At 44.6% G+C, this 72,089-nt stretch overlaps 2 protein-coding genes across 3 annotated transcripts; one reads left to right on the top strand and one right to left on the bottom strand.

Moving 5' to 3' along the window:
• The first annotated feature begins 7,761 nt into the window (after positions 1 to 7,761).
• Positions 7,762 to 17,521, top strand: LOC139279430 (histone-lysine N-methyltransferase PRDM9-like). Its single transcript, XM_070898553.1, has 5 exons — positions 7,762 to 7,913; positions 9,671 to 9,942; positions 10,856 to 10,911; positions 11,166 to 11,359; positions 16,354 to 17,521. Exons 1-5 carry the CDS (start codon positions 7,856 to 7,858, stop codon positions 17,373 to 17,375), a joined length of 1,602 nt encoding a protein of 533 aa, XP_070754654.1. The 5' UTR covers positions 7,762 to 7,855; the 3' UTR covers positions 17,376 to 17,521.
• A 17,373-nt stretch (positions 17,522 to 34,894) lies between these two features.
• On the bottom strand, positions 34,895 to 63,244 carry znf408 (zinc finger protein 408). Of its 2 annotated transcripts, none has more exons than XM_070899348.1 (7): positions 63,147 to 63,244; positions 61,184 to 61,270; positions 57,553 to 57,827; positions 54,562 to 54,635; positions 53,281 to 53,477; positions 44,285 to 45,250; positions 34,895 to 36,649 (listed from the first exon to the last, which is right to left on the bottom strand). In XM_070899348.1, exons 2-7 carry the CDS (start codon positions 61,263 to 61,265, stop codon positions 35,379 to 35,381), a joined length of 2,865 nt encoding a protein of 954 aa, XP_070755449.1. In that variant the 5' UTR covers positions 61,266 to 61,270; positions 63,147 to 63,244; the 3' UTR covers positions 34,895 to 35,378. The 2 variants fall into 2 exon arrangements, with proteins under 2 accessions (XP_070755449.1, XP_070755450.1); XM_070899349.1 differs by lacking the exon at positions 63,147 to 63,244 and adding an exon at positions 60,433 to 60,587.
• Between the last annotated feature and the right edge of the window lie 8,845 nt (positions 63,245 to 72,089).

Below are 72,089 nucleotides of genomic sequence, written 5' to 3'. Positions count from 1 at the left end.
ATGTGTGTATACATGTATGTACATGTGTGTATACATGTATGTACATGTGTGTATACATGTATGTACATGTGTGTATACATGTATGTACATGTGTGTATACATGTTTGTACGTGTGTGTGTGTACGTGTGTGTGTATGTACGCGTGTATGTGTATGTACGTGTGTATGTACGTGTGTATATGTGTGTGTACGTGTGTATATGCTTGTGTATGTACGTGTGTCTATGTGTGTGTATGTGTGTGTGTATATGTGTGTACGTGTGTATATGTGTGTATAAGCGTGAGTGTACATGTGTGTACGTACATATACGCAAATATATATGTGCGCACGTACATACACGTGTGTATATATGTGTGTATATATGTATGTGCGTACATATGTGTGTACGTACATGCATGTGTGTGTATGTGTGTATGTACATACATGTGTATATGTGTACATACATACGTGTGTATATGTGTGTGCGTACATATATGTGTATATGTGTGTGCGTACATATATGTGTATGTGTGCGTACATACATGTGTATGTGTGTGCGTACGTGTATGTGTGTACATGCATACATGTGTGTATATGTGTGTGTGTACGTACATGTGTGTATATGTGTACGTACATGTGTGTATATGTGTACGTACATGTGTGTATATGTGTGTACGTACATGTGTGTATATGTGTGTACGTACGTGTGTATATGTGTGTACGTACGTGTGTATGTGTGTACGTACATGTGTGTATATGTGCGTACGTACATGTGTGTATGTGCGTACATACATGTGTGTATGTGTGTACGTGCATGTGTATATGTGTGTATGTACATACATGTGTGTATATATCTACATACATGTGTATATGTGTACATATGTGTGTACGTATATATGTGTACATGTGTGTACGTATATATGTGTACATGTGTGTACGTACATACGTGTGTATGTGTGTACGTACATGTGTGTGTATATATGTGTGTGCACGTACATGTGTGTGCACGTACATATGTGTGTGCACGTACATACGTGTGTGTATGCACATACGTGTGTGTGTACGCACATATGTGTGTGTATGCGCATGTATGTGTACATACATGTGTGTATACGTGTGCGTATGTACATGTGTGTATACGTGTGCGTATGTACATGTGTGTATACGTGTACGTACGTACGTGTGTATGTGTGCGTACGTACGTGTGTGTATGTGCGTACACGTGTGTATATATGTGCGTACGTGTGTGTGCGTGCATACGTACGTGTGCGCGCGTACGTACGTGTGTATATGTGTGTGTATGTACGTAAGTGTGTGCGTGTATACATGTGCGTGCATTTGTGTACGCACGTACGTGTGTATATGTGTGTACGTACATGTATGTACACGTGTGTATGTGTGTATATGTATATGTACGTACATGTGTGTATATGTGTGTGCGTACATGTGTGTATATGCGGGTGTACGCACATGCATGTATATATGCGTGTGTACATATATGCATGTATATATGCGTGTACATATGTGTGTACGTACATGCATGTATATGAGTGTATGTACATGTGTATATGTGTACATGTGCGTGTATGTACATGTGCGTGTATGTGTGTGTACATGTGTGTGTATGTATATGTGTGCGTGTACATACACGTGTGTATATGTGTGCATGTACATACATGTGTGTATATGTGTGCATGTACATACATGTGTGTATATGTGTATGCACATGTGTGTATGTGCATACATGTGTGTATATGTGTGTATGTGCATACATGTGTGTATATGTGTGTATGTGCATACATGTGTGTATGCATACGTGTGTATATGTGTATGTACATGTGTCCGTATATGTGTGTACGTACATGTGTGCATATATCTATGTACATACATGTGTGCATATATCTATGTACATACATGTGTGCATATATCTGTACGTACATGTGTGCATATATCTGTACGTACATGTGTGCCTATATCTGTACGTACATGTGTGCCTATATCTGTACGTACATGTGTGCATATATCTGTACATGTGTGCATATATCTGTATGTACATGTGTGCATATATCTATGTACATGTGTGCATATATCTATGTACATGTGTGCATATATCGGTACATACATGTGTGCATATATCTGTACATACATGTGTGTATATATCTGTGCATGTACATTTGTGATTGTGTGTACGTACATGCGTGTGTGTATATATGTGTGTACGTACATGTATGTACATGTGTGCCTATATCTGTACGTACATGTGTGCATATATCTGTACATGTGTGCATATATCTGTGCATGAACATTTGTGTTTATATGTGTGTACGTACATGTGTGTGTGTGTATATATGTGTGTACGTGCATACGGGTGTGTATATGTGTGTACGCACATACGTGTGTATGTGTGTGTACGTACATACATGTGTGTATATATGTGTGCACGTATGTGTGTGTGCGCGCGCATGTGCGTACGTGTGTGTACGCGTGTGTATGTACATACATGTGTGTATATATGTGTGCATGTGTATATATGTGTATGTACATGTGTGGATATATCTGCATGTGTGTATATAACTGGATCTACATACATGTGTGTATGTACGTGTGTGTGTGTGTGTATGCGTGTATGTATATATGTGTGTATATATGTGTGTGTATATACATGAGTGTATATGTGTGTGTGTATACATGAGTGTATATGTGTGTGTGTATACATGAGTGGATATGTGTATATACATGAATGTATATGTGTGTGTATATACATGTGTGTACGTGTGTGTGTATACATGTGTGTGTGTACGTACGTGTGTGTGTGTATGTACGTGCGTGTGTGTGTACGTACGTGTGTGTGTGTATGTACGTGCATGTGTGTGTACGTGTGTGTATGTACGTACATACATGTGTGTGTGCGTGCATACGTGTGTGTATGTACGTACATACGTGTGTGTATGTACGTACATACGTGTGTGAATGTGTGTGTGTGAATGTGTGTGTGTGAATGTGTATGTACGTGTGTGTATGTACGCGTGCGTATGTACATGTGTGAATGTGTATGTACATACATGTATATGTGCATACGTGTGTATATGTACATACATGTGTGTGTATATATATATATAAATGCTTGTGTGTATGTATGTATATGTATGTGTGTGTTGCCAAGAGATGCCCAGAATTGGCCGCACCACAGTGCACAGGTTCACTAAACATTGATGCTCATAAAGTCAAAACAACCCCAGAGATTGGATACAATTTTTAAAATTATAATCTATTCATACACTTTGTGATTTAGGGGTTGTGTTTCCTGGTGACTGTTTCCAGCTTGTTTTCTGTTGCTGTATTTTGAGATTTTTTCTTTCTCTTTCTGTTCTAGGGGGTGGTGTCAGTGGTGCCTTCCCTGACCCAGAGCTGCCACTCCCTGGTTCTCAAGCCTGGATTTATTAATCAGGGTGTGATAAAGTACAGAAGAATGAATACAGCTTTTATTAAAATTGAGAGAACTTATCACTTTAGATGAGAGAAAACTTATCACTCTAATGGGGAATCCTTTACTCAAACACAAGAGAATACTCAGCAGTACAACACTTCCCACCTCCCAATTTCCCCTATCTAACTAGGTTAGGCTCTGGGGCTTCAGGGACTATGCTCACCAATCCTTGACAGTCGGTAATGGGTCACGGTTTCGGGGTGCGTTGGATTTTGTCGATTCTGCTAGCCGTGCCCCGAACGTAGGAGAGGACTTCTTGCTGCGTGTTCCTCAGTTGGATGGTGTCCGCTGATGCGGTAGGGCGCGTATTGGATTTATGGGGTAAGTACCCACTTCTTCCTTCAGCAGTAGGTTTTAAAGTTCTATTAGGTAATGTTTTACCCGTTGGTAGCTCAGGGACAGCTTGTAGAGTGGAAACAGCTTGCGAATCTTCGGGTTTTCGTCGAGTTGACTTCGGTTTGGAAATTGTTGGTCGCAGTGGCTCAATATTACCAATTTTGTTGCTGGTAATATCTTGGTGGTTGCTTTGTGAGCCTCTTGCTGCCGCGGTGTGCTTGGTGTCCTGGTCGTTTGCGATGCTGCCTTGGTTGATGTTCTGAAGAATTAGGTTAACGAAGCTGGTGTGCTGGTCTTGAAGTCTGCCAGGTCTGAAGCATACGAAGCTGGTGTAGAAGCCAAGTGCAGTCCTGGCTGTAAAAACAGGCCTTAATTATACTTTGAGAGACTTCCTTATCTGTCCTCAAATCAACCTTGGTTCTTTGTTTAGGTTTTGCAGCCCAGCTAACTGAAACTTGATTAAGTTTTAATCTGCCATTGATAGACTTTTCTGAGTTGATGAGCTCTTGTCCATTGTGAAAGCGCTGTTTTTTGCTTCCGGAAGTCTGGCCTGAGCCAGATATTTCTATGCCTGTTGAAAAGATGTCGGAATATGTATGTGACATTTGGGTCCTCTGGGTGGGGTGATATTGTTTCTTCCATGGTCGATTGTTTAAATGCTAATGTTTTCTAGGGGCAGGCTTCGAGGGTAAACAGTTCCCAGACAATTTGATTCGCTCCAATGTCCAAACTGGCCCTTTAGAGATTGACCCCACCCCTTTACTTGCAGATCCAACATTCACCTTTCAAAAATCCCAAACTTGGTTAAAACTCGTAGATTTCTTCCATAAGCATTTTAGGATCCCAAACTTTCTGGTAGGTAGTTCCAAATTAAATTTCCTTTCCAATGAGTCCAAACACTGGGGGGTTCTCCAATGAATTTTGCAACTCTACACTGTTCAGGTTTTGATCTTCTGGATCCTGTGCCATTGTGTGACAGGTTTTCGTTATTTTATTATTATTGAAAAACCTAGGTGAAGGGCTCAGGCCTGCCGTGCAGGGCACCAAGATCGAAGTGAGTCACAGCGAAGATGAGGTAAATTAAGGAGCAATGATCGGTTGTCACCAAGTGTGGATTTTCTAAAAAGCCTGCAATTTGTAGGAGGAAGGAAAGACAAAGAGAGGTAAAGAGTTACACTGTTTGAGTTAGAGTGGGAGATGATCTGTTAAGACAGTAGGTTTGTAAGCAGGATGAAGCTTGTATAGAACAACCGGTTTGAAGTTTTGGAAGACCAAAAGAAAAAAATTCAAAAGAGCATTGGCCATAGTTACATTGACATTTTACCACAGTTCTGTGAAATAAACCATCAGACAAGTAATTTTTAAAAATTCATTAATGGGATGTGCACATCGCTGGCAAGGCCATCATTTATTACCCAGCCCAAATTTCCCTTGAGAAGGGTGATGGTGAGCCGCCTTCTTGGGTGGTGGGTGGGTGGGGGTGGCGGGGGCGGGGGGGGGGCGGTGGTGGTGGTTCCCTTGCGCCTGCTGCCCTTGTCCTTCTAGGCATTGCATGTTTGGGAGGTGCTGCTGAAGAAGCCTTAGCGAGTGGTTTCAGAGCATCTTGTAGATGGTATATGTAGTGTCTCTGCACCTTGTTACAAACTCACACGAGGCATGTATATGTCAGACACGGTCACTCTGTGACCTTCACTTTATTCCCAGGACCAAGGAGTGCTGACCCTGGGTGGGACCTCCCCTTTTATACCTGGAAACCCAGGTGAGGAGTGTCTCCTGCAAGCTCACCCCCTGTGGTCAGGGTGTGCATTTCAAGGGTACAAGTACAGTGTACATGAGTTACAGTTTAATAACTATTGTCATTGCAAGATGGTGAAATACATGACATCACCTTCCCCCTTAAGTCTTTTAGTTTCAGAGGTTAAGTCTGTCAGGTGGTCGACGCTCTCTAGTGGAGCGCCGCAGTTGTGACTGGTGGCTGAGCCTCAGCACGCGTCTCTGTCACTTGAGGTGATTCCGGGCTGGCCGCAGGGACTGTGCATGCTGAGGGCTGTCTTTGTTGCTCGTACGCTGGCAGTGGTGTGGGTGCTATCTCATCATGCTCTTCTTCCGGTTCCTCCATGTCTGTGCTGAACCTTGGTGGAAGTGTTTGCGGCATATCTGCCCATTGTTTAATCTGGTCACCATGACCCTGTTTCCTTCTTTGCCAATTACAGTGCCCTCAAGCCATTTGGGTCCCAAAGCATGGTTAAGAACAAATACCGGGTCATCTATTTCTATACATCTCCCCCTTGAGCCTCAATCATGGAGCTCGGTTTGGGACTGGCATTTGCCCTCAACAATGTCTGCCAGGTCTGGGTGAATGAGGGATAGCCGCGTCTTAAGCGTGCGTTTCATGAGGAGTTCCGCTGGCGGGACTCCCGTGAGCGAGTGCAGGCCAGCAGGAGGCGCGATAGGCGATACTGAAGGGAGGGTCCTTGGATGCGTAGCATGCCCTGCTTTATGACTTGGACCGCCCGTTCCACCTGGCCATTGGAAGCTGGCTTGAACAGTGCTGTCCGGACGTGCTTGATCCTATTGCCCGACATAAACTCCTGGAATTCATGGCTGGTAAAACACAGGTCATTGTCGCTGACCAGGATGTCCGGCAAGCCGTGGGTCGCGAAAACCATACGCAGTGATGGATGTCGTGCATGAGTTCAATATGATGCACTCGATCCACTTCGAGTATGCATAGACAACGATCAGGAACATTTTCTCCATGAACGGGCCCGCATAGTCTACGTGCCGCATAGGCTGAGTGGAGCCTCCCTGGGGGCATTGCCCAGCTGGGCACACGTCGTGCACCTGCGAACCCAGTGTTCCAGGTCTGAGTCAATCCCCGGCCACCATACATGTGACCGGGCAATGGCCTTCATTAACACAATGCCCTGGACATTGCCCGGTCACATGTATGGTGGCTCTGGATTGACCACTGACCACACTCGACCAGCTCCGCTGAGCGGGCCACATTGTTCGCATGCTTAACACAAGACTCCCAAAGCAAGCGTTCTACTCGGAACTCCTTCTCGGCAAGCGAGCCCAAGGTGGGCTGAGGAAACGTTTCAAGGACACCCTCAAAGCTTCTTTGATAACATGCAACATCCCCACTGACACCTGGGAGTCCCTGGCCAAAGTGGAGGAAGTGCATCTTGGAGGGTGCTAAGCACCTCGAGTCTCATCGCCGACAGCATGCGCAGGCAGCAGAAGGAGCGTGCGGCAAACCAGTCCCACCCACCCTTTCCTTCAATGACTGTCTGTCCCACCTGTGACAGAGACTGTAATTCCCATATTGGACTGTTCAATCACCTAAGAACTCATTTTTAGAATGGAAGCAAGTCTTCCTCGATTTTGAGGGACTGCCTATAATGATCTAGCAGAAGGCTTCAGATGAATTCTCCAATTTGAATCAGCAAAGCTGGGAAATATTTTTGAGAAACTGATGGGGACCAAACAAATGTAAATAACTGTGTTAGTTTAAAAAAAATAAATGCTGCCTATTAAATGCATATTCAAACAAGCCGTACAAGCTGTTTATATTTGAACTAAATGGCTTGACCCCTCTGACCTGTGGAAAGTCTGCGGAAACAATATTTTAGTGAGCGAGTGATCAATCTATGGACTAGGCTCGTTAGAAAGACAAATGGAAACCAGATGGAAAGCTGAGGAACATTATATGGAGGAGCATTAGTTGAATGACCAGTTAAGTTATATTGGGTGGTATTGAGGGAGGAATGTTGGTCAGGATATCGGGAGTCAGGACCGTGATCTCTTTTCATCTAGCATTGTGTTCAGAAAGAAGCTGGCCAGGTTTCACCTTGTGTGGGAGTTTGGATACAGTCCACTGTCCTACTGTGAAAGCATGATACACTATTTAATGGTGGAGACCAGGCTGGTTCTTGTTCTCTGGTCCTTCACTGCTTCTCTGTGGAATGTACATTGTTATTAACTGATTCAAATCTTTGATATTCTGCAGGTTCTCCTCGTGCTCCAGGTTCGAGGAACAAGTTCCCACGCCATGTCCAGGGAAGTAGGAGTGAATAGCAGAAACTTAAACCCGGAGCAGGAACGGCTGTGTAAGTATTGGCAGTGACTTCTCTTGCAGGGCCTGCTGTGCTCAGAGCTCAGAATTGTACACCTGACTTTGCTCACTATTGCTTTTTAATGCCAGCAATCCTGGAGCGAGCCTTTGGCTTAGTGGTGGCATTTCAGCCTCGGAGTCAGAAGGTGCAGGGTTCGAACCCTGTTCCAGACAATCCCAGCGAGTGGAGTCTGGAGCTCTGGCTCTGAATTCTAGGTTGACATCCAGTGGGGATGCTCATGTCCAGTGGGCGTGGGTTGCTGGAGCCCATAAAATCCTGCCGTACAAGACTAACTGCTTTATCAGCTGGTAGAAAGATGGTTAGGTTGCGGCCTGTCACACTGAATCTTTTCACTACTTCACGCTATTCTCCAAGGGAAGAAGTGCAGAGATTCCAAAATAATAACAACCAGCAATCCTTAATGGAAATGGTAGTGCTTCCTCTAGTGACCAAAAGCTGGTATTACTCCACAAGCCCCACTGACTTTAGGTTGCTATATCTGCAGGTACCAGCCCTCAAGAGATGAGGAACTTTGCATGGTTGAATTACAAGTACAGTGTATAACTTCAAAAGCCGTTACACCTTCTAATTTGAGTTTTTTAAAATGCTGCCTTTTTAAAATTCCATTTTTATTGATCTTGCTTTCTTACTAACATTGACAGCACCATTGGTTTGGCATTAAAACTTCAAACAACTAACCAATCCCATAACATTACTATAACCTAAAATGGGTACTGCTGATGAAACATAATAAGGGGATTCATTCCAAAGATTCCTTCAGTTCAAAGGCCTTATCCTGAGCCGCAATGGCTCAGTGAGTCACTGCATTGCCTGCTGTGGTACATGGAGATTCCAGACTCGATCTCCGGGCTTTGGTGAGCTAGATTACCTCCGCCTCGTTGATGGTAAGCACAGTTAATCTCCGCAACCTGGCGTGGAGAGAGGAGGAAGGTAAATTTAGCCAGGGTTCCCTCTCCTAAACATTACCTAGTGATTCCCTTTTGGAAAATGCACGTGTGCAGATTGTGTAAGGACAGGATACAACTCCATGTTCGAACGATTTACTGACACCTGCAGTGCAGGTTCACATCTTAACATGATATGAAAGGTGGCACATGGGCGAGGTGGTGGGCGGTGCCCATGGGCGAGGTGGTGGGCGGTTCCCATGGGCGAGGTGGTGGGCGGTGCCCATGGGCGAGGTGGTGGGCGGTGCCCATGGGCGAGATGGTTGGCAGGGCCATGGGCGAGATGGTGGGCGGTGCCCATGGGCGAGATGGTGGGCGGTGCCCATGGGCGAGGTGGTGGGCGGTGCCCATGGGCGAGATGGTTGGCAGGGCCATGGGCGAGGTGGTGGGCGGTGCCCATGGGCGAGATGGTGTGCGGTGCCCATGGGCGAGATGGTGGGTGGTGCCCATGGGTGAGATGGTTTTAATGTCCGTGGGTGAGATGGTTGGCAGTGCCCGTGGGAGAGATATTTGGCAGTGCCCATGGGTGAGATGGTTGGCAGTGCCCAAGGGTATGTTTGGCAGTGCCCAGGGTTGAGCTGGCTGCCCGGTTCTCATATATGAGATGGTTCACAGCCAATTCTCATGGAATTGTATCCCAGCATATTCATGATGAAATTGGAAAAAATAAATTTAAAAACTGTATTTATGAACACGTTTTAATTAAAAACTTGTTTGTGAAAATTTTGCTGTTTGGTATGAAGATGTTTTGCCTTGGAAAAATGTATTTGATATTTTTTCTTTTAGTTTGTGAGGACTGCCAGGAGTTCTTTGTGGATTCTTGCCCTATACATGGACCCCCATTGTTTATCCGAGATTGTCCTGTGGCCCATGGAATACCATATCGAGCCCTGCACTCACTTCCATATGGACTGGCTTTGGGCCCTTCTGAGGATCCAAACCAAGGACTAGGAGTTTGGTGCACCGTGAAGACAATCCCGAAAGGAGCTATCTTTGGTCCTTTGGAAGGCGATGTTTTTGTTAATGATAATAAAGGATCTGCTGTGCATTCTTGGATAGTAAGTAAAGCTCTGTTCTTAATCCAGGAATTTATAGTGTTTAAGTGGATCGACCTTATTGAGGCAGACTAGTGCATTGAATTCTCAGTCCCATCCCCAATATCCTTTTATACTTGTGACTCCCTCCTCTTCCCAATTTCTGTCCCTTGGTGCAATTTCTATTCTGGATCAGGTTATATAGAGGAGAAATCTTTGTGTAACCTAGTAGGTCAACTAAGGAGTAAGATCAGAGAGATCCCGAGCTGGACTAACCCATTGGTGGATAAGGGAGAAAAATAAGGCAAATTACAAAACCTTTTTATTTATGAAGATATATGTAATATAAAACATATATATTTTTAACCAATAGAACAAATCCATCCACATTTAATCCCAGTTTTCCTGACCCATTCCCCTCTTGTTGCCAAGAGCACAGGTGCGCTGCTGTTGGGCCTTTGCCAATGCCCATCTCTCAGAGCTGTGCAAGAGTGGCCCAAAGACTGGGGAAGCAGTTAGAGCCTTGCTTGGCATCTCTCATTTTATCCACAATGTTACACATGAAATGTGGGGAAAGCGGCAGATCCTACTCTGTATTGGAGCATCCCTCTTTTTCACGCACACATTCGGTGCGAGGAGAGAGCACCTGACTTGACCTCTGAACTCAATTTGAATACTGCTGTTGAGTTGGCTCCAGGAAGTGCACAGTCCATGAAGTATTTCATCCCTCAATGTGGAGAGGTGCCTGGCTTCTGCTTCATATCTTCCCCTTCACAGCATCGTTGAGATCAGAACCTCGCCACGAGGAGAAGCATGCCCCAAGGGTATGCTCCAACTCAGCTGTTCCGAGGTCCAGTGTACTGCACTATCGCACCTTGATGTTACTGTAGGAGTTATTACTTAGGATAACTTTCCTGCTTTCCTTTCTTTAATGTAGATGTGCCACTTCGCTGCAAACTGCAAGTCCAAGGAATCTGAATCAAACTGGATGAGGTACGATATACTGAACATTCTGTGGAGAAAATTGTGCTGGATGAATCCAGTGCTGCGTACTTAAGCCCTTCACAGCTTTAAAAATACACAGACTTTCTAACATAGAAGGGGCTCCCTCTAATGGAGTGCAAGATGTGTGCTCAGCTTTGTCAATCTGCAGTGCATGCTCCCTCCCCTTTTGAAGGATTTGTACTTGATCACTGCTTATATCTTCAGTGACAGTAATCTTCTCGCTCTTTTCCTGGGGCTTGCAGATACACCAACACCACCAGGAATAGGGCTGAGCAAAACACAGTTCCTTTCCTATACAAGGATCTGGTGTATTTCCGTGTGTGCAAATCTATAGAGCCAGGCTCGGCGCTGCTGGTGTGGTTTGATGAACCGGACGCTGGTCACAGTGAGGCCTGGGAGAGCCCGTTGAAGACCACGAATTCCGAGATGGAATGTGGTAAGTAAGTGGGTTTAAAGGAATAGATGGGGGTGGAGGAAAGAGTTTAGAAATGTGTTTTCTGAGATCGGAAAAAAACAACTGTTTGGGAGGTGACTTTCCTTTGTCTTCATACTGACGGACACATGTGGGTCGGGCGAGCTGTCACAAATGCTGATCATTTAAACCTGTCCGTGATGTGATATAAATTTGGTGTCTTGCATTAGTTATATGTGCAGCATTACCTGACAACAAGGATTCACTCCCTTCTCAGTTAGCACAATGCAAAGTGTCAACCTTGGCTCAGTGACAGCATGCTCACATCTGAGTCAGATGGTTGTGGGTTCAAGTCCCACTCTCGAGATTTGAGCACAAAATCTAGGCTGACACTCCAGTGCAGTACTGAAGGAGTGCTGCACTGTTGGGGGTGCCGACATCTCTCTAAAATGGACGTAAAAGATCCCATGACATTGTTCTGAAGAAGGGCAAGGGGCGTTCACCCCGATGTCCTGGCCAATATTTATCCCTCAACTAACATCACTGAAACAGACAATCAGGTTGGTATCACATTGTTGTTTGGGGACCTTTCTGTGCACAAATAAGCTCCCGTATGTCCCCACATTATAGCAGTGACTACACTTCAAACGTACCTCATTGGCTTTGCAGCACTTGGGATGGCCTGAGGTCCTTAAAGGTGCTATATAAATGGAAGTCTTTTTTTTTTAAACTGAATTGGTGAATGCATTCATTTAGTCTCCTCTTCCGAATGGCTGATGCTGCAGTGCTGATGCACACGCCTGCACACTTTCTCACAGGTAGCATTGGAGACTGGATGCATTGGCCAATCTATTCCTTTCCACCTTGTCCTGGAACATTGAGCCCAGTTTTACTGCTTTCAGGGATTGATTTTGGGACTATTCTGTGTGGTTTTGGACTATAGCACATGTTGCATTGACTCAGTAAGCCAATCATCGAATGATACAGCACAGAAGTAGGCCATTTGGCTCATCATGCCTTTGGTAGAACTATCCAATTAATCCTACTCTTTCCCCATAGCCCTGTTTTTAAAAAAAAAATGTCCTTCAAATATTTATCCAATTCTCTTTTGAATGTTACGATTGAATGTGCTTCCACCACCCTTTCAGGCAGTGCATTTCAGAACTTCATAACTTGCTGTGTAAAAAAAAAACGTTTCCTCATGTCACCTCTGGTTCTTTTGTCAATCACCTTAAATCTGCGTCCTCTGGTTACCGACCATTCTGTCACTGGAAACAGTTTCCCCTTATTTACTCTATCAAAACCCTTCATGATTTTGAAGACCTCTATCAAATCCCTTAACCTTTCCCGCTTTAAGGAGAACAACCCCAGCTTCTCCAGTCTCGCCACATAACTGAAGCCCCTCATCCCTGGTACCATTCTAGTAAATCTCTTCTGCACCCTCTCCAAGGCTTTGACATCTTTCCTAAAGTGTGGTGCCCTAAATTGGAACACAGTACTCCAGCTGATAGATGAACTTAGCATAACTTCCTTGCTTTTGTACTCTATACGCCTATTAATAAAGTCAAGGAACCCAAATGCTTTTTTAAACAACCTTCTCAACTTGTTCTGCCACCTTCAAAGATTTATGTACATACATCCCAGGTTCCTGCATCCCCTTTAAAATTGTACCATTTAGTTCATATTACCTCTCCTCATTCTTCTTACCAAAATGTATCACTTCACACCTCACTTTTAAAATTTCATCTGCTATGTGTCTGCCATTTCACCGGCCTGTTTGTGCCCTCCTGAAGTCTATTGCTATCCTCCTTATTTTTTTACTATATTTCCGAGTTTCGTATCATCTGCACACTTTGAAATTATGCCCTGTATACCCATGTTCAGGTCATTAATATATATCCTAATACCAACCCCTGGGAAACATCACTGTATACTTCCTGCCAGTCTGAAAAACAACCATCCACCACTACTCTCTGCTTTCTGTCCCTTAGCCAATTGTCAGAAGCCTCCTTTTTATGTCTCATTTTAATCTCTGTATCTGTAGTCATCTAGAGAGCTCTAGCTTTGGATGTTCTTCCAATACCCCTCATTGGAATATGTCTTCTCTCTACCCAAACCATCTCTTCTTTAAAAACCTCCCATTGTTCAGTTACTGTTAACATTGCAATTTGTTATTCCAATCAGCTGAGCCAGATCCCTTCTCAATTCACTGAAGTTAGTCCTTCTCCAGTTAAATATTTTATGCTTGATTGTACCTTGTCCTTTTCCATAACTATTTTAAACCTGATAATATTATTATCACTGTTCCCCAACTGGTCTCCCACTGAAACATGCTCCAATTGCCCCACTTCTTTTTGCAGAATTGGATCCAGCACTCTTTCTTTCCTCGTTGGGCTGGAAATACACTGATCAAGAAAGTTCTCTTGTACACATTTCAGGAATTCCTCCCCCTCTTTGCCCTTTACACTGTTACTATACCAGTCAATATTAGAATAATTGAAGTCCCCATTATCATTACATGGTAGTTCTTACATCTTTTTGTAATTTGCCTTCAAATTTGCTCCTCTGTCTCCTTCCCACTATTTGGTGGCCTGTTATAAACACCTAGTAGCATAATAGCTCCTCTATTGTTCCTTAATTCTAACGAAATAGACTCTGACTTTGGCCCCTCAACTACATCATCCCTCTCCAGTGATAAAATAGTTTCTTGGATCAATACTGCCACGACCCCTCCCTCTCATCTTCCGTATCTTTCCTGAATACTGTACCTTGTAGCCAGGACTATTAAATTCCCAATCCTCCCCTTCTTTGAGCCACGTCTCTGTTCTTGCCACTATATCATATTCCCATATTTACCATGCTCCGTACATTTATGTACACTCACTCCAAACTTGCCTTAGACTGCTTTGCATTTGCCTCCTCTGATTCTTCCTATTTCTAAACTACTCTTTACTCTAGTGCTATTTGGCTCTTCCAGTCCTCTATGCAGCTTGTATCCCCTCTAGTGCCCATCCCCATGCCAAATTAGTTTAAACCCACTCCTACAGCATTAGTTAACCTACCCGTGAAGACATTGGTCCCAGCTCTGTTGAGGTGTAAACCGTCCACCTTGAACTAGTCCCCCTTATCCCAGAACTGGTCCCAATGCCCAGGAATCTGACGCCCTCGCTCCTGCACCATTTCTCCAGCCACACGTTATCCTGTTCTATCCTATTATTTCCATACTCACTAGCGCGTGGCACTTTTGAGGTCCTGCTCCTGAAACTCTGAATGCAGGACCTCAGCCCTTTTCCTTCCCATGTCTTTGGTTCCCACATAGATGAGAACTTCTAGCTGCCCCCTCAAGATATTCTACACCCTCAGTGAAGTCCTTACCTTGGCACCAGGGAGACAACACACCATGCGGGACTCACGTCGGTGGTTTCAGAAACGCCTGTCTATCCCCCTGACTATCGAATCCCCTATGACCACTGCATTTCTACACTTTGCTGTGCACCCCTGTACAGTAATTTGCTCCAAGGTGCTGTGGATGTGCTCTAGACTGCATACACCCAAGGTGTCGTCATCCTCGCTGGTATTCAGCACTGAATACCAATGGAGTAATGCTTCTGAAAATATTTTAATTTCGGTCCCCACCACAAATTTCATTCCATAGCCATCGACTCCATCCCTCTCCTGGTAACTGTCTGAGGCTGAACCAGACAGGACGCAATCTTGGTGTCATATTTGACCCCGAGATGAGCTTCCGACCACATATCCACGCCATCACTAAGACCACCTATTTCCACCTAAGTAATATCGGCTGACTTCACCCCTGTCTCAGCTCATCTGCTGCTGAAATCCTCATCCATGCCTTTGTTACCTTGAGACTTAACTATTCCAATGCACTTCTGGCTGGCCGCCCACATTTTAGCCTCCGTAAACATGAGGTAATCCAAAACTCTGCTGCCTGTGTCTTAACTCGCAACAAGTCCTGTTCATCCATCACCTCTGTGCTCACGGACCTACATTGGCTCCTGGTCAAGCAATGCCTCAGTTTTAAAATTCTCATCATTGCTTTCAAATCCCTCCATGACCTCGCCGCTCGCTATCTCTCATCTCCAGTCCTACAACATTCTGACATAGCTGCGCTTCTCCAATTCTGGCCTCTTGATTTTAATCACTGCACCATTGATGGCTGTGCCTTTAGCTGCCTAGGCCTTAGGCTCTTGAATTCCCTCCTCTGCCTCTCTACCTCTCTTTCCTCCTTTAAGACGTTCCTTAAAACCTACCTCTTTGACCAAGCTTTTGATCATCTGCCCTAATATCTCCTTGTGTGGATTGGTGTCAAATTCTGTTTGATAACGCTCCTGTGAAGCGCATTGGGATGTTTAACTACATTAAAGGTACTATATAAATACAAGTTGTTGTTGTTAAACTTGGACTACTGTCTTTTGTACGTTTGTTGGTCCTTAACTTTTGTAAAGGAATAAAAAAAAAACCACAATCAATTAATCACTGAGTGTGTCTTCAGGTATCCATATATGGAAGCTTTGGAAACTTTTCCTGATGTATGTTGTTTCCAGAGCTAAATAAAAGTATAGACAATTGAGGGGTGATCTGATTGAGGTGTTAAAAATGATAAAACTATTCAGTAGATTCATAGCAACTACTTCCTCAGGCTGGGAAATCAATGAAGGAACATAATCTTAAAATTAGAGCTACGTCTTTTAGGAGGGAAATCAGAAAGTAACTTTTCACAGAGAGGGTAGTGGAAATCTGGAACTTTGTCCCAAAAGGCTGTGGATACTGGGACAATTGGAGCTTTCAAGACTAAGATCGATAAACTTTTGTTAGGTAAGGATATCGAGGGACATGGGGCAAAGACGGGTAGATGGGGTTGAGGTACCGATCAGCCATAATCTAATTGAATGACGGAGCAGGGTCGAGAGGCTGAATGGCCTACTCCTGTTCCTATGTTGCTATGAAAAGCATATTTTAAAATAAAGGTCTTGTGTTTTTGTCTCCCGTGTATCCAGACCTGAATGTTGTGGTGTTGGATGTCAGCGACAAAGACCAGGAGGAGCTTGCCCCTGCGCGGGAAGCCGGGAATGTGACGAGCCCGCTTCCAGCGGCAGATGCACAGCTGTGGCCCAGCAAGAAGTACAAGTGCGGACAATGCCCTTACAGCACGGGCCGCCGCGGCCATTTCTTAGACCACTGCCGGACCCACACCTCGGTGCGCCCCTTCAAGTGTGACACATGCGGCAAGGCCTTCAAGCGAATCCAGCACCTCAAGCTGCACATGGACTACCACCGCAACGAGCGGCCCCACAAGTGCCAGGAGTGCGGGAAGGCCTTCGTGCAGCCAGGGGACCTCCGCATCCACGGGCGGGTCCACAGTGGCGAGAAGCCGCACACGTGCCTGGTCTGCGCCAAGGGCTTCACCCAGATGGCCAACCTCCGGGCGCACCAGAAGATTCATCTCAACGGCAAGACCCACGTGTGCCTGACCTGCAGCAAGTCGTACAAGCGGCCCTCCGGCCTCCAGCTCCACCTGCTGACCCACCAGGGGGCCGAGGGCCTGGAGTGCCCCGAGTGCGGCAAACGCTTCAAGGGCAGCGGCGAGCTGCACCGCCACCTGCGCGTCCACACCGGTGAGCGGCCGCACCGGTGCCCGGACTGCGGCAGGTCGTTCACCCGGGCGGCCTACCTGGACACCCACCGTTACACCCACACCGGGGTCAAGCAGTACCTGTGCAGCGAGTGCGGCAAGGGCTTTAACGACTTCGCCTGCTTCCAGGCGCACCTGCGGGCCCACCGGGGCGAGCAGCCCTACGCCTGCAGCTACTGCCACAAGGGCTACACCCTGCTGAAGGAGATGAAGAAGCACCAGCGCATTCACACCGGCGAGCGGCCCTTTGCCTGCGGCAAGTGCGGCAAGTCTTTCCGGGTCTCGCAGCACCTCAGGAAGCACCTTGACGTCCACCGGAAGAAAGACGCCAAAACGCCACCTTGCAACCGAGACCTGGAGACAGAGCCCGGTGTACAAGAGACCTAGTACACGGCTCCATGGGGGGGGTTTAACTGTGCCGTTTCTCTTTAAGCTGCCCAGTGAGCAGGTTTATGCAGCTGAGAAAGGATGTGGCTTCGACTTGCTTCCAGGAGATTGGAATCCATAATGCACATGGGGTCTCGTGAGATGGGTGGGGAATCAACATAAAAACATAAGAAATAGGAGCAGGAATAGGCCATACGGCCCCTCAAGCCTGCTCCCCCATTTTATACAATCTTGGTTGATCTGATCATGGACTCAGGTCCACTTCCCTGCCTGCTCCCCATAAACTCCTTATTCCCGTATCGGTTAAGAAACTGTCTATCTCTGTCTTAAATTTATTCAATGTCCCAGCTTCCACAGCTCTCTGAGGCAGCGAATTCCATAGATTTACATTATTAGAATTACACTTAATAAGACTTTCCAACTCGGGGCCAGGGCATCTGAGAGACACGGGGGAGGGTCAAACATACCCAGTTACAACCCCACACTGCCCGTGCCATCCTGAGGGGACTGCAGCATTCTCCTGATGCTTGTGCAGTCAGCCATTTAGAAATAATAAATTGTAATGCATGAATGAGAAAATTTTATGTCAGGAATTTTAAACAAAATGAAATGTAATTTTAATGTTGAAGCTGTTCCCGTTTTAAAATCATCTGAAATTTCTATCCCCCGACCCTCTCACTCGAGTATCTTGTTTGTATTCATCTCTACTAAAATAAATGTTGGTCCCTTAAAAGATGAGAAGGGGGATTTAATAATGGGAAATGTGGAAATGGCTGAGACCTTAAACAATTATTTTGCTTCGGTCTTCATAGTGGAAGACACAAAAACCGTGCCAAAAATTGCTGGTCACAGGAATGTGGGAAGGGAGGACCTTGAGATAATCACTATCACTCGGGGGGTAGTGCTGGACAGGCTAATGGGACTCAAGGTAGACAAGTCCCCTGGTCCTGATGAAATGCATCCCAGGGTATTAAAAGAGATGGCGGAAGTTATAGCAGATGCATTCGTTATAATCTACCAAAATTCTCTGGACTCTGGGGACCAGCGGATTGGAAAGCAATTAATGTAACGCCTCTGTTTAAAAAAGGGGGCAGACAAAAGGCAGGTAACTATAGGCCGGTTAGTTTAACATCTGTAGTGGGGAAAATGCTTGAAGCTATCATTAAGGAAGAAATAGCGGGATATCTAGATAGGAATAGTGCAATCAAGCAGACGCAACATGAAGGGGAAATCATGTTTAACTAATTTACTGGAATTCTTTGAGGATATAACGAGCATGGTGGATAGAGGTGTACCGATGGATGTGGTGTATTTAGATTTCCAAAAGGCATTCAATAATGTGCCACACAAAAGGTTACTGCAGAAGATAAAGGTACGCGGAGTCAGAGGAAATGTATTAGCATGGATCGAGAATTGGCTGGCTAAAAGAGAGTCGAGATAAATGGGTCCTTTTCGGGTTGGAAATCGGTGGTTAGTGGTGTGCCACAGGGATCGGTGCTGGGACCACAACTATTTACAATATACATAGATGACCTGGAAGAGGGGACAGAGTGTAGTGTAACAAAATTTGCAGATGACACAAAGATTAGTGGGAAAGCGGGTTGTGTAGAGGACACAGAGAGGCTGCAAAAAGATTAGATAGGTTAAGCGAATGGGCTAAGGTTTGGCAGATAGAATACAATGTTGGAAAATGTGAGGTCATCCACCTTGGAAAAAAAAACAGTAAAAGAGAATATTATTTGAATGGGGAGAAATTACAACATGCTGCGGTGCAGAGGGACCTGGGGGTCCTTGTGCATGAATCCCAAAAAGTTTGTTTGCAGGTGCAACAGGTAATCAGGAAGGCGAATGGAATGTTGGCCTTCATTGCGAGAGGGATGGAGTACAAAAGCAGGGAGGTCCTGCTGCAACTGTACAGGGTATTGGTGAGGCCGCACCTGGAGTACTGCTTGCAGTTTTGGTCACCTTACTTAAGGAAGGATATACTGGCTTTGGAGGGGGTACAGAGACGATGCACTAGGCTGACTCCGGAGATGAGGGGGTTACCTTATGATGATAGATTGAGTAGACTGGGTCTTTACTCGTTGGAGTTCAGAAGGATGAGGGGTGATCTTATAGAAACATTTAAAATAATGAAAGGGATAGACAAGATAGAGGCAGAGAGGTTGTTTCCACTGGTCGGGGAGACTAGAACTAGGGGGCATAGCCTCAAAATACGGGGGAGCTAATTTAAAACCGAGTTGAGAAGGAATTTCTTCTCCCAGAGGGTTGTGAATCTGTGGAATTCTCTGCCCAAGGAAGCAGTTGAGGCTAGTTCATTGAATGTATTCAAATCACAGATAGATAGATTTTTAACCAATAAGGGAATTAAGGGTTATGGGGAGCGGGCGGGTAAGTGGAACTGAGTCCACGCCCAGATCAGCCATGATCTTGTTGAATGGCGGAGCAGGCTTGAGGGGCTAGATGGCCTACTCCTGTTCCTAATTCTTATGTTCTTATGTTCCTCACTGAGGCTGCACATCTCAATTTGTTGTTTGCCACTTCTGAAGAATGTAAATAGGTCATTTGCTGTATTCCACAGGATCAGCCCCAGCAGCTTCTGAAACTCCATCCACACAAGTAATGGGCTTGGAGAGCTTTATGTTGGGACTGCGTTGTTGGTCGCCTAGCAGTCACCATGCTTCCAGACGTTGGTGGGAATAACTGACAGTTTATCTTCTCCTGAATTCAGTGCGAAGTGCAACAGCTCGCGGTATCAGATTCCCATGAACTGGCAATAGAACCAGAGAGGAGATGAGAGATTTTTTTTTAACACAACAAGTTGCTATGATCTGGAATGCACTGCCTGAAAGGATGGTGGAAGCAGATTCTATTTCAAACTTTCAAACGAGAATTGGATAAATACTTGAAAAGGAAAAGTTTGCAGGGCTATGGAGAAAAATGGGGAAGTGGGACTAATTGGATAGCGCTTTCAAAGAGCCGGCACAGGCATAATCGGCCAAATGGCCTCCTTTGCTTTATAATTCCATCAAATTGCCAGTCTGGCTGAAGGATGGGCACTGGAATGGGCCACATGAGTAAACACAGTATTTTGTATGAAAAAATACTGAAGTACTGTTTGCATGCAAAATATTGAGGTGCCAGCGAGCAATGTTGGGCATGGTTTGACACAGCATTAGTCCCCTAGTCTGAGTTACCGAGCTCAGTCATGTATCAGCCGTGGTAGCACGCTCGCCTCTGAGTCAGAAGATTGTGGGGTCAAGTCCCACTCCAGCGACTTCAGCACAAATCTATGCTGACGCGCCAGTGCCGTACTGTCGGAGGTACCACCTTTCAGATGAGACGTTAAAATGAGTCTGGTTTCTCAGGTGGATGTAAAAGATCCCATGCCACAATTTGATGAAGATCAGGGGAGCTCTCCCTGGTAACCTTGCCAATCTTCATTCCTCAACCAACATCTAAAACAGATTATCTGGTCATTATCTCATTGTGGGAGCTTGCTGTGCCTAAATTGGCTGCCTCATTTACAAACATTACAACAGTGACAACACTTCAAAAGTTTTTCATTGCTGTAAAGCACTTTGGGATGGCCTGAGCTCAAGAAAGGCGCTATATAAATGCAAGTTCTTCTATCTGTGGGGAGATTCTGAATGGAGGCTGGGTAGTTTTTTTGGAGGGAGGAGGGTAAGTGAATGTCAGAGCGGAGTTGTTACTGCACTACTCTTGTGTCTACCCCAGTTGAGAGTGGTATTGATAGAGGCATGGAAGCAGGTTACCTTTTTCGGTGACAGTCGGTATGTCATGCAGGAGAAAATGAAGGGGCTTTATACCCCCAAGAAAAATAACATTACTTCATAACTCTTATGTGTTTACTTCATGAGTACAGTGCAAGCTTATTGCAACAGACTTGAATGTACGTGGGTGATTTATCCAACATAAGAGGTTGCCTATTCCCACCCAACTTCCTTTTTTGGTTCCCATGTTAGTTGACAACATTAACAGTTTTCTCTCCTCGGGTACTGTCTCCCCCTCTCTCAAACCTGCCATCACCAATCCTTGACCCCTCCATCCTTGCAAACTACCGCCCCACCTCCAACCTCACTTTCCTCTCCAAAGTCCTTGAACACATTGTCACCTCCAAAATCTGTGCCCATCTTTCCCGCAACCCCATGTTTGATTCCTTCCAATCAGGTTTCCCCCCCTGTCACAGTATTGAAACGGCTCTCATCAAAGTCACAAATGACATTCTTTGTGACTGTGAAAAAAGTAAACTCCCTCCTTGTCCTTCTTGACTTGTCTGCAGCCTTTGACACAAATGACCACTCCATCCTTCTTCAATGCCTCTCCACCGTCATCCAGCTGGGTGGGACTGCACTCGCCTGGTTCCATTCTTATCTATCTAATCGTCAGCAAATCACCTGCAACAGCTTTTTTTCCTGCTCCCGCATCATTACCTCTGATGTTCCCCAAGGATCTATCCTTGGCCCCCTCCTATTTTTCATCTATATGTTGCCCCTTGGCGAAATCATCTGAAAACACAGCATCATTTTCCACATGTACACTGACAACACCCAGCTCTACCTCCATCACTTCTCTCGACCCCTCCACAGTCTAAATTGTCAGACTGCCTGTCCAACATCCAGTTCTGGATGAACAGAAACTTTCTCTAATTAAACATTGGGAAGACTGAAGCCATTGTTTTCACTACCTGCCACAAACTCCGTTCCCTAGCCACTGATCCCATCCCTCTCCCTAACATCTGTCTGAAGCTGAACCACACTGTAATCTTGGTGTCATATTTGACCCTGAAATTAATGGCCGGCCACATATCCGCAGCATAACAAAGACCGCCTATTTCCACCTCCATAACATCACCCGTCTCTGCCCTTGCCTCAGCTCATACGCTGCTGAAAACCTAATCCATGCCTTTGTTACCTCTAGACTTGACTATTCTAAGTCATTCCTGTCTGGCCCCCCACATTCTACCCTATGCAAACTTGAGGTCATCCAAAACTCTGCTGCTGAACTCGCACCAAGTCCCGCTCACCCATCACCCCTGTGCTCGCTGACCTTTATTGGATCCCGGTTAAACATCACCCCGATTTCAAAATTCTCATCCTTGTTTTCAAATCCCTCCATGGCTTCGTCCCTCCCTATCTCTGTAATCTCCTCCAGCCCCACAACCCCCGAGATACCTGCGCTCCTCTAATTCTGCCCTGTTGAGTAACCCTGATTATAATCGCTCAACCATTGGTTGCAGTGCCTTCTGTTGCCTAGCCTCAAAGCTTTGGAATTCCCTGCCTCCTTTAAGACTCCTTAAAACCTACCTCTTTGACCAAGCTTTTGGTCACCTGCCCTAATTTCTCATTGTGTGCCTCAGTGTCAATTTTTTTGTCTTATAATACTCCTGTGAAGGCACTATTTAAATACAAGTTGTTGTTGTTGTCTGATATATCCTTCAATCTATGACCTTTCTATTGTTGCCTTCCACACCTCGGATTCTGCTGCTACCTCCCTGACCAGGATCATGCTAAAAGCTGCCTATTGTGTTCCCGATGATTAAACAGTCTGGCTCTGTACTGATTTTTAAAGTTGGCAGCTCTGATGAAATCAGGGCTGCAGCACTTGGGTTTTCAAATGAATGTGCAGATCTTACCTGTGTAGAAGCACTGCCATACTGGTGAATGGAACATGTATTGAACGTAATGATACTAGTGCAGTAATCGGGTGCTTTACCGTCACTGATCTGCACAGGACTGTGTTTAAACAGAGTGAATTGGCCAGGGTTTAAAGCTACCCAGGACAGGCTGGCAAATGTAGGAAGTAATGCAACTGATTCAGTGTGTAAGTGGAGATTGCAGATAGGAAAAATCTATAACAGTAATTGTACATCGCCATAAATTCCGAACAAGCTCAGTTGCTTGCAAAGCTTGCAATTGTCTGATTAAAGCAATGTTTACCTCTCTTATAAGCACACATTTGCTGTTGAGTCGGAGTTTGGTTTGGGCGACAAGGTATTATCCCCTATAAGCAATTGTCCACTATATTCAATTCCACTACAGGTGATGCTGATGGTATCTAATCATTTTATTTCTTGGTCAGCTGTTTGCAAAGCCAACACAAAGTAGCCTAATTTTACCCAGTGTCAATGGTAAATGATGCAGTGCACAAAACACAACAACAAATGTAATGTATATAGCGCATTTAATGTAGAAAAATGTCCCAAAATAATTCACCAAGGTGCAAGGAAGAAAAAATCCATTGCACAAGCCCTACTACTGAATTTGTCTTTCTTTGCTTTCAACTGGAGTAGGCATAATCAGTCAACCACTTTAAGACAGAAGTTGGGTGTTTAATTTGAAACTAGATTATCCCATCACAGTCTTTTCAAGAGTCTCTTGTACAAATGGTCAATTCTAAATAAGAAATTGTGGACGGGGTCACGTTTTGTTTGATTACGCTCTTGTAAAGCACCTTGGGATGTTTTACTACATTAAAGGTGCTATATAAATACAAGTTATTGTTGTTATGGTGATATAGATCATGCTGCAGTTTTATAAATGTAAACTTCACCTTCCACATACAGTTACTAATGTTAGCTCTGGGACAAGAGGGGCAAAGGAGTTGAGTACAGCTCCTGTTCATGGGCCACCTACCATGTCCGCTGTCTCCAAAACGTTGCATGTTGCAGACAGCCCTAAATAAGAGCATCAGTTCCAAATGGGACCAAAGATAAATCAAATCTGAAATGCTGAAATGAGTGCAGAGTTTCCATTGCAGGATTATTGAATACAGATACAGTCATACCGTGCCATGAAGTGGCTGGACAGTTCGGGATACAAGCACCAAGTAGAAATAATTGGACATATCTTGTAAATTTGATTCTTAATGTAAAAAGTAGAACTACATGTGTGTGCATTTGTTGATGCTGTATATGGTTTACCTGGTGAAACTGAGATAGGTTTCTTGTTTCTGATTTGTGCTACTGTAACCCTCAAAAGGTTAATAGAAAATACAATGGCATTAGAAATGTATGGAACCGTAGAACTTTTTATATTTGTAGGGTTTTTAAAAAAACTGATAACTTGTAAACCTTGTGATTTATATCTGTTTATTTTGGTAAAGATGTTGCTTATAGCACCGGAAAATATATCAAAGATGTAGTATGTTATGATACTGATCCGAGTCCGAGTCCGAATTGGGCCCAGACAAGATGAAAGCCTCCTCTCTTTGATGGAGATGGTATTTGATCATGGGGTCAGTCACTGTCACCCAATGTTACAACTTTGGAGAAACATTTTCAATGGTTCTGTAAGCTGAGCTTGATCCTATGCCTTCTCCGTAATAGACCATTGCTGAGTTACATCACCCACAGGACCAATTATGTTTTGTAGTAACCGGCATGCTGAATTAACCAGTCTCAGGAAATTGCACAATCCCAATGTGCATCAGAGACTGTTTTACTGAAGTGCTGAGTGAAGGCTGTTTATACCATTTCTCCGGAGTTTCTGCCAATTTTCCTCCTAAATTACGATTGAGCGAACCTCTCTGAAATTCCAGGCGCATTATGTGATCTCACGCGTGCTTCACCAGTCTTTTCGAAGGCAGACTAAAACCCTCGGTGAAACAAAGTCAGAATCATTTAAGCTGCTTTATTTTCATAAAAAGCAAGTAAACATATAGAATAAGTGTCAAAACAAATCTCTTAACTCCATTTTATTTTTCTCCTTGAAATCATAGGTGGAAGAAACACTCGCTCTATCCCTTTCATAGATTGACTTAGTATTACCTTGCTCTCTAGACAACTTCTCTAACTGTAAGACCTGAACTATGTTTTTAGTTTCCAGCTCCAGGCCATGAGCTCTGTCCTTTGTTCCAAATCTCCCTGCCCCCAGCCTCGAAGATGGGTTCCTCTTCTCAGTTGATTCTGACCCCAGGCAGCAGAGGGACAATGTCTCTGACAGCTTCCCATGCAGAAATTTACCAGCAGGTCTGTCTACCAACTGAGTATGTCCTCTCCCAGAAGTATGCCCTCCACAGACACCTCATGTCATGTTCACATGAATAGAATTGTCCTGACCATCATCATTGGCGGTCCCTCAAAGGAGGATGACTTGCTTCCACATAAGTTCACAGATGTTTCAATGAAGGACCCAATATTCCAGTCCCGAACTCCAATTGAAAGGGTGGAAGATGCCTGTGCGTGGATTTTTTTAATGTGTGGTGACCGTTGCACACCAGCCACCACACGGGCTCGACGGAGCTAGGCCTTTATCCAGTGGCAAGGGTTAACCAGGACGACTGGAGACCTGTTCTGCTGCCCGGACCTAGTGCACACATCGCAGTGTGGGCTGGCCCGTACTGCCCCTGGGCCCTCGGCTCGTCTGAGCTCTGTACCTTCACTTGCCGCACCTCCACCACAATTTTTCACCGCTCCTCCACCACAAACATTCGCCACACCTCCGCCATGATCTCTCACCGCTCCTCCGCCACAAACATTCGCCACACCTCCGCCATGATCTCTCGCCGCTCCCCCGCCACAAACATTCGCTGCACCTCCGCCGCCATCTCTCGCCGCTCCTCCATCACAAAAACATTCACCGCACCTCCGCCACGATCTCTCACCGCTCCTACGCCACAATCTCTCGCCGCTCCTCCACCACGATCTCTCGCCGCTCATCCAACTCCAACCTTCCTGCTCCTCCGCTGTACCTGGGCCCCGCCAATGTTCCTGCCCACACTCCAAACGGCAACCTGGGTTTTGATGACGTCACCCAGTCGCCCACCTCAAAAACGTTGCACGCTTGGAGCAGCTCGTGCTGGAAGCTACAGTGGTATGCTTCAGCTCTTTTATAGCCCGAGCTGTGGAGGTGTTCTTTTACCACAATGGTTGTGAATATTTGGAGATGACAAATAGCTGAACATCCCTGATTTATGGGTCTGCGCTGAGACAATGGGGATGAAATTCCACTTGGGAGGGGCCTGTTACACATCCCGTCCTAATTTCCTTTCCATTGATGTTAATGGAAGGAAAATATGGCAGCATGTATAACGGCCATCCGATCTGCTACTGCCCACTTGCGCCCCCACCCAAAATGAATTTCACCCCCAATAGATCTTTGTTGTATCAATTTGAAATAAGCAGAGTTGTGATATCACCCAAATTGGCTTGGCTGGTTTTAATACACATTCTGCAAGCATAACTTCTTCGACAGAACTCAATCCCAAACTTTTCATGAAAATAAAATTAAAAATCCTAAAACGTGACGCTCCCTCCTGCAGTAGGTCCATTTGCCGACAGCATGCAGAAAAGAAGCGCAGGCAGCGGAAGGAGCCTACCAACCCTTCCAACAACTGTCCCACCTGTGACAGGGACTAATTCCCGTATTGGCCTGTTCAGTTACCTGAGAACTCACTTTTGAAGTGGAAGCAAGTCTTCCTCGATTTCAAGGGACTGCCTATGACGATGAGGTCCATTGCACGGAAACCCTCACCTTGTTTTCGATGATTATATACTCAAACTGATGTGCCACTATAACTGATCCTCCCAGCTCACAGCAGTCCATAAGCTGTGGGTGAAATTGTCTGAATGTAACTCCAATGGTTCGGGCACTGACCCCTTGTGCCAATTAAAGTTGTGCGGCGTGGTATTCGTTTGCTGTCTGGCAGGCCCAAGTAGCCCTTGCAGCCAGTCCACAGTGGGCCTCCAGCCTCATTTTCTGCTACTCCTGGGTTTACCATGGGAAAGAGGTAATCTTATCGAAACGTATAAGATTATGAGGGGGCCTGACAAGGTGGATGCAGAGAGGATGTTTCCACTGATGGGGGAGACTGGAACTAGAGGCCATGACCTTAGAATAAGGGGCCGCCCATTTAAAACAGATGAGAAATTTCTTCTCTTAGGATTGTTAATCTGTGGACTTCGCTGCCTCAGAGAGCTGTAGAAGCTGGGATATTGAATAAATTTTAAGACAGAAATAGACAGTTTCTGAAACAATAAAGGGTTATGGGGAGCGGGCGGAGAAGTGGAGCTGAGTCTATGATCAGATCTTATTAAATGGTGGAGCAGGTTCGAGGGGCTGTATGGCCGATTCCTGCTTCATGTTCTTATGTCCATCACCTAGAGGAGGCAGCTACTCTCAATGAACACTCCCCAGTCCCTACGCTGGCGGTGCACCATATGGCCTCCCATGTCCCTTTTGAGCAGGTAGGACATATAAACCTATCTCACCTTGAGATGTGTGGAACTGATTCCTGAAAACACTACCCTAGGGATATGTTGCCTTTTCAAATTCACTGTTGAGAGGTTAGCACTTCGTCTGCCTTTCACTAAGCTCTCGGGCGTGCATCTCCTGGACTTTTACCCTGCAAGCCTGCCTGGACCCTAAAATAATTTGGTGCACCGCTTGCTGCCGCCTCACCTGCCTCGGCCCTGCTTGGAGCCAACTCAGCAAGTCCTATGGCACAAACCGTCTCAGCCCCCCACTTCCCCAACTTTCTTCAGGGGCGGGGAGTCCGAAACTTCGGCCAAATTGGTTAGCGATTTCTGCCCAGTAAAGGCCAGGCCGATGCTGTACCACCCTGCTTTCCGCTTCCCTATGCTGCTTACCTATAATCCCACAGTGCCTGTCATTTATTAAAACATCAGGCAGCGTGGACACATAAACTACCACTTTCCTGACTCATGCCCAAAACCACCCTCTACTATTGTGAAAGAGCAAGCTATATCTTGTAACATCCGCTTTCCCCGCACCCTGCTATGTCACATTCACCATGATCAGGTGAAGGTAAGCAGTTAACTTACTGTACATGGACAGTCACTGCATAACTTGCCCTCTCATACCTTACAAGCTCATATGACCTTCCAGGATTTCTAAGAGACCAGCACTGGTTTATCATGTGCCCTCGTTTTAAAATACCTGACCTCATTGCATTCAGATTTCACATTTGCTTGGCTCTCCCTCAGGGTCTGCTTGGGGCAGGGTGAGCAGTTGACTCTTGAGCAGCTCGGTGTAGGTGCTGATAATTTTATGGCCTCGCGAGCACCCGGCAGGGCGGGGGAGAACCAGATACCTCACATTAACCTGTGCAAGGATTCATCACTGGGCCCGTCAAAGGAAAGGACCGTCCCTAGAGTTACTCCAGATATTTCCTGTGTCCATATTAATAGATCTGTCCTCCACACAATCTGCTTAGTTGCCTAAGAGCTGACAAAATCCTTAATGTGTCCAATTCCAGGATGAGATAATAGATCCTTGTCAGCTTGAAATAGATTTGTCAGTTGTGGCATTCCCCAAAATTCCTCTTGTGCAGAAATGTTTTTCTTTTGGTCCTGGGATGTGGGCCAGCATTTATTGTCCATTTATTGCCCTTGAGAAGGTGGTGGTGAGCCGCCTCTTGAATCGCTGCAGTCCGTGTGGTGAAAGTACTCCTACGGTGCTGTTAGGAAGTTCTGGATTTTTAACCAGCAACGATGAAAGAACAGCGATATATTTCTAAGGATGGTGCGTGATTTGGATGGGAACTAGGAGGTGATTGTGTTCCCAGGCACCTGCTGCCCTTGTCCTTCTAGGTGGTAGAGGCCACGGGTTTGGGAGATGCTGAGGAAGTAGCCTTGGCGAGTTGCTACAGTGCATCCTGTAGATGGTACATACTGCAGCTATGATGTGCCAGTGGTGGAGAGAGTCAATATTTAAGGTGGTGGATGGGGTGCCATGTAAGCGGGCTACTTTGTCCTGGATGGTGTTGAGCTTCTTTAGTGTTGGAGCTGCACTCATACAGGCAAGTGGAGAGTATTGCATCACACTCCTGACTTGTCCCTTGTAGATGGTGGAAATGTTTTGGGGAGTCGGGCAGTGAGTGATTCGCCGCAGAATACCCAGCCTCGGACCTGCTCTTGTAGCCACAATATTTATATGGCTGATCCAAGTTTCTGGTCAATGGTGACATCCAGGATATTGGTGGTGGAGGATTCACTGATGGTAATGTCAAGGGGCGGTGGTTAGACTCGTGTTGGAAATAGTCATTGCCCGACACTTGTGTGACATGAATATTATTTGCCACTTAGCAGCCCAAACCTGACTATCAGGTCTTGCTGCATGCGGGCACAGACTGCTTCATTATCTGAGGAGTTGCGAATGGAATTGAACATTGCAATCATCAGCAAACATCCCCACTGCTGACCTTATGATGGAGGGAAGGTCATTGATGAAATAACTGAAGATGATTGGGCCTAGGAGACTGCCATGAGGAACTCCCACAGCGATGTCCTGGGGCTGAGCTGATTGGCCTCCAACAACCACAATCATCTTCCTTTGTGCTAGGTATGACTCCAGTCAGTGAGGAGTTTCCCCCCTGGTTCCCATTGATTTCAATTTTACTAGGGTTCCTTGATGCTACACTCAGTCAAATTCTTTCTTCATCTCAAGGGCAGTCACTCTCCCCTCACCTCTGGAATTCAGCTCTTTTATCTATGTTTGGACTAAGGCTGTAATGAGATCTGGAGCCAAGTGATCCTGGCGGAAACCAAACTGTGAATTGGTGAGCAGATTATTGGTAAGTACTACTTGATAGCACTGTCAACATTACCTTCCTTCACTTTTCTGATGATTGAGAGTTAGATAATGGGGCGTTATTTGGCCGGATTGGATTTGTCCTGCATTTTGTGGACAGGACATACCTGGGCAATTTTCCACATTGTCAGGTAGATGCCAGTGTTGAAGCTGTACTGGAACAGTTTGGCTAAAGGCACAACTAGTTCAAGAGCAGAAGTCTTCAGCACGACAGCCGGGATGTTGTCGTGGCCCATAGCCTTTGCTGTATCCAGTGCGATCATGATATCTAGTGGGGTGAATCGAATTGGCTGAAGACTGACTTCTCTGATGGCGGGGACCTAAGGAGGAGGCCGAGATGGGTCATCCACTCAGCACTTCTGGCTGAAGATAGTTGCGAACTCTTCAGACTTGTCTTTTTGCACTCGTGCCGGGCTCCGCCATCATTGAAGATGGCGATGTTCATGAAGCCTCTCCTTCTGCTGTTTAATAGTCCACCACCATTCATGACTGAATGTGGCAGGACAACAGAGCTTTGATCTGATCCGTTGGTTGTGGGGTCACTTAGCTCTGGCTATAGCATGCTGCTTCTGCTTTTTAGCATGCATGCATGTAGTCCTATGTTGTAGCTTTACCAGATTGGTTCATCTGGTACTGCTCCTGGCATGCTCTTCTACATTTCTTATTGAACCAGGTTTGGTTCCCTGGCTTGATGGTAATGGTAGAGTGAGGGATATCCTGGGCCATGAGGTTAAGATTGTATTGGAGTACAATTCTGCTACTGCTGATGGCCCACAGCCTCTCATGGATAACCAGTTTTGAGCTGCTAAACCTGTTCTGAATCTATCCCATGGTGGTAGTGCCACATAACACGATGGAGAATGTCCTCAGTGTGAAGACGGGATTTCCTCTCCACAAGAACTATGCGGTGGTCACTCCTACCACTGCTGTGAGGAAAACTTAACACCCAGCAAAAACTCAATTTCTTCAGAAGGGATGGAAAGGGGCAAGGAGGAAATTTATGAGAAAATGAGAGGGTAGATTCTTTCCTTCTGACTATTAGAGCTGATGAAAGTCTCATATGAAACATCCGGCAGTGATTGACGTGCGTAATTCCAGCATTCATGTGTATTTATGTTTATATTTTTTAAAAAACAATGCTACACAATGCTTGTGTTATCTAGCACTTGCAGGTTCCACTGTTTGATTTAAATCTGCAGGGCTGCCCAATGTGAATGCACACTTGCCCCGTTGAGTGATTTTTCAGTAATAGCTAACGCCTAGCTATTTCTTGTTATGCCGGGGCTGCTGGAGTCGACATCAGATTGTATAAATTATATGGATTGCCCATTAGTGTCCCAGTAAAGTTACTGTGTTTGTGTTCTTAGCTACCAACAGGATTACATTTGTGAGGCATTTGTCCATCATACAGAAGCATTCTGTTGTAGCAAATACATGTAAAAAGTCATCAGCTGGACATGAAAGGCCCATTTAGTCTGTTGGGAGTGGGAGTGCAGAAATCATTCAACTCAAAATGTGTATCATACTGACCAAATATGGTAGGGCTGTTAAATGGAGGCAAACTTGTAGTGGATAGTGAAGGAATGCAGAAATACTAAACAAGTGCTTTAACTCAGTTCTCAGGGAGTTTGTTATTGAGATTGTAGAACCAGATGTGGATGTAGAACTGTTAGTGGAGGTGAAACAATGTGAAATGGTATTAAATAACACGCTTTAGACAAATCATAAGGACTCAGTTGACATCCAAAGACGCTGAGGCAAGATATCGGGAAGAAATAGTGGAGACGCTGACTGTAATTTTCCAAAGCTGCGTGGAAAAGAAAATTGTACTAGAACTGGACATTAAGCCAGGACATTATCGGGCAGATAGTCTTACCTTTATAGTAGTTGGTAAACTATTAAGAGTCTAGAATACAGAATTAAATGAATAAGCACTTGGAGAAACAAGGAGTTAATGAGCTATCAACGTGGATTTCTAATGTGCACTTTATGCTTGACCAACACGATAGCAAACTTTGAAGAAGTGAGCGAGAGGATAAAGAAATAGATAAAGATAAAATGCATGTGGCTAATACAGATTTTCAAAAAGTAATCGATGTGGAGAAATGTGAAGTAGTAACGTTTTATAGTTTATAATAGGGAAAGGAAATACTTCTTAAATGCTGATTTTTTTTTAAACAGAGTAGAGGAACATTGGTGTGAAAATATATAGATCCTTAAAGGTGAAAACACAAGTAGATAATGCAGCAAAAAAAAGGAAATTGATTCCTTTGGTTTGGGCCTAGAAACATAAAAGGTCATGTTGAACTTGTTCAAAACCTCAGGCCGCAGTTGGTAATACAATGAATAGTTCTGGGCACCAATGTTCCCTTTAAGCTTCGCGGCCACGCAGTTCCCGCACAACCAGCAATCCCTTAAACGGGCTGTGCACCTCCCACCCCCCCCCCCCCCAAAAAAAATTAAAGGCAACATTGCTGGGAACTCCATAGAGGATGTAAAAAGCAAACCACAAGGTAGATTCGCACTAGTATGTTACTGGGGATGAAGGGTTACATATAAGATTCTGAGGGGGCTTGACAAGGTAGATGCAGAGAGGATGTCCCTCCCTGGGGGAATTTAGAACTTGGGGGGCATAGTTTCAGAATAAGGGGTTGCCCATTTAAAATTGATGATGAGGAATTTCTTCTCTCAGAGGGTCATGAATCTGTGGAATTCTCTGCCCCAGAGAACTGTGGAGGCTGGGTCATTGAATATATTTAAGGTGGAGATTTTTGAATGATAAGGGAGTCAAGGGTTATGGGGAGCGAGCAGGGAAGTGGAGTTGAGGCCAAGATCAGATCAGCCATGATCTTATTGAATGGCAGAGCAGACTTGAGGGGCCAAATGGCCTACTCCTGCTCCTATTTCTTATGTTCTTACAGTGATGGATTATTTTGAAGTTCTGGCTTTTTTCACTGGATCTGAGAAGGGTGAGGGTTGATATGCTGGAGCTCTTCAAAATTATGAAGGGTTATGATATGGTAAACAGTGATAGCTTGCTTCTATTGGACAGTAACAAGAGGGGGAAAAGTTCAAGATAATAGCGAAGAGAATTAAAGGGGAGGTTAGAAAAAAATATTCTTTACACAGAGGATGGTTAGAATGTGGAATTCTTCTCCACATAAAGAGGAGCATTAAGGGGTCAAGCAAGCAAGAGATGGAATTAGAATTGGAATAGGTAGGTCATGTGGAGAAAACCATTGGCACAGACTCAATAGCCCTAATGATCCATCTCTGTACTCTGTGAGTCTAACCAATTGTTTGTGGTAGCTATTAGTCACTCGGCTTTGTGTTTGTGTTCACCTGATGTCAGGAAATTTCAAAATGAGCTAACATTCTGAGCTATGTTGACAAATCTTTCAATCACACAAACTATGAAGAAAAACACTGAATTTTCAGAGCTCATCACTGAGTTAAGTACTCAATAGTCATGATTTGCTAACACATTCTGTTCTAGCTTTCAACAGGACTGCCAAAAGATACTCTCGTACTCTCAACAACAGAACTGAGTTCCTCTTCACTTGACAATTATTTTTGTTGTCTGTTTTTTGTTGTATACTTTCCATACTTGGAAAAAGAAATCTCACATGAAAAGAGCTGAGTTTTTTGGGGGGGTCAGAGTATATTGTACCTTTGTCTCTGGACAGTATGGTCTGTGGGAAGTATTTTGGAAATTAATTGCAAAAGTTCACACTAACGTACCGTTGACTCAGCTCGTCTTGCCTCCAGGTCAGATGGTGTTAGTGAGTCTCCTGCAGTTGTCCACTGTGCTTGCCTAAGAGAAAGAGTGGGCCTGGCCCCAGGTCAGGCACAACACACAGTTCCAGGCTGCTCCACGCGTGTCCTTATATGGTAATAGGAGCCTATTGTTTCATTTCTAAAAATGTATATATATCTAAATAATGAATAGCTGAAAATGACTCCAAGCCAGTTTTTAAAAAATGTTAATGCCCAGGATGGAGGTGTTGCTGGCAAGGCCACCATTCATTGCCCACACCTAGTTGCCCTGAGGTGATGGTGGTCAGTCTTTTGAATTGCTGCATGTGGTCTGGTATACTTCAAAGGGAAGTTAAGTGTCAACCACATGTGTGTGGGCCTGGAGTCAGATGCAAGTCAGACAGGTTTCCTTCCCTCAAAGACATAGTGAACTAGTTTTACTTCCATGTGGTCTGGTACACTTTAAAGGGAAGTTAAGAGTCAACCACATGTGTGTGGGCCTGGAGTCAGATGTAGGTCAGACAGGTTTCCTTCCCTAAAGGACATAGTGAATCAGTTTTACTTCCAGAATGTTTGAACTGAATTCAAATTCTCAAACTGCCATGATGGGATTTGAACTCAAGTTCTCTGAATTATTAGCCCAGGCCTCTGGATTACTAGTCCAGTGGTGGAATTCATTAGCATTAACCGATTTGTCAGCTGAACCCAAGATGAGATTGTGCCTTGAAATTATTTCAGCCGTTCATTTCAACAAATCTGCATTGCGGAGTTTTTTGAGGCTGCATTAATCAAGTTTTTTGAGGCTGCATTAATCCAGTTTTTTTCCAGTGTCCACGAAGAGACAGGTGACCAATGCATATTGACTAATGGAGGCGGAGTCATTGAATATATTCAAGGCTGAGACAGATTCTTGAACTATAGGGGAGTCAATGCTTATGCAGAACAGGCAGGAAAGTGGAGTTGAGATCAAATCAGACCAGCCATGATCTTATTGAATGGTGGAGCAGACCCGAGGGACCGTATGGCATACTCCTGCTCCTATTTCTTACAACCTTGCAAATGACAAGCAATGATTTTCACACTGAAGGGTTAACAATTGTGACTTATCTGCTAGAAGTTTAGATAATCTGCAGGTCATGAACAAGAAATAACACCAGAATTTATTATATTTAATAACTAGCTATTTGTGATTGGATTGCAATATTAAAACCTTTTAAAATTTGACAAGAGGTGGCTGGCCCAATTGCCTTTATAGCTGTAACACGAAGGATCTGTTTAGTACCGATACCCCAGGAAACCCTGGTAGCACTGTAGTGAAACAACCACCGCTGGCAACACTTCCAATCTATGTTCTCGTACATGCTTATTGTCAAGCGCAACCCTTAACTTTGGAAATGGATTATAAATAAATCCATTATAAATAAACACACTCATGACTTACATAATTGCACCTGCAAAGAATTTGCAGGAGTTGAGTACAAATATGCAGCTTCCAGGGTCTACATTGTTACGTCTATCTAGAAATGGGTATTTCTGGGCAGGCAAACCAGTCACACAGCAGAAGGATTGTTAACTGTCGGACAACGTCTAAAAATGTAATGCATCAGATTCCCAAATGCAAGAAACACATTTTAATACAAAGTCAGACACACTAATAAAGATGCGTTATTGGAGTTCAACTACCAGTTGATATCTCTACAATCTCAGCAACAGTATTAAACCCAATATCCTCGTCAATAACAACGGCATTGTTGGCCAATTTCTCTTGCTCTACAACAACACAGTTTCTCGTAGTGACTCGTTCAGTATAATCCTCAGTATCCGGAATAATTATTTCGATGATATCTTCATTGAGAGGTCGCTGACTTCCTGCCAGAGCCTGAGCGACCACGTCTTGCGAGGGGTCTCCGACCACTCCTTCAGTCTCCAAAGTTATATTGTGCTCCACCTGCTGGAATGTAATGCTTGATTCACCCGCACTCTGGCCGGCAGTACTGAGCACCATGTTCTCTTCGCGTTCTGTGCTCGGGATTTCTACCATTTCGATGGTGTGCACATAGAGATTTAAAACTACACTTTCGTTTTCGACGGAGTCGCTGTTCTCTTGGCTGATGGTGTTTAAGCCTACTTTCCTAACTCGCTTTGGCGTCAACGCAAGAGTTTTGCTTTCGGAGCTTTCTTTTTCCAAGGAGGCGATGGCTTCTGCAACCTCCCCTAAACTCCGCGCCTCGCTTTTTTTGTGGGACTCCCTGTGTCTCTTTAAGCTTTGGGTCATGGTGTAGCCTTTGCCACAGATGTCGCATTTAAACGGCTTTTCAGTCAAGTGTATTCTCTGGTGCCTGCGAAGCTTGGTGGCGAGGGTATACGCCTTCCCACACTGCTCGCATTTAAAGGGTCGCTCTCCCGTGTGCAGGCGTTCATGAGCTCTGAAAGTGTGTGGATCTCTCAGCGTTTTCCCACATATTGTACAGAGATACACCTCCCCAGTGTGTAAAATCCGGTGCCTCCGCAATTCAGGCAACTGGGAGAAGAACTCCCCACAGTCCTCACATTTATACGGTTTCTCCCCGGTGTGGATTCGCTGGTGGCCCCGGAGGTTGCCAATCTGCCTGAAAACTTTGCCGCAGTACGTGCAAGTGAAGGGCTTTTCGCCCGTGTGAAGCCTCATGTGGTTCTTCAGCGAGCCTGGGTTGGCCAGCTCCTTGTCGCACACGCTGCAGCGGCAGGCCCGAGGGTTGCCAAGGTTCATGGCCTTGAGGCGGTGGAGTTTCTTGTGAATCCGGAGGGATGGTGGCCGGGCAAACGCCTTTCCGCACTCATTGCACACGAATGGACGTTCCCCTGAATGCACTCGCTCGTGCTCTCGGAGGTCCCGTTTCAATGCGTAGGCCTTGTCGCATTGCTGACATTTGAATGGCCGCTCGCCTCTGTGCAGCATCTGGTGGGCTATGAAAGTAAAGACAGTTAGAAGACTGCGAAAACAGCAAGCAGTCTTCGCAGAACAACCCAGCAAACTATACACGTCAGTCAGTTCTTGGCCATGACTCTTGACTAGATGAAGCATTTCTTACCTTAGAAAAGCAAGCATACTTTCTGTTTGCTTTAGCCCTTCAATTTCCCACTAATTGGATTAAATTACCTTCTGTGGGACAGCATAGTGCTGCAAAATATTGGAAGATACATGGAGATCATGGACTTGCATCCTCAACTCCCTACATATCTCTTTGCCAAAGTTGCTCACGAGAACCCGCGTTAGAAACATAGAAAATAGGTGCAGGAGTAGGCCAATCGGCCCTTCTAGCCTGCACCGCCATTCAATGAGTTCATGGCTGAACATTCAACTTCAGTACCCCATTCCTGCTTTCTCGCCATACCCCTTGATCCCCCTAGTAGTAAGGACCTCATCTAACTCCTTTTTGAATATATTTAGTGAATTGGCCTCAACAACTTTCTGTGGTAGAGAATTCCACAGGTTCACCACTCTCTGGGTGAAGAAGTTCCTCCACATCTCGGTCCTAAATGGCTTACCCCTTATCCTTAGACTGTGACCTCTGGTTCTGGACTTCCCCAACATTGGGAACATTCTTCCTGCATCTAACCTGTCTAACCCCATCAGAATTTTAAATGTTTCTATGAGGTCCCCTCTCATTCTTCTGAACTCCAGTGAATACAAGCCCAGTTGATCCAGTCTTTCTTGATAGGTCAGTCCCGCCATCCCGGGAATCAGTCTGGTGAACCTTCGCTGCATTCCCTCAATAGCAAGAATGTCCTTCCTCAGGTTAGGAGACCAAAACTGTACACAATACTCCAGGTGTGGCCTCACCAATGCCCTGTACAACTGTAGCAACACCTCCCTGCCCCTGTACTCAAATCCCCTTGCTATGAAGGCCAACATGCCATTTGCTTTCTTAACCGCCTGCTGCACCTGCATGCCAACCTTCAATGACTGATGTACCATGACACCCAGGTCTCTTTGCACCTCCCCTTTTCCTAATCTGTCACCATTCAAATAGTCTGTCTCTCTGTTTTTACCACCAAAGTGGATAACCTCACATTTATCTACATTATACTTCATCTGCCATGCATTTGCCCACTCACCTAACCTATCCAAGTCGCTCTGCAGCCTCACAGCTGTTCGCAATGAACGAGCCAGGTATTGGGCACTGACCTTACATCTAAATCATCAAGGTGGGGCTGGCAAGAAGCCAGCTTCCCCTTCTCCATGCTGAGCGCAGGTATCAGCCATATAGCTGCCTATGAAGCTGAGACTCGGAATAATGACTGCTGGGAGATGCTACCTGGGAGGCCGGGTATGGGAACGTGTGCTCATATGGCCAGGGTTCAGTGCTTACCTGAATCAGCTGCGGAGGAGAGAGCAGATACCGCTGAAGCTCCACAGTGGTGGAACCACTCTTCCTGAGGCATGGTATGTGTTTGTACCATTGTCACAGAAATGCACTCTTATTTAACGTTGAGCTGTGCTGCTCTCCACGTCACCTGTGAGAAACTCCTGGTAACTGCTGCTTGCCTAGTGAGGACGTAAACTCACGCTTCGTTATCGAATAACAAATTAGTAACTATCCTTTTTTGAGACGGAGAATGGAAATAATTGGGGGCTGCTTTTGGGTCAAGGTGGCTCCAAAATGACATGCCTAGTAATGGAAGTTCAGAACCAAGTCTATGACAGACGCAATAATCGCACACCTGAGCCAGGCAGGTGAGCATCGACTTGCATTTTCAACTCCCTACATGTCTCTTTGCCAAAGTTGCTCATGAGAACCTGGATTAAGCGGTTCACTGGTGAGACACTGTTAATGGGATAGACTTGTGAACGGGAGCAAGGATTCTATCCACGTGGCTCTTGATAACCCTCCAAGCCAAGGGGTAGTATGGTCCTGGCGGAACAAGCAGCAGGAAGCTTACCCAGTGGTCTGTGCTGGTGGGCTGCATGGTATTAGTAACTTAAACTCCAGCAGTGTCCCTACTCATAATTGCATCCTCTAAGCCTCAGCTTTGCCAACCTACACCTAAGCTCTCTGGATTTAGCAAAGTGGGATATGTCTAAATTGAGAGAGTTTGCACTGTATATTAAGCAAACAGATCTGTGTAGATTTATCAGAGGTTTCGAGACTCTAACATTGTGATAGACTTCTGCACATATCAGACACGTTAACGAATCAAAGCAAAATGTGCAATTCACCATGCCCTATCCGGCAGGACCTGCAGACAGCCTGTCTTTACCAAGCTTCAATGAGCCACTATGACTGTAAAGTTAGGGGAACTAACAGCAAGGTAAATGATGGGCTTAGGCTTGAGTTCTCCCAGCTCACAGCACAGGTTGGTGATGCATCGTATGTGGATCCACTGCCCAGATTTTAGTTTGTAAATGTCACCAAAACCAGTACCTCTGACACCACTCTTCAAAATCCAGACAATACACATAAATAAATACAGTGGTGATCTTAGAGGCATTTACAATTTCAGGCCAGCCAAGAAGAGGCAGCTGATGATTGGGGTCTGGGCTCCCAAAGGAAAACATTTTGATAGGATCAATCTCTTTCCAGTCCTGATCTGGCCCCATGGTGGCATTGGTAGAAGCCATGGTCCAGATCAGCCCACCTTTCCACTCAGTGGGAGCAGGATGTGGGTGGCAGCGGAGATCCAAGGAAGGGGGAAAACAAACATGAATACAAATAGGGAAAGGTGATCAAATGTCACTTAATACTGAACCACTCAGCCACCCAGTTACGATACTTAGTTAACAATGAAAAGTCTTAATTTGAGATGACCATCAAATGTTTTATATTATATGTGGGAGGGAAAAAAAATACATTTAACCTCTTTTTAAATTTGCATTTATGACCAATTTACAGAAAACCTGGGACAGTATCAAGCACTCAAGAGTATAACTCTCACTCGCCTCTACCCCAACAATATGCCTTCATCCCAAGCTCAGAGGAGGACATCGTCTACATCAGTGACAATTTCATTTGCCACACCAGCCATCCTAGTGGCCTGTGAGTGTGGTAATTAGTGGCAAATGATGGGCTCACACTCACTAGTCATGGAGTTAAGACAGCCAAACTTATTTTGCTTACAATCCTTACATTCTTCCCCAGCCACCTCCCATATAAAGTGCCTGAAGAGTTAAAGGCACTGTACAAGTCCAAGATTTTGTTATTGATGTTAGCCAGGAGAGATACAAAGACAGTTTGCTAACCCACCATGTCAGCCAGCATCTTTACAGTTTAGCTCTTTTCACACGGAGTACGAATGTGTGGTTTTAATTGTTAGTGAAAATGTAAGTTTTTCCCTTAAGCTGTCCTGGGGAGGGATAAGGACTGCATGCATTATAAAAAGGCACACAATGCGGTGATTGCCCTATAATGTAGCATAAAATTTAACATGAAAATATCAGCAACCAAAAGACTTAAGGACTTTTAACCAAGATAGTTATAACTGAGATTATAGTGAGATCAGGTGGGGGGGGGGGGGGGAGAAATTGCAGTCGGAGGCTTCCTTGGTACGAACACCTCCGACCCGAAAAAAATCTACGAAAGTACCTAGTGGTCCCAGAGAAACACAAGATCCGGAGTCCTAGATTCACTGCGCAGCGCATGGGGAGATGCCTTTCAGGGTATGTACGCACAAGCTGGAGTCACGTGGGCCTGGGCCACCAATCACGATGCAGTATTCTCATTGATTAAAAATGGGAGCTCTGTTTGTACAGACTCCCATTACTATCAATGAGAAAAACACAGAAACACAGCATAATAAATAAAACACCTGACATATTTAAAATGAATTGAAATTAAATGTAATTAAATGTTTTAGAAAAAAATATATTTTTGTAAATTTTTTCAATGTGTTTTAAGGGTGTTAAAAATAAACTTACCTTAATGGATGGGGTTTTTAAACATAAAAATGAATGATTCAATTAAATTTTTTATTTGTTTTAAAATTCTTGCGCTGGTAAAAGTAAGCTATGCTGTAAAACTATGAAGGAGATTCGCTGGGCATGAGTTGGGCAAATAGTCCAAACTCTCCCGTGCGAATGTCCTTCTCCCGGGGATGTGGACGATCTGTCAAGACAAATCTTGGCAAATCGGAAAAGCTGGTTTTCGGCGCATGCACAGCACACCCCGAAAACCGCCTTTTGCGAGGCCTCGCCGAATCCATGTGTACTTCGTACGGACCCAGCGAGGCCCGGGATTTTTGGCCCAATGTGTATACAGACACTTTCATTTGGGATTAATTTAGGAAAATTACCAACTACAAAAGGCCCCCATGATATTAACCATGACTCAGTGGTAGCAATCTCGCCCGAGTTAGAAGGATATAAGACATAAGAACATAACAATTAGGAACAGGAGTAGACCATATGGCCCTTTGAGCCTTCTCTGCCATTCACTATCATGGCTGATCTTCGACCTCAACTCCACTTTCCTGCCTGATCCCCATATCCCTTGATTCCCCTCGAGTCCAAAAATGTATCTATCTCAGCCTTGAATATATTCAATGATTCAGCATCCACAGCCCTTTGGGGTAGAGAATTCCAAAGATTCACAACCCTCTGAGTGAAAAAATTCCTCATCATCTCAGTCTTAAGTGGCCAACCCCTATTCCGAGACTCTCCAGCCAACCCCTGTAAGAGCGTAAACAACCTCTCAGCATCTACCCTGTCAATCCCCCTCAGAATCTTATATGTTTCAATGAGATCATGTCTCATTCTTCTAAACTTCAGAGAGCATAGGCCCGATCTACTCAATCTCTCTTCATAGGACAACCCTCTCATCAGGAATCAAACTAGTGAACCTTCGTTGCACCGTCTCTAAGGCCTTCCTCACATAAGGAGACCAAAACTGTACACAGTACTCCAGGTGTGGTCTCACCAAACCCCTATACAATTGTAGCAAGACTTCCTTACTCTTGTACTCAAACGCCCTTGCAATAAAGTCCAACATGCCATTTGCCTTCCTAATTGCTTGCTGTACCTGCATACTAACTCTGCGTTTCCTGTATGAGGACACCTGAATCTCTCTGAACACCAACATTTAATAGTTTCTCACCATTTAAAAAACGTATTTTCTGTTCTTCCTAAAAAAGTGAATAACCTCAATTCCCCACACTCACAATTCCCCACATTATGGGCCCAAGTTTCCACACGATAAAAAACGGGCGCCCCTCCGAGCTGGGCGCCCATTTTTCGCGCCTAAAATGGCGCCTAAAAAAAAACTCGCAATTCTGGAGCGTTCTGCAGATCCTTGTCTGCCTGGCGCAGCGCCCAGGGGGGCGGAGCCTACACTCGCACCGATTTTGTAAGTGGGAGGGGGTGGGTACGATTTAAATTAATTTTATTCCTGCTGGCAACGCTGCGCGTGCGCGTTGGAGCGTTCGCGTACGCGCAGTGTGAAGGAAACATTGGCACTCGGCCATTTTTGTAGTTCGTTGTAGCTGTTTAATTTTTGAACATTTTTTAATAAAAGCACATTGCCATCAGCACATCAGCACTGAGGCTTCCTGCAGCCTTCTCACTGTCTCCTTCCCCCCTCCCCCGCGGGAACGAAACGTCTGTTCCCTTCCCCCCCCTCCCCAGGAACGAAACGTCTGTTCCCTTCCCCCCCCCCCCGCGGGAACGAACGCCTGCAGAATTCTCCCTGCCTGAAGCACTTTCACACAGGTAGGAAGATGGTTTATTTAATCTTTTCTTTGCTTATAAATGTTTATTCAGGTTGGATTTATTTGTATAATATTTGTAGAAGTATAAATAAGGATTTATTGTAGAATTTAATGACTTCCCTTCCCCCCCCCACCTCATTCTGGACGCCTAATTTGTAACCTGCGCCTGATTTTTTAATGTGTAGAACAGGTTTTTTCAGTTCTACAAAAATCTTCACTTGCTCCATTTTAACTTAGTTTGAAGTACGTTTTCACTGTGGAAACTTTGAAATCAGGCGTCAGTGGTTGGACACGCCCCCTTTTGAAGAAAAAATTCTGTTCCAAAGTAGAACTGTTCTACCTGACTAGAACTGCAGAAAAAAAAATGTGGAGAATTGCAATTTCTAAGATAGTCCGTTCTCCACCAGTTGCTCCTAAAAATCAGGCGCAAATCATGTGGAAACTTGGGCCCTATATTCATCTGCCACCTTAGTGCCCACTCACTTAACCTGTCTATATCACTCTGCAGGCTCTTTGTGTCCTCACAGCTTACTTTCCCACCCAGCTTTCTATTGCCAGCAAACCTGGATACATTACACTCGGTCCCTTCATCTAAATCATTAATATAGATTGTAAATAGCTGAGGCTCACACACTGATTCTTGTGGCAGCCCACTAGTAAAAGTTAGTTTAAAGATTGTAGTTTCAAGTCCCACTCCAAAGACTTGAGCACAAAATCTAGGCTGATACTCCAGTGCAGCACTGAGACAATGTTGCAGTCAGATGTACCGTCTTTTGGACGAGATGTTAAACTGAACCACAGTCTTCCCTCTCAGGTCATTGTAGAAGATCCCAAGGCATTATTCGAAGATGAGAAAGGGAGTTCTTTCCGGTGTCCAGGCCAATATTCATCACTCTACCAACATCACAAAATACAGATTATCTGGTAATTATCTCATTACTGTTTGTGGCACCTTGCTGTGTGCAAATTGGCTGCCGCGTTTTCTACATTACAACAGTGACTACGCTATGAAGCGTTTTGGGACGTTCTGAGATTGTGAAAGGTGCTATATAAATTCAAGTTCCCTCTTTCTCACATTTAAAACAGATAGATGAAAGAAAGAAAAGATTTGAATTTCTATAGCGCCTTTCACAACCATTGGACGTCTCAAGGCGCTTTACAAGCAATGAAGTACTTTTGGAGTGTAGTCACTGTTGTAATGTGGGAAACGCGGCAGCCAATTTGCGCACAGCAAGCTCCCTGAAACAGGAATGTGATGATGACCAGATAATCTGCTTTTGTAAAGTTGATTGAGGGATAAATATTGACTAGGACACTAGAGAGAACTCCCCTGCTCTTCTTCTAAATAGTGGCATGGGATCTTTGGCATCCACCTGAGAGAGCAGATGAGGCCTCGATTTAACATCTCATCCGAAAGACAGTCTACCGAAAGATGAGGTAATAAAGAGCAGGTACTCTACACTAAAGGATGCAATACAGTATCAGCTGATCCCCCACCAGCTACCTTCACTGGGAGTCTGGCGGACAGCCATGTCCAGATGTGGAGTGCCAATGATGCAGGAAGACAACAAGGTTCTTTTCCAGCAAATTCAACTGGCTGCTTATGAAACAACAATGCGTTTGGAGAGATCTGTATGCCGGTCTGCCAAGCCCTCCCAACTGACACAGGAAACATTATGGGGGTGGCAATTATTTAAAAAATGGCTTGTCAGTATCAGTGGATAATGGTCTCTTTTATACAAAATTATAAGCGTTCTCTCTCCCTAAAGTCTACTCGGTCGACCATAAATAATGAAAGTTCAGAGACAAAATATAATATATTCAAAAAAAGTCCACCAAGTATCAACTCCCTCCCTGGTGTGAGAATGACCATGACAATTCTGGGTAGCCCCTTCCTTTTACCTTTAAAACTATCCTCAGAGCTGTAGCTCTTCCCACACTCATTGCACAGGTAGGGTTTATGGCCTGTGTGAGTGAACCGATGTTTCTTCAGGTGGCACATCTGGATGAAACCTTTTCCACAGTCATCACACCTGTACCTCCTCTCACTGGGGTCGATCTGGGAACTGTCCCGCCGACAGAACTTCCCACTTCTCCCCAATTTGTTTTTAGCTGTGGATTTCTCCTTAGCTCGAACGTGCTCTCCATTTTCTGCAGGTGGTTTTAGCTCCTCCTTTTTGCACAGTGTGGCCAAATCGGCATCTGATTTCTCTTTTGCTCCTTGATCCTCCGGAGACTTGGCCTCTGCGTTTTGAACAGAGCATTTCTCTTTTTCTTCTTTCAGCTTCTCCTGATTGTCTCTCAACATCGTTTTCTTCCTCCTGTCCTGTTTTGGGGCCTCCACCTGTGGTACCTGCAGGTCCAGTGTTTGTGAACTGAGCCCTGTGTGTATCATTTGAGCTCTCCCAACTGCAGAACTTCCAAGGTGCTTGCTGCATATTGCTGACCGCAAGGTCCTCTCACCAAGTCCGGATGGATGATTTTTCTTCAACCTTTTGGTCTCAATGTCACTAGCACCTTGTGCCAATTTGTCAATCATGGGTTCATGCCGTTTCTCAGTGGCATCCTGTTTGAAGAAAGGGGCTGGGAGCAGCAATTGCTCGGTGTTACTGGCCCTGCTTAACTTTGGTTCACGTCTCAAGGCAACCCGGTTCACTTTCTTCTCTGACAGGCTGTTCTGAGTTTCACGTTTCATCTGAAGCCGCTGCGACCTTTTAACAGGCTGATCGGTTTTCACCGAGTCCTTACACTCTGGCTCTTTTTCCGTTACAATTGGCTTGGTGCACAGTGACATGGACGGAGGAGAATCGCTTGGCTCGTCATCAGCATGCGCTGGTGTACTATCCACAGGCTCTTCCTTCAGCACTTCTGTTAACAAGAGGTCAGAGCATTAGATATGAAATATTCTTTGTCTCTATGTAACTACAGGTGATCACATAGCTAACTTAAGTATAAAATGACAAAGTACCAAACCACTTCCAGAGCAACTCTACTGGGCTGAAATTATGATCCAAGCATAGTACTTAAAGGGGAAGTGCACTCTAGAATATTGCTACATAATGCTCAATGTTACAGAATGACAGACATCAGCTGCTTACTGTTAACTTGTTCTTAATGACAGTCATATGTTAAATTGCTGCTTATCATAGAAATAGAATCAAAGAAATTTACAGCACAGAAGAAGGAGGCCATTTGGCTCATCATGCCTGTGCCGGCCAAAGAAGAGCTATCCAGCCTAATCCCACTTTCCAGTACTTGCTCCATTGCCTTCAAGCACAAATCCAAGTACTTTTAAAATGTGATGAGGGTTTTTGCCTCTACCACCCTTTCAGGCAGTGAGTTCCAGACCCCACCACCTTCCAGGTGAAAAAGGTTCTCCTCAACTCGCCTCTAATCCTTCTACCAATTACTTTAAGTCTATGACCCTGGTTATTAACCTCTCTGCTAGGGGAAATAGGTGCTTCCTAGCCACTCTATCTATGCCCCTCGTAATTTTATTCACCTCAATTAAGTCTCCCCTCAGCCTCCTCTGTTCCAAAGAAAACAACCCCAGCCTATCCAATCTTTCCTCATAGCTACAATTCTCCAGTCCTGGCAATATTCTCGTAATTTCCCTCTGTATCCTCTCCAGTGCAATCACATCTTTCCTGTAATGTGGTGACCAGAACTGTATGCAATACTCCAGCAGTGGCCTAACTAGTGTTTTATACAGTTCAAGCATAACCTCCCTTATATTCTTACATTCTATGCCTCAGCTAATAAAGGAAGGTATCAATGATCTAGACTTGAATATAGGGGGTATGATGAAGAAGTTAGCAGATGATACTAAAATCGGCTGTGTGGTTGATAATGAAGAAGAAAGCTGCGGACTGCAGGAAGATATCAATGAACTGGTCAGGTGGGCAGAACAGTGGCAAATGAAATTTAATCTGGAGAAGTGTGAGGTAATGCATTTGGGGAGGGCTAACAAGGAAAGGGAATGCACATTAAATGATAGGACACTGAAGGTGTAGAGGAACAAAGGGACCTTGGAATGCATGTCCACAGATCCCTGAAGGTAGCAAGCCAGCTAGATAAGGTGGTTAAGAAGGCATACGGAATGCTTGCCTTTATTAGCCGAGGCATAGAATACAAGAGCGGGGGGGGGGATTAAATGGTTGAACTGTACAAAACAGTGGTTAGGCCACAGCTGGATACTGCATGCAGTTCTGGTCACCGCATTACAGGAAGGATGTGATTGCACTGGAGAGGGTACAGAGAAGATTTATGAGGATGTTGCGGGAGTGGAGAATCTTAGCTATGAGGACAGATTGGATAGTCTAGGTTTGCTTTCCTTGAAACAGAGGAGGCTGAGGGGAGCCCTCATTGAGGTGTATAAAATTATGAGGGGCTAGATATAGTTGATAGAAAGGGCCTATTTCCCTTAGCAACAACCTGGGGGCATAAATTTAAAGTAATTGGTAGAAGGTTTAGAGGGGATTTGAGGGGAAATGACTTCACACAGAGGGTTGTGGGGGTCTGGAACTCACTGCCTGAAAAGGTGGTAGAGGCAGAAATCCTCACCACATTTAAAAAGTACTTGGATGAGCACCTTAAGTGCCATAACCTGCAGGGTTACGGACCTAGAACTGGAAAGTGGGATTAGGCTGGATATCCTCTTGTTGACCGGCACGGACACAATGGGCCGAAATGGCCTTCTTCCTCGCTGTAAACTTAATGATTCTATATATCCCAGATTCCTTCTGAACCACTTTACATACCTGTTCTGCTACCTTCAGGGATCTGTGGACATGCACTCTAAGGTCACTCTGTTCCTCCACATTTCTCAGTATCCTACCATTTATTGTGTATTCCCTTGCTTTGTTAGCCCTCCCCAAATGCATTACCTCACACTTCTCCAGACGGGCATACAAAGTGGCCAAAACTAGTGGGAGGACAGAAGACTGGGAAACTTTTAAAAGCCAGCAAAGAACAACTAAAAAAATGATTAAGAAAGGGAAGATAGACTATGAAAGTAAACTAGCACAAAATATAAAAACAGACAGCAAGAGTTTCTATAGGTATATAAGAAGGAAAAGAGTGGCTAAAGTAAATGTTGGTTCCTTAGTGGACAAGACTGGGGAATTAATAATTGAGAACATGGAGATGGCAGAAACTCTGAACAAATATTTTGTATCAGTCTTTATGGTAGAGGACACTAACAATATCCCAACAGTGGATAGTCAAGGGGCTATGGGGGGAGGAACTTAACACAATCACAATCACTAAGGAGGCGGTACTCAGTAAGATAATGGGACTAAAGGCAGATAAATCCCCTGGACCTGATGGCTTGCATCCTAGGGTCTTAAAAGAAGTAGCGGCAGGGATTGTGGATGCATTGGTTGTAATTTACCAAAATTCCCTGGATTCTGGGGAGGTCCCAGCAAATTGGAAAACTGCAAATGTAATGCCCCTATTTAAAAAAGGAAGCAGACAAAAAGCAGGAAACTATCGACCAGTTAGCCTAACATCTGTGGTTGGGAAAATGTTGGAGTCCATTATTAAAGAAGCAGTAGCAGGACATTTGGAAAAGCAAAATTCGGTCAGGCAGAGTCAGCATGGATTTATGAATGGGAAGTCATGTTTGACAAATTTGCTGGAACCCTTTGAGGATGTAAAGAACAGGGTGGATAAAGGGGAACCAGTGGATGTGGTGTATTTGGACTTCCAGAAGGCATTTGACAAGGTGCCACATAAAAGGTTACTGCACAAGATAAAAGTTCATGGGGTTGGGGGTAATATATTAGCATGGATAGAGAATTGGCTAACGAACAGAAAACAGAGAGTCGGGATAAATGGTTCATTCTCTGGTTGGCAACCAGTATTAGTAGGGTGCCGCAGGGATCAGTGCTGGGACCCCAACTATTTACAATCTATATTAACGATTTGGAAGAAGGGACTGAGTGTAACGTAGCCAAGTTTGCTGACGATACAAAGATGGGAGGAAAAGCAATGTGTGAGGAGGACACAAAATATTTGCAAAAGGACATAGACATGGTAAGTGAGTGGGCAAAAATTTGGCAGATGGAGTATAATGTTGGAAAGTGAGAGATCATGCACTTTGGCAGAAAAAAATCAAAAAGCAAGTTTTTATTTAAATGGAGAAAGATTACAAAGTGCCGCAGTACAGCGGGACCTGGGGGTACTTGTACATGAAACACATGCAGGTACAGCAAGTGATCAGGAAGGCCAATGGTATCTTGGCCTTTATTGCAAAGGGGATAGAGTATAAAAGCAGGGAAGTCTTGCTACAGCTATATAAGGTATTGGTGAGGCCACACTTGGAATTCTGCATGCAATTTTGGTTTCTATATTTACGAAAGGATATATTTGCTTTGGAGGCAGTTCAGAGAAGGTTCACTAGGATGATTCCGGGTATGAGGGAGTTGACTTATGAGGAAAGGTTGAGTAGGTTGGGCCTCTACTCATTGGAATTCAGAAGAATGAGAGGTGATCTTATCGAAACGTATATGATTATGAGATGGCTTGACAAGGTGGATGCAGAGAGGATGTTTCCACTGATGAGGGAGACTAGAACTAGAGGGCATGATCTTAGAATAACGAGCCACCCATTTAAAACAAAGATGAGGAGAAATTTCTTCTTTCGGAGGGTTGTAAATCTGTGGAATTCGCTGCCTCAGAGAGCTGTGGAAGCTGGGACATTGAACAAATTGAAGACAGAAATAGACAGTTTCTTAAACGATAAGGGGATAAGGGGTTATGGGGAGCAGGCGGGGAAGTGGAGCTGAGTCCATGATCAGATCAGCCATGATCTTATTGAATGGCGGAGCAGGCTCGAGGGGCCGTATGGCCTACTCCTGTTCCTATTTCTTATGTTCTTATGAATTCCTTTTGCCACTTTTCTGCCTAGTCCACTGATATCTTTCTACAGTTTACAGCTTTATTCCTCACTATCAACCACACGGCCAATTTTTATATCATCTGCACACTTCTTAATCATGCCCCCGCATTGAAGTCTAAATCATTGATGTATACCACAAAAGGCAAGGGACCAAGTACTGAGCCCTGCAGAACCCCACTGGAAACAGCTTTCCAGTCACAAAAACACCCATCGACCATTACCTTTTGCTTCTTGCCACTGAGCCAATTTTGGATCCAATTTGCCACTTTGCCTTGGATCCCATAGGCTTTTACTTTTGTGACCAGTCCGTCAGGTAATACCTTGTCAAAAGCCTTGCTAAAATCCACGTAGACTACATCAAACGAGCCACCCTCATCGCCCCTCCTGTTACTTCCTCAAAAAATTCAATCAAGTTAGTCAGACACAACCTTCCCATAACAAATCCATGGTGACTGCCATTGATTAATTCTTGCCTTTTGTAAATTACAATTATTACTGTCAATCAGAATTTTTTCCAATTATTTGCCCAGCACCGAGGTTTGGCAGACTGGCCTGTAATTACTTGTTTAGAGGCATCCCGGGAACAAATATTTTTTGTACAAACTTCCTTGAGGGAACATCCTGAATATCACTAACCACAGCCCACCACCTCCATTCACTATTTCATACGGCGGAGATGTGAGTTATAGAATCATAGAATGCTTACAGCATGGAAGAAAGCTATTTGACCCATCGAGCCCATGCCGGCCCTCTGCAAGAGCACCTCAGCTAGTCCCACTCCCCTGCCCTTTCCCCGCAGCCCTTCAAATTTTTTTCTCACAGGTACTTATCCAACTCCCTTATGAAAGTGGTGATTGAGTCTGCCTCCACCACCCTTTCAGACAATGCTTTCCAGATCCTAACCATTTGCTGTGTAAAGAAGATTTTTCTTAAGTCGCCTTTGATTCTTTTGCCAATCACCTTAAATCTGTGTCCTCTGTTTCTCGACCCTTCTGCCAATGGAAACAGTTTCTCTCGATCTACTCTGTCCAGACCCTTTATAATTTCGAACACCTCTGTCAAATCTTCTCTCAATCTTCTCTGCTCTAAGGAGAACAATCTCAGCTTCTCCAATCTATCCACGTAACTGAAATCCCTCAACCCTGGAATCATTCTCGTAAATCTTTTCTGCACCCTCTCTAAGGCTTTCATATCCTTCCGAAAGTGCAGTGCCCAGAATTGGACACAATAATCCAGTTGAGGCCCAGTGTTGTAGACAGGTTCATCATAATTTACACTATTTTGTACTCTCAGACCTCAATTTATGAAGCCCAGGATCCCGCATGCTTTTTTAACCGCTTTCTCAACCTGCCCTGCCAACATCAACAATTTGCGCACCTACACCCCGAGGTCTCTCTGTTCATGCACCCACTTTATATTGTACCCTTCAGTTTATATTTCCTCTCCTCATTCTTTATCAAAATATATCACTTCACACTTTTATGCGTTAAATTTCATCTGCCACGTGTCTGCCCATTCCACCAGCCTGTCTATGTGCTCTTGAAGGCTATCACTTTCCTCCTCACTGTTCAGTATATTTCCAAGTTTTGTGTTACCTGCAAATTTTGAAATTGTGCCCTGTACACCCACATCCAAGTTATTAATATATATCAAGAAAAGCAGTGATTCTGGAGCCGACCCCTGGGAGCACCACTACTCTCTGTTTCCTGTAGCTTAGCCAATTTCAAGAACCGGAGGACACAGATTTAAAGTGATTGGCAAAAGAACCAAAGGCGACATAAGAAAAAACATTTTTACACAGCGAGTGGTTAGGATCTTAACTGCCACTGTCCCTTTTATTCCATGGGCTTCAAGTCTGCTGGCAAGCCTATTAAGTGGCACTTTGTCAAACGCCTTTTAGAAAATTATGTACACCATGTCAACCGCATTGCCCTCATCAACCCTATCTGTTACCTCATCAAAAAACTCGAGCAAGTTGGTTAAACGCAATTTGCTTTTAACAAATCCGTGCTGGCTTTCCTTAATAAAGCCACACTTGGACAAAATTAACAGTCATTTAGACCTGATTATTGTTTTTAAAAGCTTCCCCACTACTGATGTTAAACTGACTGGCCGATAGTTGCTGGGTTTATCTTTACACACTTTTTTGAACAAGGGTGTAACATTTGCAATTCTCTAGTTCTCTAGCACCACCTCCGTTTCCAAGGAGGATTGGAAGATTATGGCCAGTATCTCCGTGATTTCTTCCTTCACTTTCCTCAGCGGATGATCTCATCCAGTCATATCTATTTTAAATACTGCCAGCCTTTCCAGTACATCGTCTTTATCAATGCTTATCCCATCCAGGATGGCGCTGAGCACCTCGAGTCTCATCGACGAGAGCATGCAGAAATCAAGTGCAGGCAGCGGAAAGAGCATGCGGCAAACCTGTCCCACCCACCCTTTCCCTCAACGACTATCTGTCCCACCTGACAGGAACTGTGGTTCTCGTATTGGACTGTTCAGCCTAAGGACTCATAGAAATATAGAAAATAGGTGCAGGAGTAGGCCATTCGGCCCTTCGAGCCTGCACCACCATTCAATAAGATCATGGCTGATCATTCACCTCAGTACCCCTTTCCTGCTTTCTTTCCATCCCCCTTGATCCCTTTCGCCATAAGGGCCATATCTAACTCCCTCTTCAATATATCCAATGAACTGGCATCAACAACTCTCTGCAGCAGGGAATTCCACAGGTTAACAACTCTCTGAGTGAAGAAGTTTCTCCTCTTCTCGGTCCTAAATGGCTTACCCCTTATCCTTTGACTGTGACCACTGGTTCTGGACTTCCCCAACATCGGGAACATTCTTCCTGCATCTAACCTGTCCAGTCCCGTCAGAATTTTATATGTTTCTACGAGATCCCTTCTCATCCTTCTAAACTCCAGTGAATACAGGCCCAGTCGATCCAGTCTCTCCTCATATGTCAGTCCTGCCATTCCAGGAATCAGTCTGGTGAACCTTCGCTGCACTCCCTCAATAGCAAGAACATCCTTCCTCAGATTAGGAGACCAAAACTGAACACAATATTCCAGGTGAGGCTTCACCAAGTCCCTGTACAACTGCAGTAAGACCTCCCTACTCCTGTACTCAAATCCCATTGCTATGAAGGCCAACATGCCATTTGCCTTCTTCACCGCCTGCTGTATCCGCATGCCAACTTTCAATGACTGATGTACCACGACATCCAGGTCTCGCTGCACCTCCCCTTTTCCTAATCTGTCACCATTCAGATAATATTCTGCCTTTGTGTTTTTGTCACCAAAGTGAATAACCTCACATTTATCCACATTATACTGCATCTGCCATGCATTTGCCCACTCATCTAATCTGTACAAGTCACACTGCAGCCTCATTTTTAGAGTGGAAGCAAGTCTTCCTCGATTCCAAAGGACTGCCGATGATGATGATGATGGCTGATTTGTACCTCAACTCCACTGACCCTCTTTGATCTATATTCCTTGATACCTTTACCCAACAAATATTTATCAATCTCGGTCTTGAAAATGACAACTGACCTAGCATCCATAGCCTCTTGGGGAGAGAGTTCCAGATTTCGACTACCCTTTGTGTGAAAAAGTGCTTCCTGATTTTTATCCTGAATGGCGTGCCTCTGATTTAAGATTATGCTCCCTTGTTCTGGATTCCCCGCTAGTGGAAATGGTTTCTCTGTATGGACCCCATCAAATCCCTTTATCATTTTAAATACCTCAATTAGATCTCCCTTCGAAACTTTTAAACTCAATGGAATGCAACCTGTCCCCAATATTTAACTCTTTAAGAATGGTTGAACCAGAAACTGTGCCGTATCTACATCGAACTATGGACAGTGAGACAACACCGTAGCTTCGTGGAGCTTTAGAAGCAGAACTCATACTCCATCGACCTGGAATAATGGAAAAATAAACTGCATGCTATCTATATGAAGATAAGGAAGCAGATAGCATCCCACATTTACCTGTGCAAACTTCAACTGTCTCATTGTCCTCTTGTGCATTGTTTATTTCCAGTATTACTTGAACATGATTCTCCTCTGGCCACAAGAGAAGTTCTTGACCCAGCTCGATAGTTTTACAGACTCTGTAGTAGATCTTTCCATTAAACTGGAAAATGACTGCATTGCTCTCTTCTTTTGTTTTTGCCTTGTTTGCATATCTGTAAAAACAACTCAAATTTATTACCCAACTGTAGCTGACGCTGGGCCTCTGCAGATACCTTTTGTAACATCTGTCCACTTGGCCAACTCACTCTATGAACCATGTTAGAAATGTATTGCATTTGATTTAAAATGCCCAGATTGCTCTCGTGTATCTCCTGGCGCTGATGCAAAGCGGTATTGGGGGAGGCACGGAGGCATATTCTCAGTATGTTACTTGGGGGGGGGTGGGGGAAGAGAGCGCGGAAGGGTGGGCAGAAGAATGGAGGAGAAAAACATTAGGAATTTTATACCAAAATATCAGAAGCAAAATAGAACTTTTCCAGAAATGTATTAGTGTATGTGACTGATATATGAAATATACATATATATATATTTAAATCAATGCGCTTTATCGTTTCTCAGCAAGCAGCTAGATGAAGCAATGCCACAGCAATGACTTGTTCCCACATTTGCAAAAGGGAGAATTAAGAAAGGAAAACGAATAGAATAGACCCAACTTGTTCTGTTTGATTGAGCTTCTGACACCAATAAGTGTGGAGGAGTCATCAGTCTTTAGATACTGTTTAATGAGGGCGAGAGGGCGATGCTGGTGCAGTAACTAGTCACTGATTAAATCACAGTGTGACTATCTCATTGGGCCAGTTGACTTTATTGCGCTGAAGCTCGTCACTCCTAATTCCTCTAATGATTTTAAAACTGTGTATACCAAATTATATTGATGACCAGAACATGGTCTCAGGAGATTAAAATAACATTAGAAATATGTAGATATTTTAACGCCTTCATGGTTAGGAGAGCACCCTAATACCGGAGACAATTACTTTATTGAACATTTTTAGAGGTTTGGGGTAGTGACTCACTATGCTAGCATTGGTCAAGGTGCCAGCATACAGACTTCAGCAGAAAGTCACGCGTTGACCCTCTTGGACCATTACAGGATCTTTGTATGCTAACCCTCCCAAACTGAAGGGAGCTATGGGAGAACAAACGGGTCAGCAACACTGAATTAGAAATTTAATAAGCATATTCCCAGGGAATCTTTGTTGAGTGCGTTACATTTATACATAAAAATGATGTTACCTCATCCAGTTTGAGAGTGACTGGCTGACCCTCTGTGTTTCTGGCGATCCTGCTTTTTCACCATTTTCTCCAAGCTGTAGTAACAAAGACAATCAGTCATGGTGGATGGAATAAGGCCGTCTTCCTTTTCAAAAGAAGGAAAGGCATCCAGATTTATACTGCTTCTGCAGTCTGCCCACCAGCGCTGTTTATTGCACTTATTCACATAAGGGCCGACAGTAGACTGGTAACATGATGATCTGGTTGGGTTGCCACTTACACTGTACTGTAACTATGTGCACCTCACATCAGTGAGGACATTAACTTTATTTATACAACACAGGTTTGATAAGTCAGAAACATGTGACCATGTAATAAAGATCATAATAAAACTACTATTTCCACCCCCAAATGCAAGCTATAAATTTGCCTGTTCAGCAACTATACCCATTTGTGATCTGAAATTCAACATCAAGAACATCCTTACACCAACCAAGGCACCTTTGGCAACAAACCCTAATTTTGCTCGCTTGCATGGAGTTATGGAGTTAACTCCACAGTCACTTATAAAGGAATATATGGGCTGCAACAGTAAGGAGCATCTTTTCCTCCATCTCCTGATTTTCTCCTCTTGTCCTTGTGGAGCAGAACCTTGTTTGGGGGAGGGAGGGGTTATGAATTTGTGCATGGCAGCGGATTCCTTGTTGAGACTGCTGCAACAACTTCACAAGTGTTAAAACAGCTGTGTGAATGTCAAACACCACACACCCGAACACACTGACGACTACAGTGGTTCTTCTCTGTTGTTTGAGGCTGGACCAGTTGTTTAGAAAATATGTAAAGCATCCAGAAAAACCAAGAAAGGAGCAGGGAGAAGATGATGGTGTAAATGAACAATAGACATTTCTACAGTGGGGAATGAAAGATTCATAGAAACATAGAAAATAGGTGCAGGAGTAGACCATTCAGCCCTTCGAGCCTGCACCACCATTCAATAAGATCATGGCTTATCATTTACCTCAGTACCCCATTCCTGCTTTCTCTCCATACCCCTTGATTCCTTTAGCTGTAAGGGCCACATCTAACTCCCTTTTGAATATATCTAATGAATTGGCCTCAACAACTTTCTGTGGCAGAGAATTCCACAGGTTCTCTGAGTGATGAAGTTTCTCCCCATCTCGGTCCTAAATGGCTTATCCCTTATTCTTAGACTGTGACTCCTGGTTCTGGACTTCCCCAACATTGGGAACATTCTTCCTGCATCTAACCTGCCCAATCCCATCAGAATTTTCTATGTTTCTATGAGATCCCCTCTCATTCTTCTAAATTCCAGTGAATATAAGCCTAGTTGATCCAGTCTTTCTTCATAGGTCAGTCCTGCCATCCCGGGAATCAGTCTGGTGAACCTTTGCTGCACTCCCTCAATAGCAAGAATGTCCTTCCTCAGATTAGGAGACCAAAACTGTACACATTATTCAAGGTGTGGCCTCACCAAGGCCTGTACAACTGCAGCAAGACCTCCCTGCTCCTATACTCAAATCCTCTCGCCATGAAGGCCAACATGCCATTTGCCTTCTTCACCGCCTGCTGTACCTGCATGCCAACTTTCAATGACTGATGTACCATGACACCCAGGTCTCGTTGCACCTCCCCATTTCCTAATCTGTCACCATTCAGATAATATTCTGCCTTCCTGTTTTTGCCACCAAAGTGGATAACCTCACATTTATCTACATTATACTGCATCTGCCATGCATTTGCCCGTTCACCTAATCTGTCCAAGTCACCCTGCAGCCTCTTAGCACCCTCCTCACAGCTCACACTGCCACCCAGCTTAGTGTCATCTGCAAACTTGGAGATATTACATTCAATTCCTTCGTCCAAATCATTAATGTATATTGTAAATAGCTGGGGTCCCAGCACTGAACCTTGCGGTACCCCAATAGTCATTGCCTGTCATTCTGAAAAAGACCCGTTTATTCCCACTTTTTGGTTGGCAGACAGGAAGCAGTTCTCTATCCACGTCAATACATTACCCCCAATACCATGTGCATTACCTTTGCACACCAATCTCTGTGTGGGACCTTGTCAAAAGCCTTTTGAAAGTCCAAATATACCACATCCACTGGTTCTCCCTTGTCCATTCTACTAGTTACATCCTCAAAAAATTCTAGATTTGTCAAGCATGATTTCCCTTTCATAAATCCATGCTGACTTTGATCGATCCGGTCACTGCCTTCCAAATGTGCTGCTATTACATCTTTAATAATTGATTCCAACATTTTCCCCTAACCGATGTCAGGCTAACCGGTCTATAATTCCCTGTTTTCTCTCTCCCTCCTTTTTTAAAAAGTGGGGTTACATTAGCTACCCTCCAATCCATAGGAACTGATCCAGAGTCATTAGAATGTTGGAAAATGACCATCCACTATTTAAACTAAAATGGCAGGGGGATGGGAATCTATGCAGGGAGACAGATGGAAGTAAAATGGGTGCAGAAGCAAAAAGTAGAAAGGAGATAAGGAAAGGTGGAGGGCAGAGAAATCAAAGGCAAAAATCAAAAAGGGCCACATTATAACATAATTCTAAAAGGACAAAGAATGTTAAAAAAACAAGCCTGAAGGCTCAGTGTCTCAATGCGAGGAGCATTCGTAATAAGGTGGATGAATTAGCTGCGCAGATAGCTGTTAACGGATATGATGTAATTAGGATTACGGAGACATGGCTCCAGGGTGACCAAGGCTGGGAACTCAACATCCAGGGGTATTCAATATTCAGGAAGGATAGACAGAAAGGAAAAGGAGGTGGGGTAGCGTTAAAGAGCAGTTAAAGAGGAGATTAATGCAATAGTAAGGAAGGACATTTAAAGCTTCATCAAGCTCTCTTATCAGATGTACTTTCAATTCCCAATTCAGACCGGTGAATGTTACCACCTATTGTCCACATATATCATGCAGACTCAAGATATTAGAGGACTTCTAGAATAGGAGAGTTTACTAATATACTCTGTACCTCCTTTGAAATGAAAGATGCTATTCCAGTTACGTCATCACATTCCAGTCTTCCTTCGAGAGGTCCAAAGAATATTCCTCTGGGAAAGGCCTTAGAAACGCACCAGATGCCTAGCTGGTTTTCCCGAGTCTGGGAAGGTCCTGCTGCCAGACCAGGGGGGAGTGTGTAGAAGGCTCGGCATGGCAATCCAAGCTCCACTGGAGTATCTTTTATAAAAGACGGCAGACCGTGCACTAGACATCTCTTTTCGAAGAACTCCTGACAGTCCTCACAGACTGAAGAAAAAAAAATGAAACAGGAAAATTTACACAACATTTAAGGTTTAAGAACAGCAAGGTGAAGCAACACATTAGTGCATAAAGCCATGGGCTATCACTTGAGATTCCATCCTGGTGCTAAGTTATCAAACAGGGCTGGTTCCGAAGAGGCTCCACACGGAGTCATTCTCAACACCTCTTTCTGCCTAGTAAGAGCTGCAATGATGAAGGCTGTGTTTAAAATTGCCACCCACCCATCCACTCAGGCAGGATCCTGTGTATACGACACATAAAGCTACAAAAGGGAGAAAATGCAGGAGAACAATTTCTTGTTTGAGCCCAGTTCTCGGATTGTTATCTTCTTTGTAGCTCCAACTGTTCACTATTTGGAAGCACTGTTCTGCCTGTATGTTGGTGCTGGATCATACTCCTGCTTCTTCTGCTCCATTTTCCCCATCCTCTCCTATTTTGTGGTAGATATAACTCGGAAGCTACATTGCCAATGGTCTCCCTCTATTGTTTTTGGGCTTTTGGTCCCCCCCACCCCTATTCGTTAAATGTCCGACACAGACTCAGAAATTTAACATACTTTTACTGTTTCTTTCCATGTTTTTTGGTGGGTTCTTGTTTTGTTACCTATTTTCCTGTTTGTACCAGCCCCAAAGCAACTTGCATTGATAGAGACATACTGTACCACCTGTTCGTTTGATCCGTATTTTATACATGATTTAGTATGTTTGCAGATTTGTCTTAAAAAAATGAAAAGTTACAATTTAAAAAAAAAAGTAAACATGTCTGAATAAAGCACTTCAACAGCGACAACTTGCATTTATATAACGCCTTTAACGTAGTAAAACATCCCAAGGCACTCCACAGGAGTGTTATCAAACAAAATTCGACACCAAGCCACATAGCGATATTAGGACAGGGGGACAAAAGCTTGATCAAAAAGATAGGTTTTAAGGAGCTTCTTACAGGATGCTTCCCAGATTTCAAAAATACTTCATTGGCTGCAAAGCACTTTATAACACCATGAGGTTGTGAAAGGTGCTATATAAATGCAATTCTTTCTTTAAGGAAGAGAGAGACAGAGAGAGATTTAAGGAGCGAATTCTAGAGCTTAGGGCCCACAGCTGAAGGCACGGCTGCCAACGGTGGAGCAAAGAAAATCTTCCCAAAAAAATATATTTCTTAAAGCAGTATATTGCGAGAGGGAAACATGAAGCATTTACTTACTTAAGTGCCTTGTGACTGAATCACTGCTTTCAATTCTTAAAAAAAATCTGTCCACTGAAGCATGAATACCTGTGGTATAAATGGCAGCAGAACTAAACTTCAGTCAACAGCATTCCACTAGAGTGGTGGCATTTTGAATGAGTTGGTGGGGCGGGGGAAGGCAATGTGACCCAGGATTGGAGAGCCAAAGTGCAGCAAGAATGTAATGAAAAAAAAGGTTCAGTTGATCTCTGCCACAGGGTTAAGCAGAGGCTGAGGACAAAAATCTTAATCCCTTGGTATTGTTAGAACCCTCTCAACATGGTGCTCAGAGCAGTACTGACATTAATTCTAATGAAGAAAAGAAATAAGGAGGATGCATTTATATAGCGTCTTTCATCAAAGTTTCATCACAGTTGTACTGTAGGAAATGCAGCAGCCAATTTGCACATAGCAAGGTACCTCAGACAGCAATGTGATAATGACCAGATAGTGGCCCCAATTTGTGGTCGGAGACTTCCCACGGGGAAATGCCTCCAATCCCCAAATAAAATGCCCCGTACCCGGTGGTCCGGCAGATACAGAGAGTCGCGGTACCCATGGGTAGAGGCCCATGTATCCCAGGGGCTCATGCGGTTCACAAGCACCCCTGGGATCACATGGGCTGGCCCAACAAATGAAAAATGGGAATCTCCATTTATGCTTATGGGGAATTCCCCAAAAAATACATGTACACATCAAATAAATAAAAAAATACATATTTAAAATTAATTAAAATGCCACTTAATTAAATATTTAAACCAAAAATTTAAATGTTTTAAATGGGCTAAAAAATAACCTTACCTTATTGTACAGGATTTTTAATGTTTAAATGATTGAAAAAATAAATATTTTTATGTTCATTTAAACTCTTACACTGGTAAAAGCAGGCCTTGCGCCTGCTTTTACCAAACATAAGAATTTCATAGGCATTCGCTGGACAGAAGTTGGGCAAATAGCACAACTCTCCACCCGTGTATGGGGATCTGTCAAGACGGATCGCAAGTTCCGGGTTTTTGCACAAGCGCTTTGCATATGAAAACCCAAAAATTGCGCAGCTCGACGTACCTCATGCGCACCCGTAGGGGCTGCAAAATACAGGCAGCTCTGTTTTAGTAATGTTGGTTGATGGATAAATATTGGCCAGGACACCAGGGAGAACTCCCCTGCTCATCTTCATCTAGTGCCATAGGCTCTTTTACATCCACCTAAGAGGGCAGATAGGGCCTTGGAATAACGTCTTATCTGAAAGACGGCACCTCCGACAGTGCAGCACTCCCTCAGTAATGTACTGGAGTATTAGCCTGGATTATGTGCTTAAGGGTTTACATGCTCAACCTTCTGACTCAGGAGCAAGAGTGCTACCCACCGAGCCAAGGCTGACACTCAATCCAAATGTTCATTCTTTTCAAATGCTTGTAGTACTTTATGTTTTCCATTTCAGATTTCCAGTCCGCGATTCTTTAATTTTTCTTAGCACTGGCACAGGCCTGACTGGGAGCAGCTCGGCTCACGTGCATGGCACTGGAAGAAAAATACAGGAATTCAAAGCTCAATTTAAAATAATTATAATGTAGAGCTTGAAGGATTCCAGCATGACAGGACAAGTACTTCACAGCCAATTTTTAATCTGCTGACAGATTACAAAAAATACACTTTACAGTACGATTCTGCAGCCAATAGTTACATTTGGACTGGTAATTAAAATAAGATCAACCCCAACCTTACCTCTGATGGTTTAGTGGGTATGGTTTGGCACAAAGTTACACACATCAGGAAGATCCTAGCTTTAATCCTTGAGCTGCATTAATTCAGACAATTTTCAACAGGTGTGGCACTATGGTGTTGCAATTGGTCTCATCGCCTCAGGGATGGGAAAAACTGGCTGATTTCTTAGTGAGGAGGTACTCAGTGCAGGAGACACAGGGGTTTGCTGTTCACCTCACTCCCAATGTTTTTCCCCGTTCTGAAGTGCTGGTTCCCAGAATGCCAGTGCTCGCCTCAGCTGAGATTAACGAACTGAGCACAAATTGGGCTGTATAATTCACTATATAAGTCAGTTACGCCACAATCGCTAACTTTTTAGTTTAAAAAAAATGTACCTACAGGGTTTTACTTACACAGCTGCTGCTTGTGGTCTGGTGGAATAAGGCCCTCTTCAGATAGCCCTAACCCCTCACTTTCTTCATTTACTTGTGGCATTTTTCCTACAAACAGAGAAAGTCCTATTAATTACAAACTAGCAAAATAAAACAGAACAGATCCTACCCAATCAACCTTGATCGAATCCTGCTCTTGGTACCATGAGCGTATATTGAGCCAATTCTAACCTCCGTCACTGGATACTACACTCGAAAAAAAAGAGTTTAATTCAAACCAGACCCCTAGCACTGGGCAAGTGTTAAATAGGGATGTTTATGTGGAGAACGAACCTGGTTCCTGGCTGAAAGATTTCACGGTCCACATCATGGACCACTCCCTCTTATATAGCAAAGGTTACTTAAAACCTACTCACTTCAAGGAAACAAACTACATGCTGGAGTTACGCAATATATAATACATGTTACTATACACAGACAAACAGATCTGTACATAAGGAAACCAAAAACAGTTAGTACAAGTGGACAGCCCCCAATTCATTAGTTATAACAGTGTTGTCACTTGGATTTCACTCATGTCATTGCGTACATGTAAAACTTTAATACTCTGCTCACTTGAACTACAAGAACATTCAAGAGCAATTAAAACATATATGATATATGCATGGAAACCAAACGCAGATTGGGTGGCGGTTTTGCAGAACACCGTTCAGTCCGTAAGTGTGACCCCGAGCTTCTGGCCGCCTGTCACTTTAATTCTCTGCTCCACTCCCACTCTGACCTTTCGGTCTTCAGCCTCCTCCCATCGAAGCTCAACGTAAGCTTGAGGAACAGCGCCTCATCTTTTGATTAGGCACTTTACAGCCTTCTGGACGCAACATAGAGTTCAACAATTTCAGACCATAACCTCTGCCCCTATTTTTTTCAGATGGCAGCTGTTGATGATTCTAACATTCCCATTTACACCTCTTCTAGACTCAGCTTTTTTTGTTTCTTTATCTGTCCCATTACCATCTCCTTTTGCTTTGTACAATCATACATTTTGTCATTTAATTTTTCCTGGTTTCCACCCGGTCACAGACCTTCCCTTTTGTTCTTCCCATCCCGCCCTCTTGCCCTGCCCCTGCATTTGCTTAAAATCTGTTACATCTCTAACCTTTTCCAGTTTCATTGATCTGAAACATTAACTATATTCCTCTCCACAAATGCATCCTGATATTTAGATTTCCAGCATCCACAATATTTTGCTTTTATGATGATATATATATTGCCTGATGTGAATATAAGAGCTCCAGAACATTGAAGTGAAGTACTGGTGGTTATGAAGATAGGTGAAGTTTGATGCGATGATTATGTGGTGGTTAGATACTTCCAAGGTGGGTTTCAAGAATAGTCATGCTTAAGAGGAAACCTGTGGCGTTGTGCCCGCAGAAAGACATGATGCTTTCTGCAAAGAGCAGAGGGTCGGACCCTCGGACCTGTCTTCAGGTCTCTGAAGGAAAAGGGGAGTGTGTGCAAGAGCGAGATAGAAAGTGAGGAAGAAACGGGAAGGAGAGACTCACGGAAAGAGGCGAAGATACAGAAGAAAGTGCTCGACAGTCATAGGGAGAGAGAAAGGGTAAGCTAAAGATAGAGGGGAACAGAAAGATGGAGCGAGACCGAAGAACTAGGGAGAGGGAGGCAGACAGTTACAGAAGGGAGACACAATTGTTATTTATGTCGATGAGTAACGCCACAGGAAGCCATCCTGTATAAAAATATGCATTTCGACTGGTATCCCCATTAATCAGATTAAACAGGAGTGCCGATGTTTTAAATACACAAGTCTCGATGGGAACTGAAATGTGTCCAGTTTTGAGGAGCAGGCGGTGGATTTATTTATTGGTTGCTGTGCGGCTGCTCGGCCGGCCTACATTGTTCCTCAAATCACAGCTGGTCTCTCCGACTCTCGGATACTTCCCTCTCCCCCCGAGCGCGGCCTGACCTGAGTCGCTGTCAAAGGTGCTCAGACTCCATGTCCGGGCGGCAGGCGCCCACAACACAACCCGGCCCGCTGCCGGACGCCATTTTTGAACGAGCTGCAACCGACCGCAATCTGCTTCCCCGCAACAACATTGACTCGCAACAAACGTTCCCACCTCACCTGAGCTGACAGCACTGCGGGAACGTTAGGGGCGAGTTATCACCTGCCATGCAACATTGATATCGATTGGAAAATCATTAAAAAATATGTAGAGTTGCTCCTATTTTAACAGTGACGTCCTGGTTACGTTTTAAACCAAAATAAATTACTGTATCTTTCATAATGAGAGGCACTCGTCAGGCACAAATACAAAACATTATTATAGTTTGTTCATAATTCAACATTCACCATTCTTATTTCATTCCAGTGAGTAGCAACTTTGTTTTAATTTATAAAAGTCCCAACCAGATTTCAGGAAAAAGTATTTTAAAAAGGTTTCCTCGTTTGTTTGCTGTTGTATATGCTGACCATGGATGTACTCTATGTGTAGTCATTGTGAGATTGTATAAGATGGAGACTTGTTTACCTGATGTACTATCAATAAGGTTCACACCGTGTACATACATGCTGGCACCACGAGAGGGTGCAACTGGTGGAGACCGGGGGTTTCCTGCCCTGGTGGCAGGGCCCTGTATAAAAGGCTGCACACCATGCTTGCACAGCACTCTGGAGTTTGGAATAAAGGATCAAGGTCACTATAAGTTCACGTACAACACAGTGCCTTGTGGAGTCATTCATAAGTACACTATCGACATAACAACTGGCGACGAGAATAAGGACTTTCACGCGATCATGGCTACTTTTGGCACACAAAAGACTTTGCAGAGGATGATGATTGGGATGCCTTCACGGAAAGGCTCGAGCAATATTTCGTGGCAAACTACCTGGCAGGGGAGACGGACACATTGGCGGAGAAGCGCAAGGCTATACTGCTGACTAGTTATGGTCCTGAAGTCTACTACCTCGTCAAGGGCGTGCAGGCACCCACGAAGGCCAAGGACAATGTTGCACTCATAATAAATGGTCAGACTGAGTACTGTGTGTAATGAGCAAGTGTGACCTTAGCTCCTTTATTAAGTGTGATATCTTCACAGAGCACAGCACGCACAGCTTCCAAACATGGCAGGCTGCTCTCTCGGAACTCTCCGTAAAGCTGCCTGTTGTTTAATGATTAACTATGCAGCTGCAGTACACAATACGTCCACATCCACAGTGTGGAGCTACAAGCATTACAAGCTTACAGACATTACACTTCTCCCTCCTTAATGAAAAAGCCATCATAACAAACATCATAAATAACTTTCATTTTTATACATATTTACAAATTTAACTTTACCACTTGTTTTCTGTTTTGAAGAAAATACCTTCACTCTCGAACAGAATCTTCCAAATATGGTGTTGATTTCACACTCATTTGAGGCTCATCCTGAGGAACATTTTCCTCCATGGAATTTCCTTGATTTTCATTTGCACTCACTCTAACATGAGACTCTTGGTTTCCCTGACTTGGACTCAGACTTTCATTCTGATTCTCTCCTGGATTTGTTTCCAGCACATTGGATTTAGGATTTGCTACTGGTATATCAAAACTATCTGATGAGTCAGAAATAATTGAATCATTACCACCTTCAACTCCTTCCATGTCTGTAGGTAAAATATGATCAATATGGACAAACCTAACCTGTCCATTATCAAACATCTTTACCAAATATGTGCGAGGACCACATATCTTCACCACTCTTTCGGGTAACCACTTTAACCATTTATGGTGATGGTTCTTCACTCTCACCTTCTGGTTTAATTTCACACTTCTCTCTTTTACTCTCCCTTTATCGTGATTCTCTTTTTCTCTTAATTGTGTCTCTTCTACAGACTGTGCCAAATTTGGCTTTAATAATGAGAATCTGGTTCGTGGCTGTCGTTTGAGAAACAACTCTGCTGGTGTTCTACCAGTAGTTGTATGAGGAGTGTAACTTGTGATGGGGAAGGCAATCTAGACATTGCATCAGCATTACTGTGATCAGCTGATCATCTGTATTCAATATATGTATATGCTGAAAAAATCAAAGCCCATCTCTGCATTCGGGCTGCAGCTAATGTTGGAACTGGGGACTTTGGATGGAGGATTGCTGTTCGGGGCTTATGGTCCATAACGATGGTAAATTTACGACCATATAAGTATTTGTGAAACTTCTTGACTAGCACTGACAGTGCGTGAAGCAAAAGCAATTGGTCTCTCCTCCCCACTACTTAATACATGAAAGATTACTGCCCCAACTCCATACGGAGAGGCATCACATGCTAGCTTAATCGCCTTAGATATGTCATAGTGAACTAACATGATGCTCTCTACCAATTTGTTTTTACACTCCTTGAATGCTGCTTCACATTCTTTTGACCACTTCCACTGGACCTGTTTTTTCAAAAGTTCATTCAGTGGATGTAACATTGTAGCCAAATTTGGTAGGAAGTTCCCATAATAGTTCAAAAGACCCAAGAATGAACGAAGTTCAGTGACATTCCTGGGAGTGGGTACATTTCTAATTGCATCCAATTTTTCCATGGTTGGATGTAACCCATCTTTGTCTACTCTGTACCCTAAGTACTCCACTGAGTTTTTAAATAACTCACACTTACGAACAGACACTCGTACTCTGTGCTTCTCTAGCCGTTCAATATTTTATTATGAATTTGCCTATTTGGTGCTGAAATTAGTATGTCATCCAAATAACATACTACCCCTTCAATACCTTGAAAAATCTGGTTCATCACCCCTTGGAATATGGCAGGGGCGGAAGACACTCCAAATGGTAGCCTATTAAACTGATATAGGCCTAGATGAGTATTTATAGTCAAACATGACTTGGACTCCTCATCTCGTTCAAGGTGTAAGTAGGCATTCGTAAGATCCAGTTTTGAGAAGATCTGACCACCTGTCAGTGTTGTGAACAAATGTTCTATATTGTATTGGGGACATTACCCTCTAGAACCTGGTTTACGGTTACCTTATAATCACCACACAATCTTACTTTACCATCAGACTTAGGTACAACAACAATGGGTGTAGCCCAATTTCATCGATCTATCTTACAAATAATGTTCTCAGTCTCTAGTGTTTTGAGTTCTTGCTCAACCTTCTCCTTGAGTGCATATGGTACAGAACGTGGCTTGTAGTAAACCAATCTAGCGTCCTTCTGTACCCTGACACTCGCCTTGAAGCCTTTGATCGGACTGCCCGTTTCGCAGAACACCTTCGGATACTGCTTGATAACCTCATCCGTTGATGAAAATCTCGCTTCCACACAGAAAATCTTACTCCAATCCAGCTTGAGTGAGCTCAACCAATTTCTTCCTAGTAAGGCTGGCTTGTCTCCTTTCACTACTATTAGAGGCAAGTTCTGAAATTGATCTTTATATTTCACCGGTACGGTGATACTGCCTACTACAGGAATTTTCTCTCCCGAGTAGCCTCGCAGCTCTATCTTGGATTTCTCCAGTTGAAGATCACGCAATTTGTCGTGGGACAGTGACTCCGGTACTACACTCACGGAGGCACCTGTGTCAATTTCCATTGGTATCTTGAATCCCGCAACATCTATGTGGATTTCCGAATCGCTGACCGTTAACCTCGTGCTCCTGATGACGTGTAACTCTAACATCTCCTCCTCCTGTTGTTGTTCTTCCATGCTATGTAATCTCTTTGGGTTACTACTCATAGCTTTGAACACTAGACTCATAGCTTTAAAAACTGGTTCATCCTTCAGTCGGCATGCCTTCGCAAGATGCCCAGTTTTCCTGCAGAAGAAACACTCTGCCTTCACGTATGGACAACTTTTAGCAATGTATTGTCCCAGGCACCTATAGCATGACTTCGATGCTCTGGTAGAATTTCCAGTTTCTGAGACTTTCGGCCATGGCCGTCTTTTACTTTGAACCTGCAGGTGATTTACCGCGGTTGACTGACGACCGTAATCATTATTTAATTCTCGGGAATATTGTTCAGCCATGCTTATCGACCTCGCTGTCTGACAAGCAATCTCAAAAGTTAAGTCATCTGTCATCAATAACTTTCTTCTGATCGCATCATTTTTCACCCCACAAACAAAACGATCCCGTAATGCTCGGTTTTGAAAGTTTTCAAAGTTACAGTGCATAGATAGCTTTTTTAATGCTATGATGTAATTAGCGATACTTTCACCCGCCTTTTGATTCCGAATCCTGAAACGATAGCCTTCAGCAATTTCTTACGGTTTGGGGTTATAGTGCTGCTCCAGCTTCGTTAAAATCTCTTTAAACGTTGTGTCCTTTGGCTCGTCAGGCACAAGCAGATTTACAAGGGTTTCGTCTAATGCTGGACCTGCCACTGATAAGAAAATCACTTTCTTACGTTCCAACACAGCCCATTTCTGGACTGCATTGTCTGGAACTTCGATTATGTTATTTGCAGTGAAATGCATTTCTAGCCGATCCACATATGCTTTAAAATGTTCCCGGTCGTGTCTATATTTACCCAAATATCCGATTACACCTGCCATTTTAAACTCTAGCTGTTCACGCCATGTGCTGTACTTTACCTCGGATTTTTGTAGCTTTTTTCAAAGCCAGAAACTTCCAACATCTTCGTCAGCTGGCTGAATCCTTCACCAACAAAATTTAAGCTTTAAATCATCCGAAAAATCCCATCTCGCCGCCAACTGTGATATCTTCACAGAGCACAGCACACACAGTTTCCTAAGATGGCAAGCTGCTGTCTCGGAACTCTCCGGAAAGCTGCCTGTTGTTTAATGATTAACTATGCAGCTGCAGTACACAATATGTCCACATTCATAGTGTGGAGCTACAAGCATTACAAGCTTACAGACATTCCATTAAGGTTCCAGAGTGCAGGTATCTCGTGGGTGACCTGCTTATATAGTGTGCTCCCAAGGGATGCTGGGATCCCTTGGAACTCCAACAGGTGGGCCCTCTGGTGGTCAGGTGTAATGCAAGTTACAAAGGGTTAAATAGATAACATCACTCCCCCGTGAAGTCAACAGTACTCTTAGTTACAAGGTGAGACGATCTGGGGCTTTGCGCTCCCTTGTCGATCGTCTCAGTACAAATGCTAGTGTGGGTGGGTTGGTCAGTTCTTCACTGGGCTGTTGGGCTGCTGGGGATGATGAGTTTGGTTTCGTGGTCAACTATGGTGTCAGTTGCCACTTGTGTGTGTGTTGGAAGGTCAAAGTTGGTGGTGTCCTCTTCGGGTTGTTTGTAACTGTTGGCGAACCGCAATTTGATTTGGTCCAAATGTTTTCTATGCGTTTGTGCATTGGTCAGTTTGACCTGAAACACCCTACTCCCTTCTTTGGCTGTGACCGTGCCAGCGAGCCATTTGGGACCATGTCCATAATTGAGCACAAGCACAGGATCATTGATTTCAATATCGCATGACAAATTTGCACAGTCATGGTACATACTTTGTTCATGCCACTGGCCCTCCACGTGATCGTGGAGATTAGGGTGGACAAGAGAGAGCCTTGTTTTAAGCGCCCTTTTCATGAGCAGCTCAGCTGGATATCCTGGTGAGTGAGTGGGGTCTGGTGCGATAGCTGAGCAGCACTCGGGACAACCGGGTCTGCAGGGAGTCTTCCGACACACATTTCAAGCTTTGCTTGATTGTCTCAACTGCCTGTTCTGCCTGGCCGTTGGATGCGGGCTTGAACGGGGCAGATGTGACAAGTTTGATTCTGTTGCGGGTCATGAATTCCTTGAATTCAGCACCGGTGAAGCATGGCCCATTGTCGCTGACTAGGACATCAGGCAAGCCGTGGGTGGCAAACATGGCTCGTAGGCTTTCAATGGTGGCCGTGGATGTGCTTACGCTAAGGAGGACGCTAAGATACTGCAGGGTGATTTGGACAGGATAGGCAAGTGGGCAAATACATGGCAGAAGCAATATAATGTGGATAAATGTGAGGTTATCCACTTTGGGGGCAAAAACACGAAGGCAGAATATTATCTGAATGGCAGCAGATTAGGAAAAGGGGAGGTGCAGCGAGACCTGGGTGTCATGATTCATCAGTCATTGAAGGTTGGCATGCAGGTACAGCAGGCGGTGAAGAAGGCAAATGGTATGTTGGCCTTCATAGAAAGGGGATTTGAGTATAGGAGCAGGGAAGTCTTACTGTAGTTGTACAGGGCCTTGGTGAGGCCCCACCTGGAATATTGTGTTCAGTTTTGGTCTCCTAATCTGAGGAAGGACGTTCTTGCTATTGAGGGAGTGCAGCGAAGGTTCACCAGACTGATTCCTGGGATGGCAGAACTGACATATGAGGAGAGACTGGATCGACAGGGCCTGTATTCAGTGGAGTTTAGAAGGATGAGAAGGGATCTCAGAGAAGATGTCATGTATCTCACACTATTGTACATAACTGTATCTTACCATGCTATACATCACTGTAACTAGAGATGATCTGTAACCACAAGCTTACCTTACCACCAGGGGTGCAGTTGCAGGAGACACTGGATACCTGTCCCAGACAGGTATATAAGGACAGGTCTCAGGCAGGTGTGGCATTCGAGAGCTGTGTAATAAAGGTGCAGGTCCTGAGTGACTTTGACTTCAGCAGGTGCCTCGTGTGAGTCTGTACTGCAGGGACAGGACATTACAGTGGTGACGAGAATGGGATCTGCCCAACAGAGTCCAAAACTGAAGCAATTCGGCTGGCACCCAGGCCCCGGAATGTCTCAGAACTGCGCGCCTTTCTCAGGCTACTCAATTACTTTGTAAACTTTATGCAGAACTTAAGCATGCTGCTGGAGCCTCTTCACGTGCTACTCAGAAAGGGTGCGATTGGTTTTGGGGGGACGCCCAGGAACGCGCCTTCAATAAGGCACGCAACCTTCTGTGTTCCAACAGTGTTTTGGCTTTCTTTGATCCAGGTAAAAAGCTAGTTCTTACATGTGGTGCGTCAGCATACGGGATCGGGTGCATTTTACAACATGTCAATAGTGCGGGTAAATTACAACCCATAGCTTATGCCTCCAGGTCACTTTTGCGGGCAGAACGCGGGTATGGAATGGTGGAAAAGGAGGTGCTCGCGTGCGTGTACGGTGTCAAAAAAATGCACCAATACCTTTTCGGGGCCAAGTTCATGTTAGAAACCGACTACAAGCCTCTCACGTCCCGACTGTCCGAGAGCAAGGCAATAAACGCCACGCCTCGACGCGCATTCAATGGTGGACACTCATGCTGGCGTCTTACGATTACACCATAAGGCACAGACCAGGCACAGATAACTGTGCCGACGCACTTAGCAGGCTACCCCTGGCGACCATGGAAGGGTCTGACGAACAAGACTGTGAGATAGTCATGGCAATCAATGCCTTTGAGTCCTCAGGTTCGCCTATGATGGCTCGCCAAATCATAAGAACATAAGAACATAAGAATTAGGAACAGGAGTAGGCCATCTAGCCCCTCGAGCCTGCTCTGCCATTCAACAAGATCATGGCTGATCTGGCCGTGGACTCAGCTCCACTTACCCACCCACTCCCCGTAACCCTTAATTCCCTTATTGGGTAAAAATCTATCTATCTGTGACTTGAAAACATTCAATGAGCTAGCCTCAACTGCTTCCTTGGGCAGAGAATTCCACAGATTCACAACCCTCTGGGAGAAGAAATTCCTTCTCAACTCGGTTTTAAATTGGCTCCCCGATATTTTGAGGCTGTGCCCCCTAGTTCTAGTCTCCACAATCAGTGGAAACAACCTCTCTGCCTCTATCTTGTCTATCCCTTTCATTATTTTAAATGTTTCTATAAGATCACCCCTCATCCTTCTGAACTCCAACAAGTAAAGACCCAGTCTACTCAATCTATCATCAGAAGGTAACCCCCTCATCTCTGGAATCAGCCTAGTGAATCGTCTCTGTAAAGCTAGTATATCCTTCCTTAAGTAAGGTGACCAAAACTGCACACAGTACTCCAGGAGCGGCCTGACCAATACCCTATACAGTTGCAGAAGGACCTCCCTGCTTTTGTACTCCATCCCTCTCGCAATGAAGGCCAACATTCCATTCGCCTTCCTGATTATCTGCTGCACCTGCAAACTAACTTTTTTTGGGATTCATGCACAAGGAGCGAGGTATTTCTTCCGCCAGCAGCTCGACCTCAATTATGACACGCAGCTCCTGTTTGTGAACTTGGGGGGTGCCAGGACCGCCCTCCGGGAGCTGCCTGTCTTTTACAGGGAACTCATCAGGGCCTGGAACAAAGTCTCCACCAAGCGCAGCTCTCCGCCGGCTGGAGTGGCGGCCGTCCTGCAGGAACCGCTGCTCGGGAATCCGTACCTCCACGGCCGAGGCTTTATGTGGCGGTCGGAAGAGAGGGCTGTGGCTGGTGAGGTGACCAGGGTCAGGGACCTGCTCGATGGCGGAGGAGCGGGCTGGATGGCGCCAGACACGCTGGCGCGGCGCCTAAATTCTGCCAACGTCCGCCACGCGGCCGATGCCATCGAGTCGCTAAAAACAGCTCTGGGCCCTGACTCCGTTAGGTGCATCGAGGAGGCTCAGGCACGTGGGGAGATCCCGTCCGAACTGACCCCCGTCCGGACGGAATTCCTCATCGGCGCCAAACCCCGGAACCTCCCTCGGGGGCCGGCGCCTCACAACTTGAGCCGCCTCGGGGAAATCCCCTCCGTGCCTTTCAGTTCCGCGCGGAGGGGTTTCCTGTACGGGCTGCTCCTGCACACCCTCAACTTTGCCATCCTCGCCGGCCGTCCGGACACGCCATGGCGTACCATCTTGCCGTCCGGAGGAGGCGGGGGTCCCCGATGGAGGGCACTCTACGCAGGGGTCCTCCCACTATTCATCGGGGACTTGGCCTGGAGGGTGGTGCACGGAGCAGTGCCGTGCAATAAATTTTTAA

This window comes from Pristiophorus japonicus, chromosome 14 (assembly GCF_044704955.1).
Source record: "Pristiophorus japonicus isolate sPriJap1 chromosome 14, sPriJap1.hap1, whole genome shotgun sequence".
Lineage (NCBI taxonomy): Eukaryota > Metazoa > Chordata > Chondrichthyes > Pristiophoridae > Pristiophorus > Pristiophorus japonicus.
The sequence above is the reverse complement of the archived record's forward strand: the minus strand, read 5'-3'. Positions and strand labels throughout refer to the sequence as shown.

Bases quoted from the DNA above. Each gene is read 5' to 3' on its own strand.
- LOC139279430 (XM_070898553.1), top strand. From the start codon at position 7,856: ATGTCCAGGGAAGTAGGAGTGAATAGCAGAAACTTAAACCCGGAGCAG. The intron at 7,914-9,670 runs GTAAGTATTGGC...TTTTTCTTTTAG, and splicing joins CCCGGAGCAGGAACGGCTGT to TTTGTGAGGACTGCCAGGAG. The intron at 9,943-10,855 runs GTAAGTAAAGCT...TCTTTAATGTAG, and splicing joins CTGCTGTGCATTCTTGGATA to ATGTGCCACTTCGCTGCAAA.
- znf408 (XM_070899348.1), bottom strand. From the start codon at position 61,265: ATGCCACAAGTAAATGAAGAAAGTGAGGGGTTAGGGCTATCTGAAGAG. The intron at 57,828-61,183 runs GTAAGTAAAACC...TTTTTTCTTCAG, and splicing joins AGACCACAAGCAGCAGCTGT to TCTGTGAGGACTGTCAGGAG. The intron at 54,636-57,552 runs GTACAGAGTATA...TTGTTACTACAG, and splicing joins CATCTTTCATTTCAAAGGAG to CTTGGAGAAAATGGTGAAAA.